At 36.5% G+C, this 72,089-nt stretch overlaps 3 protein-coding genes across 3 annotated transcripts in view; all 3 read right to left on the bottom strand.

Annotated features, from left to right (window-relative positions):
* LOC140162075 (aqualysin-1-like) overlaps positions 1-7,985 on the bottom strand; it is a 20,483-nt gene extending 12,498 nt beyond the window's left edge. The window contains exons 1-5 of the mRNA XM_072185365.1: positions 7,949-7,985; positions 5,100-5,218; positions 4,541-4,666; positions 2,034-2,163; positions 568-671 (exon numbers count right to left, since the gene is read on the bottom strand). Of these exons, the coding sequence (XP_072041466.1) occupies positions 568-671; positions 2,034-2,163; positions 4,541-4,666; positions 5,100-5,218; positions 7,949-7,985 (516 nt within the window). The remainder of the gene's footprint in view (positions 1-567; positions 672-2,033; positions 2,164-4,540; positions 4,667-5,099; positions 5,219-7,948) is intronic.
* Positions 7,986-12,571: 4,586 nt separating this feature from the next.
* LOC140162074 (aqualysin-1-like) lies at positions 12,572-30,624 on the bottom strand. The gene is made up of 8 exons (XM_072185364.1): positions 30,481-30,624; positions 28,982-29,107; positions 25,371-25,500; positions 23,773-23,876; positions 20,488-20,635; positions 17,789-17,970; positions 13,647-13,818; positions 12,572-12,705 (listed from the first exon to the last, which is right to left on the bottom strand). The coding sequence occupies exons 1-8, from the start codon at positions 30,622-30,624 to the stop codon at positions 12,572-12,574; spliced, it is 1,140 nt and encodes a 379-aa protein (XP_072041465.1).
* Positions 30,625-60,974: 30,350 nt separating this feature from the next.
* On the bottom strand, positions 60,975-70,525 carry LOC140162378 (xylosyl- and glucuronyltransferase LARGE2s-like). The gene is made up of 8 exons (XM_072185582.1): positions 70,390-70,525; positions 68,664-68,745; positions 68,083-68,129; positions 66,711-66,861; positions 66,497-66,578; positions 65,223-65,340; positions 64,310-64,402; positions 60,975-62,879 (listed from the first exon to the last, which is right to left on the bottom strand). The coding sequence occupies exons 1-8, from the start codon at positions 70,458-70,460 to the stop codon at positions 62,702-62,704; spliced, it is 822 nt and encodes a 273-aa protein (XP_072041683.1). The 5' UTR covers positions 70,461-70,525; the 3' UTR covers positions 60,975-62,701.
* Positions 70,526-72,089: the final 1,564 nt, after the last annotated feature.

Genomic DNA, 72,089 nt, shown 5'->3' with positions numbered 1-72,089 from the left:
ACTTTAAAAGTCTGGATTTCCATCAGTCACGACTGGCCAAAAAGTCCGGATATCCGAACTCCTCTATAGGGGGTGTGCATCTATTTTCTGGAATAGCCCATTTCACCTTGAGCATATGTATTGTCTTCTAGTGCCTGGTTTTCCCCCAGGTCACTCAATACGCGCTATGTAGCTGCTTGTTTTTAAACACCAATAATGTGTGATTTCCTTGCATTGACGCCCTCATTCTTTTCAAATTTCTACTTTTTGCATGATTGGTATGCCTAATTGTGTACATAAAAATACCCTGTGAATACTAAGCCTGAAGTCCTTTAATTATAGTAAAATTTAAGAGTTTTAAATCCGAGGACCCCCCCGGCTTTATTCGCCAATTCCCCCATAGAGCTTCACATTTAAGCGGTAACTGATTTTCTTGCAATTTACCTCATTATTGCTGCTTAAAATGATCAGAAAACCTCCTTGACAGTTGTTACTAATATTACGTAATATTTTTGGCAAAGAATAACACGGCTTTAATCACAAAACCCACGCGGGATTTTTGCTCGCTGTTTTACTCTCAATACTTACACCTGATTGATAATCCCAGTGGTAAGATGCACGACCGCCAAAGTCCTGATGGGAATGACGAAGACCAGTATCAATGATGTATACAGTTGTTCCGGAGCCGCTACCTATATGGTATGAAAGAAATATAGCTTGAGAATTTACGATTTGAACAGCAACGGTATTGCACACTTGTCAAAACTCAAGATTTCGTCAAAAAGTAACGCGGCCGTTACATATACGCCTATAGCTATGATAGCTTCTGAACTATTAATCGTATTCACAATATTTTAACATAATTATAGAAGTGGTTTATGTATGCATATTTTGATACCCCGGTCGCACAACTTAGGTCAATATTAACAACACAGCATTATTTTTAAAGCAAAAAACAGCAGAATTTATAAGTTGTACTTTAAACGATCAATGGATATAAAACTCAAGCATTGTGCACTATTAGAAAAAAACGTTTTTAAGTAGGACCTAACATGGTTCTTGACTTGTCATGTATGTGGAACCTTACATGGTTCTACAAAAAACAGAAATGGGTTCTGAAAAGGTTAGAAAGAACCATTTTAGACCTGAAAAGGATTCTTGAAAGGGCAGAAAGAACCATTTAGGGGTTCTTTAAATTTTCAAGAACCATTTCTCTTGAGGGTTCTACATACAGGACAGCCAAGAACCCCTTTTTCTAAGAAAAAAACCGCTATTACTGCTTTGTTGTTAATATTGTACAAAAATGGGCGTCATGGGTATCAAAATGTGTTAACATATTGTGAATCCTAGTGTATATTTCCAATGCTACATTACTTTGTTAAAGTAAGTGTGCCTTAAACATGTTGTAGATGGTCAGTGAAATCTATTCTAAATCGGTCGATCCTTTGGAAGCGCTGACGTTCCAAAAAGACATAGGAAGCATTAGAAATGGTATCCAAATCTCAAGTCTATGCATATGGTCATACTAAATAGAAGCCAAGCCACACATGTTATAAAATCCCTTTGCTTTAGTCAAAATGTAAAATGCGGTGAATAGATTGCCAATTTTCAAGAGGTGTTAGGGAAAACGATATCACTGTCATGACATGTTTGATACTTGTAAGAGCTCTCGGCGACGATATTAAGTTGTCGAGACAATCACGAGTTTGTACCCCCCCCCCCTTCGAAAACCTGGCTATGCCACTGCCTTAAATATTATTGACCTGATCCCGGATGAAGAGACACATCATACATTTTAGAGTTTTGAAGTGATAGGTCTTTGGAAATTGACAGCATACCGGTTAAAGTGGGGCCTTCCGGAGCTGCGAAATAAGTGCCCCCATACACACCCTCACCCACCCACACCCTGGGGACTTGATGTGGTAGGTTATGAGTAATATTACTATTGAGGAAACCAATAGTGTTGAATGGGAAATGGAAACTTTGCACACTGGCAATGAGTTTGTTTAAATTAAGGGGTTTTTTTGTCTCTTCGACTTTGTTTTCTTACTTACGTGGTGGATTGTAGGTGTTATCAAGAGGGAGGTTGCGCTGATCAGAACGGTCAAGACCCCATGAGGCGACTGCCTGGGTGTAGGCAATACCATCTTCTTCAACATAGGCGACACCATCAAGGGCAAGCAGCTATAGAGTCAAATTAAAAGACAAATGTCAATGTTAATGAGCAGTGAGGTAGCTTAAGTATATTAATGACTTTGTACAAACTTGAAGTATATACCGCCTACGGGGATGTCTGGGACGAAAATATGGCAGCTTACTGTTACATCGTCGATAACAGATCCCGCAAACACAAAACATTTTACAGAAAAAGTACCCTATTCTATTATTACCCCCTATCAATTTCGTGCCATATGGCACGAAATGGCTTAATATGCATGTAAAAAATTATTTACACAAATAAAGTCTTATCTTTGGAACAGTTTTGATAATTTATCAATTCTCTATCCACAAAACACCTTTTTTCCTAATATAACTACCATTAGCACATCATAAAGTGGTTTAAAATGTTGGAAACCTGCATATTTTAACCATTTTTAGGCCAAATTTTGCCCTAAAATTAGCCCAAAAATGTCCATAAACTTTTAAATATAGTCCAAAGTAACTCGGATTTCTTTTTATTATATGTAGAAATACGGAAGTGTATTTAAAACTGCATAAAAATGCCACATTGATGTACTCATACACTTCAAAAATGTAAATCAAAATATTTTTTTCATTATATTTGGCTATGAACTTATTAATTATTCATGAGCTAATTTGCATAAAATTTACATAATTAAATATTAATCATGTTTTTCTTAAAGCTTAAAGTCCAAGCTTGTCAATGGTATGCCAGTTATTGGTTTTTACCCAACCAATAACACTGCAACACAGTAGTTAATATGATACCTCCACACCACTCAAATATACCACTTTTGTGTGGGTAATAGAATACATTTTCATAGCATTTAGAAAATATTTTTGAAAAATTGATATTACACATTTTAGCACAATGTAATTCAGTTTTGACAAAGTGTTTTGCAAAAACGTTTGCCAAACATTTTGACACTATTTTTTAAATATTGATGTAGTTTTGGGTATTCGGCACTCTGCCGTGTTCATAATGATATAATCCGACATCTAAATGTTAGAGAGAGAAAGCGTTTTGTTCAAAACCAAAACGCACGTGCATAAAGTTTCAAAAACATTTTGGTGTTTGCTGGTATAACGCCGTCTTAAAGTAAAAAAGACTATAGGCTTATCTGTTTTACAATAACCAATTTCCCTTCCTAGTCCCCTACATATTTGCGATTTATTCCGTACATACTGCAGTTACTGTCCGTTTTCCTATACACAATACACAGTGCTCTTTCCCATTGACGCGTGACCTCTACAAATAGCCCTACGTTAAAAGTATGGGGATAAGACTAGTTAACGTCGCTGTGTGAACAATAACCGGCCAATATTAAAAGTACTCTTCTAAAGTTCTAGAAAATATAGTTTTTAACATGTCCTAAATTTTTAGCTAATTTAGATGTTTGGAAATAATTATTCGTACTTTGGTGTTTTAGTTAATGTTATAGGTAATAGTACATTGCCTAGTTAACGTCGCTGTGTGAAAAATAACCGGCCAATATTAAAAGTACTCTTCTAAAATTCTAGACAATATAGTTTTGTAACATGTCCTAAATTTTTAGCTAATTTAGGTGTTTGGAGAGGGTCGCACTTTTGTGTTTTAGGAAGGATATGTAAACGACAGATAACACCAAAAATATGAAGAAATTATTTCCAAACCGTGTTAAGTCAACAATCATTATGTTGCTCATTTTCAAGAATGCTGGTTTACAAAAAGCAGACCATTGTCTCATTTCGTGAACAAAGGTACACATACCATTGTTTCCTTTCGTTTCCTTTATAATCGGTTACCCAACTGAAGCTATAATACCAGCTTTATTGAGATATCGCACATGAAAACAGACACTTGTGCACAACCAGAGAAGATCCGATTTAATCAGTTGAGCTGTTTCAATGAGTGTTATCTTGGTTTAATAGCTTTTAATGGGGTTAAGTCCTGCAAAGGTCGAGATGAATTCTACTGTAGACATGACTGCATCATGATTCATTACATGATGAAGATTTAATAGGGGAGAAGATCGAGATTCAGGTTTCTGCGCACGCACTGCAGTAACCAATTTCCCGATCTAGTGCAACACATATTTGCGATTTATTCCGTATTCATTACTTGATAAAGATATAAGGGAGTGGATCGAGATTCAGGTTCCTGCGCACAAACTGCAATAACCAATTTCCCGATCTAGTACCCTACATATTTGCGATTTACTCCGTATTCATTACTTGATAAAGATATAGGGGAGTGGATCGAGATTCAGGTTCCTGCGCACGCACTGCAATAACCAATTTCTTGATCTAGTGCAACACATATTTGCGATTACTCCGTATTTATTACATGATAAAGATTTAGGAGGGTAGATCGAGATTCAGGTTCCTGCATCTGACTTACCTTCTCAACAAGGAAGTCAGGGATATTCACGGCTAGGCCATTGATGGAACTGTATTTGTATTTTACGACTGCATTCAGCTTAGAGAATCCCGCAGAAGAAACAAACTTGTCTTGATTCACACCTTCCTGCATGGGAGATAAAAAAAAAATCAATTTCTTTTATACATGTATAATTGAATATACGTAGTGGTATATTACTAAATTAGAAGAATTTTTAACTTTACCAATACTGAATGATCGCTTACCGGGTACAGTTAGTACTGTGAAAGCGCTTCCGGTAAACAATTAAATTTAAGTAGTGTTCAAGTTAAATAATTATTCTAATTCAATTTATTCAATTTTTATTTCAATCTTATTAAACTGGGGCTACGCTACTGAACATATAAAATACTTGGACCCCAAAGGATTCTTACAAAGACAACACTGTCAAATCGTGTTTGTACTTTTGTTGGCCTTAATAACGTAATCACTAAGACGATTCTGTTTTCCTCTGTTTTTTTTAAATTAAAATTTGTCATCATCACATACCAATATCATAACTCTATGCACCCTATTTTACCTGAAGACGGATGATGTAGGATCCTGGAACCCTCTCCGCTGCTTTCTGGAACCTGGCTCCCATGGCTACAGCCACTACGGCGAGAAGAATAAGTACTCTCATGATTGGTCCTGTTTGTTCTGTACGCAATAAAAGAGATGACATGATTGGCTATAAGAAGGCTACATACATGTATGATATATTGAGCCAATCAGCAACGTGGTACGAAGCAAATGTGCAGCTGAGGATTTAGTTTCAATATTTAGAAGCTGTATTTTGATTGGTCACTCTGATTAATATATTGCATAATTCACCAATCAGGTACCCTGTATGTAAGGTAGTAGTTTTCAGATGAATGTTTGTTTGTTTGTTTGTTTTATTTCTTCTTTAGCCTGGGTTACTCATTCAGTGGATGTTTTAAGGTATCCTCTGTTCTTCTAGGCCCACGTAATGTATCACGTAATTGTTCAATCAGAAACATGTAAGAAAGTTCCGTCTCGGATGTTTAAGTAATAAGTGATATAGTTATTAGGCTTAGGCTTCAACATATAAAATTTTCAGATATTATATATCTAAAAATATCAAGAGCTATCTTAAGATTCACTGAACCAATAGGCCTACTATGCTTGTTTGCACTTATTTTAATATTTTAATAAACTTTTCATACTGATTCTAAATATGGCCATAAAAATTTACAATTATGAATTTTTTTAATTAAAACATTTTTTAAACTTATCGTCTCGGCACGGACGTAGAGAGATATAAGTTTAAATATTAATGTTTAATTACACTTCCTATTACTCATCTATTGTCTTTAGTATTATAGCAATATTGTTACTCACACGCTGTATATCTTTTTGATGAGTATTAATCAAGCCCATAAGCGTCTATATTGGTATTATTTATCACATTTTACACAAAATGTAGGTCTGAATGACACGCTAGTACGCATAAAAATGATACATTGATCATATCATTATCTATCATTTAAAAAATGCTGAGCCAACCTCGCACAATTTCTGTAAATCTATGAAATTCAAGTTTAACAATAATATCATAATATATAGGCTACTCGGAAAACTCGGAACATGACCAAATTTAACTTATCATATTTTACACCACACATAGACAGACTAGTACGCATAAAAATGATACATTGATAATATCATTATCTATCATTTAAAAGGGCATTTCGTGATCCACAGCATCATTCCCCCACTTTTCTCAAAAAAAGTTGAGATTTTTATATCACTGGAAACCTCTGGTTACATAATGTTTATGTACAAAAAATATCTTGCAGATTAATTCGTTTAGCAAAGATATCGTGACATTTGAAGTTCGTTCTGGTGCACCAAAACACAATTACCACACATTGTCTATGGAGCAGTGTAATGCACATAATCATGCGTAACTCGCAAACGCAAAATCGGAATTAACTGAAATTTTGGGAATAAGCCTTTTTCGTGGATATCTACTGAAAAATGTCATAAAAAGAGGATGCTAGGATCACGAAATACTCCTTTAATATAACAATTTTAACAATAATATCATGATCTACAATATCAAAGGCTTTCGATAAGTCTTTCGACTCTGCAGCTAAACCAGCTCTCTTGAGTTAGCTGTTACATCCTGGATGGACATAGTCATGATAGTTTACAATTCTGAAAATGTTTAATTTCAACAAAAATTGACACTTGTTGTCTGCATTCGACACCCGCGTGGAGAGAATTAGTCAACGTGAGTTAACACCTGCACCTCATCAAGATTAAACCACCAGTGATTGGTAGCTACATAGCTAAATACATAACAATAAAGTAATGAAGTTCTACACAAAGCTTGCAGAAAACGAATCAGTTAATGTCAAAAGTTTTATCAGGGCTCAAAAAAAGGCTTCAACATCAGAAATTCTTAAATCGGACATCGCAGAGCATGTAGCAGTGCAATAATACGTAATTAGATTACCATGATCACGAAGCAGACAAAACAACTTGCTGGCTGAAAGAAGTAATTTGGAATAGAATGTTTGCATGAACAAAGACGAGGGGACTTACAAACTAGACAAAACCTACGATCAACTCATCATTAAACGGCAACAAGGAAGTTTTTGGAATCAGCATCAAGACTAAACATCTAGAAACACCACAACAGAGTGAGTGATCAAGGAATTCAAGTATTACTTGGATCTGAAAAAGAACCTTTCTTACTTTAACTCTCTCCACGCGGGTGTCCACTGCAGACGACAAGTTTCAAATGTTTTTCAAAAATTCAAAAATCTCTGAACTGTACATTTTCATGACCATATTTGGAATCAGCATGGAAATGAATTACAATGAGTACAAACAAGCTTAGTATTGGCTCAGAGGCTCTTGAGGTAGCTCGTGATATTAAAAAAAAAATATCTCAAAACTTTCTATGTTGGAGCATATAGCTAGCACGCAGAGCATCAAAGTAATGAAGTAATAAAGTAAAGATATACAAGAAGTATTGCATTGCCTTACCGTTTCGGGCTTGTCCACTGAATTCGTTCCAGGCAGAAAGTGACTAGAAGATGAGCTGCAGGGTGTTTTATACGTTTTGACAACAAATGAAAGTGCTGACATCTAATAAACATGATAAGGTAATCAGCGATTGTTGACTTGAACTTCAACTTGACCATCTGCATCCAATCCCACGCGATGGTCAAACCATTTCTGACCCATTTCGATAAAACGTGGAAATTGTCAAACTTTTACTTTCTAATATTTTTCTGTAGCCTGATTCTGTAACATTTCATTTTCTGAGTTTTTGATGTAGCTAGTTGCAAAACCTGAAATGTGTAAACATTTTACTTTTTGATGCAGTTGCAAAACCCAAAAAATGTCAAAACTTACTTTCTAAGATTTTGATGTAGCCTCCAAACCCTGACATTTCAAAGTTTTACTTTATGAGATTTTGATATACCTGCAAAACCTTGAACATGTCAAAATTTTACTTTTTGATATTTAAATGTAGCTGAAAACTCAGTCGAAACATGTCAAAATTTTACTTTTTAATTTACTTTGCAACGATCCATGCATCAATACCATTGCTGTGTAATTTGTGGCAGAAATCATTTTAAAGCTTATTTGGCCCTATATTGGAAATGCCCTTTTGACCTTTGACCCCAATTATTTATACACCCTATATGCACTACCTATAACGAATGTGTTAGTAATAACATTGTTGCCTTGTTACCTGTATGGGAGGAGGAAACCAGGACTGCCGCGCACACTGTACTTGTGGTATGTCCAGCACCTCCTGGGAGATACTGAAGGGACGCTGCAGCCAAATAAAATTGTTTCGCTAGCCCAATATCGCAAATGTTGGAGAAAGTCTGCTCCGCAGCCGACTGATGATGATGATACGTGTGTAACAAAATAGATGGACTCTGGCAACTATTCTTTGTTTAAATATTTCTTGCAAGGGGAACATTTTGAGACAATTTTTATCAAAAACGTTTTGGCCTATATGAAGCCCAAAATGTGACATTTGCCATTGTATATATGTAAATGAGAATTCTACTTTTTCTGAATCCTTATGATGAAAGGAATACACTGGTAACAAGATTGGGAGGGACAACTTTGACCTTCGACTCACTGTATAATCAGCCCTGTACACCTCATGGTGTACATTGTGGTAAAATAAATTATATATTGCAATTAGTCCCAATTGATTTGCTTTAACTTTTTAGAAAAGTGACATAAGTTGAGAATCGTAATTAAAAACAGACGACAGGTTTCAAATATTTTTTAGAAATTCAAAAATTTCAGAATTGTACATTTTCATGACCATATTTGGAAAAAGTATGAAAAAGGCATTTAGATGAGTACAAACAAACTTAGTATTGGTTCAGTGGTTCTTAAGATAGCTCTTGATATTTTGAGAAAATAGTTCAAAACTTAAAGACCATTACCTCCCAAGTAGGTCTTCAGTTGTGTCCCTGTTTTGTGGTAACGGGCCTGATTTTATCATTAATTATGAGTCGTCAATAATTTGGCTCTTCCGTTTAAAATACACGTTCCCCCCTGTGCATTTCACTGCCGTCTTAATGCTCTGTGTGCTAGCCATAGACTTCAACATTAGAAGTCCAGGTTTTGGGATATTTTCTCAAAATATCAAGAACTATCTCATGAACCACTGAACCAATACTAGGCTTGTTTGTACTCATTTTAATGTATTTTTCCTACGATTGCGTGCTTGTTCGATATTTACCAGAGGACACTCCCTTATATTGGTACGCGTCGTCAACCCCATTTGGAAGCAAACTCTATACCCAATAACCCCCTTTTTATTAGTAATTGGTAAATAAAGTACCAAATCAATATGTAAATATTTATGAACTTTGCGCGCATTTTAAATAAATTGAACATTTTTGGATTCATTATAGCTTCAAAATTGCAACTTTTCAAGGTCAATGACACCCAATTTGTAGTGTTTTCACACTGAATGACCCCATGACCCCCATTTTCTTGAAAAAATTTTTCGACAAATAACCTACACCGCCGATTGACTCATTTGAAAATTTTGACCTTTCGTATACATATTTTTCTCCACAAAAAGACCTTAAGTCTTTTTAGGAAAAAATGTATTTCTTTATATAAAAGGTCAAAATTTTCAAATGATCGTCGCCTTTTCTTCCCAGCTACATACACTTTAAGTAAATATTATAAATTTTACTTCGAGTACTGTTAAATTTAAATTTAAATTTTTAATATATTTTTAACTTATTTGTGATGCGATCAAGCAAAATCAGTCGGAACTCGGAAATATTGCTTTTGAGATATAGCCACACAAAGGAAATATTATTTCCTTTTGTTTCCTGTTGTTTTAATTGCTCATATCTATGGAACTGGTTGTTCAATTTCAAATGGGTTTTCTGCAAAATGCAGCTTTGTAAATGCTTTTTACTATATCCCATAAGAAACTGAAAATTTAATATTTCCGAGTTCCGACTGATTTTGCTTGATCGCATCACATTTGATATCAGAAGGACATTATTCGTAGTCAGAATGCAATTCGATATGTCTGATGCGCTCTCATCTCCCACAAAAAATACTGTTTGCGAGGGCAGGGTACCGATGCTTTGGCCGTGATGTTTGGGATTGTAAATGACAGGAGGTGCCGTTTGTTTGGAGGGTGATTGCTTTTTGCCCATGGCGGCTTGGCTGACAGCCGCGGCACGCCGGTGCAGATGTTTGGGCGATGGTTGCTGGGCCATAGGTCTTCAGCCATGCTGTGTTTGAGGCTGTGGTTTCTGGTCTGGTTTCGGTGTTTCCGACAAATGGATGACTTTTTGTTCGATGGAGTAGCTATGGTAAATGAATAGTCAAGGAATGGCCAAAACCTTCAATTTCATTAACAAAAACAAAACCACAAAAAAGAAATTTAGCTGTAATTTGGGGTATTGAGGTCATGATTTCTGCCCAATTTATATATAATTATATCTTTTTTTTTTTGGAACCCCCGGGCAAATATCCCATGCAGCAGATGTCAATAAACGCGTCTTTCTTGACTTCTTCCCCTAAACAAGACGTCAAGAATTGGTAGTAAGAATTAGTAAGGGTGAATATATTAGTCAGGGTGAATAGTCAGGTGAATATATTAGTCAGGGTGAATATATTAGTCAGGGTGAATATATACACAAATTTCGCAATTTGTCATCTGCAATTGAAGACCTGAGCGCAAGAAGATCGTAAGTCCACTTGGCCCGTCAACATGTATACACTAAAGTTGTGTATAGTTTCGTATAGTTTGGTAATGTTTTATACATGTTCAGGGGCCAAAAAAAGTCTTTCACAACCTTTCATGATGTTTTCACCCTGGAACATGTATTAAACATTATAAAACCCCTGAGAAACTATACGTAACTTACATGTATACATGTTGAGGGGCCAAGTGGACTTACGGTCTTCTTGTGCTCATGTCTTCAATTGACATCCGCATGGAGAGAGTTAAAAAAAACTTTGAAACTTGAAATAAATCGATGGAAGAAGACTATTTAGATTTCAACGTGTTTTAATTTATTTCGATCATAATATCTGATTGACGGTCTTCCTAACTCGCTGGAAAATGGTTATAGTAAACATGGTAAAACATATTGATCTTTAAACGATATTACGTAAATATTTTCAGCTTATAGGAATAACAATAAAATTGATAGGATGTAACAGGTGAATTTCGGGATATTACGGTAAACACAAAGCGTTATTGTAAGATAATTCCGGTCTTAATTCATTTACAATTCGAAACGATTTTAGTTCTTTTTAGCTTCTTGCAATATTGTATCGTTGTCTGGCTTTCATACGCAAATCTGAAAATAAATGAGAATAAGCAAAGGGTATTAGTAGTAGCGGTGGTGATGGACCTGCGTGGTGCTGCTGAGTGTTAAATAAAATAAATACTACATTTATGGATTTATATAGCGCATTTTACAATTAATTCAAAGCGCTGTAATTTTGCTGCCACTAGTGAATCATCACAGTCAGGTCCCATCCACTAGGCCGGTTGCAGCCCTAGGTTGCAGCCGAACCAGGCGCAAACCTATCCGTACTCAGATTGAGTCCACCAATTATCTGTGCAGCTCCTCAAATTTCATTTGGTGAAGGAAGGTTTTTATAACCAAACAACTAATCACCTATTTTGAAAGTAGGAGGAAACCGCCAGCAAACACTCAACGTTTTACAGAAAAGGATTAAAATGTCGGGTTATAATTTATAAAGGGTATACAAACCATTAAACCTTTTTGAAAACGTGATGCAAAATATTCTGAAAGAATGTAACTAATTGACAAAATATTTTGCAAAAATGTTTGCCCAAAATATTTAGCAATGACTTTGAAAAAACATATTATATAATCCGACATATGAATGTTATTGAACCTTTGATTAACTTTTTAAGAACATTTTTGTGTTTGCTGGTGGGATCCAGGAGAAAACATGCGAGAGCGAACATGGATGGAGCACGGCCAGGGTTTGAACCCGGGAATCAGTGGTGCAAAGCGACGGAACAACCGCTGCGCCAACTCACTCATACTGGTGGCGGTGCTGATGGACCTGGGTGGTGGTGTGTGGGAGTGTTACTGATGGCGGTGGTGAGTATTAATGGTAGTGGTGGTGAGTGTTAACGGAGGTGGTGGTGGGTGTTAACGGTGGTAATGTGTGTTAACGGTGGTGGTGGTGATTGTTAACGGTGATGGTGATGCGTGTTAACGGTAGTGGTGATTAGTGTTAACGGTGGTGGTGGTGAGTGTTAACGGTGGTGGTGAGTGTTAACGGTGGTGGTGGTGAGTGTTAACGGTGGTGGTGAGTGTTATCGGTGGTGGTGGTGAGTGTTAACAGTGGTGGTGGACCTGGTGATGGTGGTGGTGGTGTGATGTTGAAAAGCTTTTATCGTCACATGAAAGTAAAATTTTTGCTGTACGGTGCCTAATATAGAGTACAGGTAAATATACACATGTCTACTTACTATTTGTTTTTTTATTGGACGTAGAGCAAGAGATTTGGACTGTTTCTTCCTGGGTTACCAACTACGCCAGAAGTTGCCTCACTAACCATGGTAGCAGGAACACTACCGGCTGCTACACCTCTGGCAAGGAGTAGGGCGGCTCCTCCTGTGATTATTGGAATGTTTGAAATTATCATTATTATAATTACTTATTACACTGTCAGGATATTATAGAATGGCACTATGCAAATTTACGAGTTTTTGCAAAGTATGTGGTTTTGCATATTATGATGGTAAGGTGCCGGGTAAAAGTGTATCAAACTAAAATTAACCCACAAATGAAAAACCAATTGAAGCCATTCGTTGACCATTTCCCATTATTGTTTGTGTATGGGTGTCCAAAACGTAAGCTAAAACAATGATTTGTTTGTCCATACGTATGAGGTGTTTGCCTCAAGTGGCGTAAATTTTGAGGTCTAGTGAATCCAGCCTCTTTTGACGATAAAATAAGTTTATGGTACAAATCAGTGGCGTACCGTGGCCGCTCCTACCCCCGGGGGGGGGGGGGGCTGAATGAAATTACATTTTGCCGCCCTTCCTCAACAGCCCGAAAAGGTTGACGCAATTTTTTTTCCGGTGGTTTGAAAAAGTGAAGCGCAAAAAAAAAAGGGAAAAAAAGAAGAAGGATTTAAGGCGCTAGCGCCCTAAAAGCAATGTATACTAACATTTTTCACACTTTATTGTACTTTTTCAAATTTTATTATTCTTTACTAATTCTTTTAGCCGCCCTTCTTCTTCTGCCGCCCCTTCGTTTTGGCCGCCCCCTACTTTTGACCCCGGGGGCTGGCTTCCCCCCCCCCCAAAAAAAAATACGCGCATGCAAATGCACGTGAAGCCAGAGAAAAAATTTGACCATATTGAAGCTAAACTGGTGAAATATGGCACAAAAGTGGAATAAATTTACGACATATTTTGGTCTGCCCACTCACCCTCCCCCTACTTTATGCACACAAAATACCCAACCATAAAAACAAACAAAAATTGATAATTACATTAGTAATAAAGTATGAACGAAATGAATGAATGAAATAAATAAAGTTATTTTACCTGAGACGTGTGGGCAAGCCATCGAAGTTCCGCTGATCGTATTGCTGGCCGTGTCACTAGTATGCCATGCACTGGTGATGCTGACTCCAGGGGCGAAGAGATCGAGGCAAGATCCGTAGCTTGAGAATGATGCTCGTTGATCAGAACTATCAGTTGCTCCTACAGTAATAGCCTGAATAATTTCAAAAGGACGATTTAGAGTAGGCCTACTAATAGGATGTTTTATACCGCATGTTTAAACTGCCATGCACGTGGCAAGAGAACAGTAACGTAGCCAGCGGGGTGTGGGGTGGCAGGGGGAGGAGTGACCCCCTCCTCCTGACAAAAAAAATGAAAGAGAAAAGTGCCCCCATGACAAAAATGAAAGACAAAATCGGGAAGGCAAAGGAAAAGAAAAGGAACCCGTTTCCCACCAAAATGTACCCCGATCATGGGCCAAATAGCGTAAAAAACTGCATTCTCCCAATAAAGTCCTTCTGTGGAAGCTCGAAGACTTTATTTGTAGGCCTACAGTCTCTCTAAAAAAAGGTATATGTATGTATTATATCCCACTGATAACACCATTTGAAAAGGTTTGACTGCAAAAACCATCCTCTTATAAATGCATCTACGCACAGTTTCCACCTTGATACACCCGAGCACACACATATTTCCAAGCACGCGAGTCTTGTCTTTACGTAGTCTGTGTTTATACTACACGGTTGAGTGCATAGCATCATAAGAGCTGTGTGAGTTCTAGTGGAAAATAGGCTTCTGTGATTGCTTTTTGTCAAAACCTCAAGTGTTCCCTTCATCCAATCAGATTTTTTATATCGAACAAAAGCAAGGCGAATGTGGTATGACTTTGCTAAAGAGCGCTTACAAATTGATATGCCGGGCAAAATGATGCAACCGGGGATTTTTTTCGTCTTTGCCACCCCCCCCCCCCTCAATTCAAGCAATCAAACAAACATGTATTATATTTTGAGAAGTCCTATAGAGGTTGCGCATATGACGTATCATATCATACCGAAAATATGGCGGAGTACTCAAATGCATTCAACAAAAGCATGCTTGCAATCTACCGCGACAGTTCGTCTCACACACATAACAAATGCACTACGATCAAATAGGTTGACGACAATGTTTGATTGAATGCACTGCACTGCGCCATGATTACGGTGAAGGACACCGGTTCAAATCCTTTGTTTGGAGCCAATCAATAATTCACGCATAACCTCTATGGATAGAAGTCCCTAATATTCAAATGAGGTTATCCTTGAGCAGGCATCCTTGAGAGTCTATTCATATGGTTTCTTTTATTAAACCTCATTTAAATACTTGGGACTTCTATATGATACATCTACCCTATGTGTTCAGTGTTCAGTGTAAGGGATTGAATGACCAATCAGAATGAAATAGCAATCAAATTGCAGTGACCATTTCTTTTGAAACCACATGCCAATCATCTCGATATACTGCAAGCCCTATGATGCTGACTACGCTTATTTTTAATGTCATTTTAACCCTAACACGCCCAGGTACTACAAAATACTACTTGATATATGGTCAATTCCAGCGAAAGCGGGACAAAATTCTCTCTATGTTAATTTTCCACTTTAAAATGTCATTAATAAAGGAAATCACGTTATTGATGGAGCATATCATGTCACGTCCAATGTGCTCTCTTTGTGCATATAGGCCTTTACTAGCAAGTCATACCAGGGGACAAGTTATGATAGCTTAAATGAATTGGCGTTACCCACGAATTCAAAGATAAAGCACCATATATGTCATTGAATGTCCTTCAATAAAAATGAAATTATTACCGTTAGAAAGACGTTTGCATGATCTCTCATCATATGTAAAACGATTGAATTCCACCAAAGTTTTTGGACTCTAGAGGCCATTAAGTCAATTTGGCTAATAATTTTGTTACCCGCGTATCAAAAATAAAATGATCGTTCTGAAAAATGTTAAGTGAATATGCCATAAATGACTATATCATGAAACGAAGTTTCGTTCTATAATTCTGAGGTCCAAGTGATTATTTTATGCAAATACGTTTTACCCATAAAATTCCATAAAATCAAATTTGACGTTACCCACGTATCAACTGTTACCCACGAGTCCAGCAAATATAATTGCCATAACTTAAATTAACATTTAATGACTTTGGACACTGAATTTAGTTTGACAAGCGCTTGAAATTGTAAATCGTAAAAATACGTTCACCGCTTTAAAAAGAATCTACGACGGTTTAAACTTTTGTTACCCACGAATCCCGAATAGATGCTAACCTTGAAAAATAAGGAGATTGTTTATTTTAAGTTTAAATCAGCACATATTCAAGCCATGGGTATGCTATAATTTTGACAGTACTTACAGTTTATACACCTAAGAAACGCAAACCCCAAACGGTACTATAGTACTTATAGCTTTACCCACGAATTCGGCGTTACCCACGAATCCAAGGATTTACTCGTAAATTATATGTTTCTTATGCATCTTAACATTTTGAAAACATGCGAAATAGGTTCCAAAACAGTCCTGTTTAATAGCGTCCTCTTGAAGGTGTACTGAAGCTGCATCATGAAGTTTTGATTGATTATCCTAAATTACCATTTTTTGGGTAAATGCAATTGGTTAGAGAAACGGGAATCATTGAAACACAATGGAGGAATAACCGCATGGTGGTTTCCAACCTTCTGTAATATTTTCTATTTTGCCGCTTACCAATACATACCTTCAAATATGTGTTACCCACGAACATTTTGGTTACCCACGAATCCCTACTTAAATTATAGTTAACAATGTATTGATAGTGTTTTAGTTCGTAGGAACTGTCAAACACGAGTTAATAGAATATTGCTGCATGAAAATATGGAATGATTTTACTAAAATAATAATATAAAACTGTTTGCTCTGTCTATTTGAATTTGGCAACTTCATTATTCTCAAAATTTTTATACCCAAAATGCCATAATGATCCATTCTAAATATTCCATGTAGTCTGTATTTTGATTAAAATTCATTTTAGTGCCATTGCAGCCTGAATTATTGACATACGGAAAAGTATTTTTTATTTTTATTTAAAAAAATTAATAGGAATTGCTATTTTCCAGACGCTGTTACCCACGAATCCATCCGAGATCTTCATCCTGCGACGAGATACAAAATCTAACTATATATTTATATGAAGCATTTATTCTAATCTTTCGAAATAATGCAGTAATGTTAAATGACAGCCACTTTGGAAAGAGTTCGAAGAATTGACACAATCTTAACTGTACACCTGGTTCTTTCTTAAAATTTGTAATAACCAAAATATTTCTGTATAGATATATGTAATAAAATTCTATTTTACGTTCAAAGTCTTCACCGATTTCTAGTGTATATGAGTCACACATAAAATATTGAAAGATATTAAAGAAAGTGAAATTTTATGGCGTACAACAGGTGAAAAATGCTTGAATTCGTGGGTAACATGCATATGCGCATTTAACACTTTATTTGGTCTAGCAAGAAAAGTTATTTTTCAATCCGATGGCACTTCCACCTGATGATTCACTAGACATGATCGTCTCATTTGATAAGTCTTGAATTGAAAAGGAAAACATTTTCAAAATGGCCCCCAGAGAGAATTTTGGCCCGCTTTGGCTGGAATTGACCATATACGCTGTTCGTGCGTGCATCCCACGTGGTGTGATGACGCAATCGTCCTAAGTGATATATAGGCACGGTTTTGCTGGCCAGCGAAGACCCGTGGCAAAGTGTCGCCGACCTTGTGCTTGGCATGCGAGGGGTCTCGGGTTCGAATCCCACCCAGAGCAAACAACTTCTTTCTTTGTTTTCTCTCTTTATTTCTTCCTTCTTTCCCTTCCCGTCGCCAAAAAGCCCCTGGGGCGTTAGGGATATAATAAATACATACAATTCAAGCACTCTTATTGCATTACTTTATCGCACTTTGTCTTAAGATTAAATAATTATGCTATACGCATGCACAGACTGAGAAAATGATTTCTAGAAGTATTATTTTACGGGATGTGCCTTGAGGGTGCGGCTCGAGGAATTTACCACCTATATTTACATTCAGCATTCAGTTTTTACGATGTTTCGATTTTTAAAAAAATTAAAAAGCCCGAAGAAAGGCGACCACTCACCGTTGGTTCACGTGCTGGTGAGTAGTTGCAAGCATTGTCATTGGAGTTCCCTGCGGCTACGGACATAACAGCTCCTGCACCAACAGCGGCCGAAACGGCATCATCAACAGACTGTGAGGCACCTCCACCGAGAGACATGGATCCAACTCTCAATCCACTAGCACTGCCGACGGATTCAATTCCTATAATGTTGGAGTTAATAGAAACATAGGCTTAGGAACCGGGGGCTCAGCCCCCTCAATAATTTTGGTGCGGGGGGCTAGAATACCTTTCAGCCCCTCCCCCACCCCTCCATTAATCCTAGGTGAAGTTACGGAAAATGGGTGCTAGTGACCTTTATTTTGCAAAATCATCTGAATCCGGGGCGGAAACCCCCTCGGAGTATATATTTGTCAAGTTTCAGAACCCCCCCCCCCCCATGTTGAAATTCTTCCTAAGCCAATGAGAAATATACGATGATGACAACATGTGAATGTTAATATCGAATAGGCCACATGTTCCGAATTCGGGAATGCGCAATTGGGCTATTTGACCTACATTTGTTACATGACCTTAATCTCCCACACAGGGGGATGAAGATTTCAAATGGAGCCACCCATTTAACCGAATTTTAAATTTATACTCCCTGTGTGGAAGATTAAGGTCATGTTTTCCATAGAGGTGTATGGAATTCAAATGGAATAACCTGATAATGAGCTCTGGGGAAAGAGGGCAAGCAATTTTGACACTCCATTTGGAAATTTACCCCCCGAAGATTGGCGGCATTTCACCGCCACTGGTGATGAATCTTAAGTAACACATAAGTGGACAGCGATTCCATCTTAGGCAGGCCTAGTACAGATCATGGTTGCTGGTGCAATGATTTCTGATCAAGCACTTAATGCATTCTTGTTGATTTAGTTATAAAATTATATCATGTATATAGAAACCTATATGAATATTCATTCTATTTTTTGTCATATGGATATAAGGCAAGTGTGTCTATACGAAGAAAAAACGGGTTTCCAGAGAAGTTCATTGAATTATGGGAGCACGGTGGCCGAGCGGAACTCGCTACGACTCATAAGAGCCTAGTTTGCAGCATGGCTGTCTTAATATTTACTGGGTGAAGGACGGGGATGCACAAGAATTGTTGGCATTAATTTCATATTAGGTAAGCCTACACGTAGTACAAATTATGGGAAGGGGAGTTTAGGAGTTACATTACGTCTCGATTCCATAATATGTATCCCAGTCTACTCCCTATTCCATAAAAATACGGGACAATCATAGGCGTTATATTGTAGGAGGGTGAGAGTTCATCGGGAAAATGTTAAAGGTTTAGAATGGTTAGGTCATATTGGCACTTCACGTGTTGCTATACCAGAAGGTAAAAAACTTTAATTTGTTTAAGGGATCCAAAATGAGCGTTTATTGCGTTTCGACAGTATTTTTTATGGGACATGAGAGCACCTCAGACCTATCGAATTGCATTCTGAATACGAAGCATGTCTTTCCGATATCAAATAATTTTCATTTTTTTTAAATCACAATATAATACAAATTTTATGACAAATTATAAAAATTTGATATTTTTCAAATTTTTGATATATAACTGTCCTCGAAGTAAATTATATAAATCTAATGATATATTCTTAAAGTGTATGTAGCAGGGGAAAAGCCGACGGTCAATTGAAAATTTTGACCTTTCATATTGAAGATATGGATTTTTTCCCAAAAAGACCTAATTTTTTTGGTGTTTTGGGGAAAAATCCATATCTTCGATACGAAAGGTCAAAATTGTCAATTGATCGTCGGGTTTTCATCCCACCTACATACACTTTAAGTATAAATCATCAGATTTATAAAGTTTACTTCAAGTACAGTAACTGTTAAATATCAAAAATATCAATTTTTAATGATTTGCCATAAAATGTGTATCAAATTGCAAATTTCAAAAAATCAAAATTATTTGATATCAGAATGACATTCTTAGTATTCAGAATGCAATTCGATATGTCTGATGTGCTCTAATGTCCCAAAATAAATACTGTCCAAACGTTCATACCCCAGCCCTTAAGTTTTCCGCAATTCCCGATTTCTAAATATAACTATAGGTTATAAAAGATTCTATATTTAATCTAGATCATATGACGTGATGACGGTGACTTTGATATATCTGCGCACCATTAATGTAAAACACATTCCTGATTTAGCTAGGGTGGGGTTTACACTGAGCGCATGGCCAATGGTGGTCTTAGATTAGCCACAGGCTATCCGGTGGAAACGTTAACAAACAAGGACCAGGCGTTATAATTTTTAAATTTCTGAACCGGTTGAAATTATTCGGAGGCAAAAACGTGTCTGTACTTTAAGTCTGTCATACTGTCGGTACATTTTGTTGTTGTTTTGGATTTTTGTTTTTTTTTACCGTGTAAAAGTCTACCAACCCTAATTTTGGAAATTTCAGAAAGATTTTTTTCCCCAAATTTTTTGACATACTAAGCAGTTTTTAAAACAGTTTCTTCACACATCTAAACTAAAAATTGACACCTATTTGGGCTATTTTGTTAAGCTAATTAGGCAAACATGTTTTGGCTATGACCTTTAAAAAATAATTTTAAAAAATCCGATCGACCGACCCTACCCCTTGGAAGGGAATTATGGACAATCAACGAATTTTTCTGGCCTAAGCCGTGTATAGGGATGAGAGTACATACCAGCAATAACATTAGCCCAGGAACCAGATCCAAAACAGCTGAGCACACGAACACTAAACACCATAGAACTTTGTGCAATACCATAGGTATATCCACTAGTAGTACCACCGCAGTGTGTTCCGTGCCCGTTGCAATCTTCACCTCCGTTCTGTAGTAAATATGAAAGTACAAATGATTGTCAATTATTTCTGATTAGGGAGTGTTCATAAATACTTTGGTGAGGAGGGGACTGGGCACTGGACATTTTCGGAGTCGAAACTTTTTTGACCACCCCTCGAGAAAACCTGAAACTTTTTGACCCCCCTTCATAGACATGCAAAAAAATTGACCCCCCCTAACGCTCATGGTTTAAAAAGTCATGAACTGGCCGAGATACAACGTAATCTACGGCCGTCGTAATGACGTTAATTTGTGAACTCGTATTCATGTTGTGACAACGTTATTTTCGGACGTTGATATAACGTCATAGTGACGTTATTTCGACGTTCACAACTTGACGTCGAAACATAACGTTCGGGAATAACGTTGTCACAACACGAATACGAGTTCACAGATTTACGGACTTACAACGTCCATATATTACGTGTATACGACTTTATATAACTTTTATGCTACCAATTTGGTTAAAATCAAAGGTCGATTTTGGTATTAAAACAGAATTTCATAATTCTCAAATATGGTTAAATGCGCGAGAAGTGCGCAAATTTTTTTTATCAATATTGGTTAAAACTTTTTTGACCCTCCCTTCTGTAAGGAGTCAAATCTTTATGGTCTCCCCCCTTTTGAAGACCTAAAACTTTTGCCCCCCCCCCCCATTTTGCACAGCCACCCCCCCCCCCAAGTATTTATGAACACTCCCTTTATTAATTGACTGACTGATTAGTCTTGTTTGTAGACTAGAGTAGACCACATGCTTCTTAACCCCGTCCCCTCGAGCCTGAGCTTTACTAGGGCCAGGGGATAGTGCAGACCGTCATAGCCTGATTACCACAGGGCCGTGTGGGCATGTGCCCAAACGGGGGGGCACGGTCGGGGGTGGCTAAAATTTAAGAGGAAAAAAAGATAATACTAGACATGTACATAACTGTGGTATAAGACCACGAACATAGCCGTGGTGTGACCCTTAATGACCTTTGACCCCAAAATCTTTGAACACCCCATAGACATTGGCTAATGTCAATGCATGTGTGCACGTGGCATCAATCTACTAATTGTGATGTGTGCCAGAAGAGGCATTTTGCAGGAATTTCGTTTTAGACCGGAAGTGACCCCTTAAGGTTACACTAAGAAACATTTTCGAGAATCTTGATTGAGAAAAAACTGTTTTGTTAATACATTATCGATATCTTGATTGTGGAACGTTAATTTTGACATCTAACTACCAACATTATTTCTCCGTAGCTCAATCGGTTACTGCGCTTGCGTTATGCTCTTCTCGACTATGTAATAGTTTTGAGCTGGTCAACTAGTACGGGTTCGAGTCCCTGTGTGGTCCAATTCTATTATTTTCTATTTTTTCTTACTTTTTCTCTTTTTCTGTCTTCTTTCTTGTTCGTTTCTTTCTGACTGCAGTGATTGATTGTTTTTGCCGTTTGTTTTTTATTATTATTGTATAATTCAGGAATAGGCCTACTAATCTAAATAGGCGCGGCCTATATAAGCCTATGAATATTTTTTTACAAATTAGATATTGGTTGTTGGTTTTGTTATTGTTGTTGTAGTTATTGTTGTATATATTGCATAATCAGGGTAGGCCTATTAGGCCTATTATAGCCTATAGCGGCATTGATTTATTTCACGACAGATATCATCTAAGGATAATATTTAAAAAATTGAGAATTTATAAAATACCATAGGAAAATTGCAGAAAACCGGCTTCCCCCACCCCGGCAGCCCATATCATGGTTCCCCCCTCCCTATCCCTACAACATATGATGACTCACGTGCCACGGTTTCATAGGTTCGTGGTCATGTGCATGCAGATTGATACACAAAGTACGCTTTAGAGTTCATTTTATGACTGTTTCTATTATTAACTTACGCCCCTCTGGAATCAAGCCTTGAAAAGTCCATTATATAACCTTAATGACCTTTAAACCCACATAACAATACCATATATACATTGGGTAAACACAATTCATTGATGAAGATACCGTTACTGTCCTATGCTTTTCTTTGCAAATAAAATATTTGAAGGTTTTCATTTTATATCGGAAGTGACATCTTAATGACCTTTGACCCAAAATCTGTGAGGACCCCATAGACACTGGGTAATACAATGCATGTGTGCAAGTGACGTCACTGTCCTACGTAATTTTTGGGAGAAGAAGCATTTTAAAGATATTTCGTTTTATACCGGAAGCGACCCCTTAATGACCTTTGATCCAAAATAAAAAATACCACATCACAATTTATGATTGAACATACCGTTACTGTCCTATGTTTTTCTTAGCAAATAAAACAATTTTAAGATTTTTTGACCCCTGTGACCCCTGCGTGACTTTTGACCCCACGAGTTTCATGTGACATGTAGGGGCACGGTCAATGATTGTTGTGACAAGATTAACAAGATTATTTTTGAATTTGACCCCTGTATGACCTTTAACTCATCTGAGAAGGGTGCATTTTTGCCACCGAAGTTTTTTCTATTTTTGGAGGTTAGTTTATGATATTGAAACTGATTTTGAACCTTAAAGCCACACACTCCAAGTTTTCAACATTTCCCATGAAAATGGTCAGACAGTAGAATGAATAGGCGTTAATTTCACCTTCAGTATAATTATGTCTGGTTTTCTCCTTGGCCACCCGATACACCCTATACGTAGGACAACTGGTCATTTAGACTCTAACTTCCATATGTTCTTGTTTTTCAAGTGATACCTTTAAAGCAAAAATGTGTAGTTGACTCATATAGGGACGCCCTCATTTTATTTAAAATTTAAATTTTCTGTAACGATTAATACCCAATGGCGCAGTTAAATACCCTGTGAAATACTAAGCCTGAAGTGCTTGAATCACAGTCAAAGTTAAGAGTTTTAAAACCGTGGATCCCCGTGTTATTCGCCAATTCCCACATAACGCTTCACAGTTAAGTGGATTTCTTTTAATTAACCTCATTATTTCTGCTTAAACTGATCAGAAACCCTTCTTCACAGTTGTAACTTCTATTACATTATATTTTTGGCAAAGAATAACAGAATTAAAATTTGATCGAAATCATAAATTATGGCTTTAATCACAAAACTCGCAGGGGATTTTTGCTCCTGTTTTACTGTCAATACTTACACTTGGTTGATAGTCATAATGGTAAGCTGCACGACCCTCGAAGTCTTGATGGGAATGACGGAGACCAGTATCAATGATGTATACATTTACTCCGGCGCCGCTACCTATATGGAAACAATGCACGTTGAAATAAGTATAATCATAGTTGCTAGTCTGCGATTTGAACAGTATTCCGGCATTGTACTTCACAAAAAGTAACGACGCCTATAGCCATGAAAGCTTCAGAACTATTACTCGTATTCACAACATATGGAAAGGTTTCTATACAAAAACGAATCTATTATAAACCATCTATGCACATTTTCCACCTCGATACACCTGAACACACATTTTCGTCCAAGAGCTTCCAAGTAAGCAGTGAATTGTCTATACACAGTCTTTGATTACACTACACGGTTGAGTGCATAGCATCATAAGAGCTGTGGAGCTTCTAGCTGGAAAATGGGCCTCTGTGATTGGTTTTTGTCAAAACCTCAAGTGTTCCCCTCATCCAATCAGAATTTTTTTATATCGAACGAAAGCTAACACTTCACCCTAAAAACATGTTCTCTCATTAGGTCAACAGATAACGCAATTCAATGTTTATAGCAAGGCGACTGTGGTAAATCTGTTGAAAATCTGTTGAAAACTACCTATCCTGTCACAGTTTTGACCAAAAGTCTTTATTAAAGTTAGTATTCCTTATTATAAAGTTAGTATGCTTTATTATAAGGTGTACATGTTGTAGATGGTGAAATCTGTTCTGAATCGACCAATCGTGGAATTTTCTTACGGTGATTCCTTTGCGGTTGGAAGGACTGACGTTGCAAAATGACAAAGGAAGCATTAGAAATGCATAAAATCTCAAGTTAATGGTCATGTTAAGAAGCGATTCAAGGTCACTAAATAGAAGCACATGTCATAAAAACCCATTACTTGGTTTACAATATGATATAGAATAGATAAGATAACTTTGGTCAGGCTATTTTTAACCCCTAGAGCACCCTTAAATTTTTGTAGGGGTGTAGAGGGGAACCCTAATGTCCTAAATAACAATTAATTAGAAATATAATTGGTTTTGTTGGGAAGCAGTGGTTTGAAAACTCTGAAAATTGGCCGAAGTTACTCCATTTTACAGTACCAATACGATAGTTGAAAATTATTTTTGAATGTGTTGCCCAGCACTAGACGTACGCTCTAACTCTGCATCGCACCACGGATTATCAAAGAATAGGCACAAAGACCTGGACCGTAATAATATGGAAATTTCACATACAGAGTCCATGTACGTGTCACTCCCATATATGTACGATTAGGGTCTTCGAAAAGAGCGGTATTGTATTCTATCTATGCTTGCACACATACATAGACATGACACGTGATGAGTGCAGCCACAATATAGTGTAGGGCAATACATTCAAAAATTGTTTTCAGCTATCGCTATGGTAATTAGTAATTACTCATGTTACATCACTGCTTCGGGGGAACCAGCAGAGTGTGTATTGAGGGAAATAGAAACTTTGGCAATGAGTTTGTTTATTAAGTTTTCTCTCACGTCTCTTTGCTATTTTATTAGTTTTTCTTACTTTGTTATTATGTTAATAGTTTTTGTTACTTACGTGGTGGATTGTAGGTGTTATCAAGAGGCAGGCCTCGTTGATCAACACGGTCTAGACCCCAAGAGGCGACTGCCTGGGTGTAGGCAATACCATTTTCTTCCACATACTCGACACCATCAAGGGCAAGCAGCTGTAGAATCAGAGTAAAAGACGAATGTCCTTTTTAATGAGGTAGCTTATGCCGATATTAAGGATACGATACACGATTTACCGACAAGTTACTCATTTCGGAATGCGATCATGAATTTTGAAGAAAAAACAGATTCCACAGGCTTCGATTGGACTCGAACCAACGATTCAACCCGTCATTGATTATCAGTCCCGCTCTTTACCGCTCGACCACGGAGGCAGATGAACAAAAGAGTGTAATAATAAAAGATAAATCTCATAATGCTATCTTTAACCTTTTGTTTACATAAAAATTATGCATTTTGTAAAGATAGATTGGCCGTTTTATGCATAAATAGCACGAACGTTTGGAAAAGGCCTAAAACAAATAATAAAGACACTGATATATACGATGATGACATTGCATAAGTTGGGGAATATCTGCGTCGCAATGTTTTGTTTTGATTTTAGGAATTTGACCTTAAAATTTAAGACGTTAAGACATTATCATTCGAAATCAACAAAAGATATTTCAGCAGTATCTATGGCCACATTCTTTTATCTAGAGTGTTTTGAACATGTATGTGAAATAGCTTCAGCAATGGTTCGCTGCATAATGGTCAAAACAGCCTTGACCTAAAAAAAGGTGAGAGGTGCCATATTTACGGATTCAAGCTAAATTAAAAATTGGTATAAAACGTTTGGTTTTTGATCGATTACAAAAATACCTTTTTGTCATTAAAAATATTGTGTCTGGCGTGAATTACACTACAATTTGTATTCCTGGGGCTCTTTGATTTCTTCCAATTCTTTTATAATGATAGAGTGAATCCCCTTGTCCTTATAATTGCGCACAAAAGATCGCCTCCCCTTAATGCGTTTCTTGTAAACATGAAATATATAACGCCCACAGGAATTTAATTTATGGGACAAAAATATCGAGGATAACACATGATGAATTATGTTGTTATAAACATTTATTATATCGGTATCATGACACTCTTTTCTCTTATCATTGGGGACTAAGGCACCTTAATTAACAGTCCTCAGCTATCGAAGTTCATCAATGCATGGATCCTTTTAAAGTTTTTGTGGGAGATTTGTAGTCTGAAGTTTGTACTCTCTGTGCAGACTGCAGTCTGCCAACAGAGTCCAGGAGCCTATGACGTTTATTTGGAAAAGTCAATGTTGTGTGACTTCAGAACTACGCACTGATTACCAATTAATATTAGACGTACGCGCGCCAGCTTACAGGGCTACTTATCGAATCACTAAAGATTTACATTGCTTTAAATATTTTTATAAGCTGTACCAACCAACATACATATACTGTTTAAGAAAGAGTTCATAAACCCTTTGAAGTTTAAAACTAACTGGCCCAAGTTCTTTGGTTTTGTGTGTTTCGAAATCACCGGCAAAAGAATGAGTTTTTCGATTAAAACGCACAGCCTCGTTACCTTAATTAGTATAGGTAGGGCTACAAACATTGCTAAGCTAGTATTATTATGTACTTCTCTCCAAAGTTTAAATCAAGCGGAAAGTCAGAATATTAACTGATTTGGAAAGTTTGGAGCATTAATCAGTATACAGCCTGTCTCCCAAAAAAAATGTGCAAGTGAAAAGCGCCCTCTTTGTCAATTAGAAAATAATGTTGTGACATGATACTTACATCAATGTCAATGGATTAGTCCTAGCTTTTCAATACTGTTTGTTTCATTCATTTTGGTTTTGGTAATCCAGAGATCTACTTCACTAAACACAAATGTATGAAACCCTTTTGTGCCACTTTTTCGAAAATTGAATAGAATGTTATATCCAAAATTAATAGTTAATAAAAGAGCGCAATTTACGTTGACATGATTTTAGTTTTACAACAGAGTGTGCAATATTTATTTGTCTTTTAACATGTTTTGAGTGGCAAAGAGAGCAGTGTTTACCATGTTAAAAGTCATATATATTGCTCGGACAACATCATATCATTGGCAAGCTAATATCATGAAATGACAATGAAAATGACTCCTTTTTTGAGAAAATAAGACGTTTAAAATTGATATTCCGTAAAAACCAACTTAAGCGATGAGTTCCTTCGAACGAGACAGATTTGACCTAGAAAAATTTGATGTCATGAAATGAGATGCCTGCTTAGAGAGAAGGGACTGTAAACGCTCTCAATGCAAAGAACGTATTATACTGTTGTTGTCCACAGAAAAAGAGTCTAATCAAGTGTTACAAATTGTATGGTTTTTAAACATATGGATAAAATCAGCCGCTTCTTTTTTATATATTAGTAAATTGTGAAATTAAGTTTTTGAGAAATATCTGGACTAAACAATAATCATTTATCAAAACAATCTTCATTTACTGTGACGTCACCAGTCTCCTGCCATGGAAATAAATTTTGCTTCGAACGGGGGAGGACCGTAAATTGGTGAACGAGGCAGAATTTACAAACACAATTTCTCTTTTTTCAGGAGAAATACGATTAAAACAATTGCAACGAGTGTCAACTTGTAATGTAATAATTATTCTTTTCGAATGGAGTTAAACTTGTTTTTTCAATAGATATGCCCTTTAAAATCATTGACATGTACATGCATTAAATTTTACAGCAGAATGTGAAATATTTATCTTTTAATCTGTTGCAAGTGGAAAAAGAAAATAATTATATATACCTGTATCACGATAAAACAGTAAAAACTGTAAAATTATTTTGTATTGTTGTGTAATCGATGCATTCTTTTGATATCATGAAGGAACTCTTGATAAACTGTCATTCATTGATTTACATGTATAGCCCTCTTCCCTAGTAAAAGTGGAACAATTGTGATTTTACCCTTTCGTTGTTAACTAAACATATCTCGAGATTAACACAAGCAACAAGCAAATTGAACAGAGCAAACGGCATTTGAAAGCTAAAGACTGTACCCTTGACGTTTATGTTTATATTATCATCATGTCACAACTTCATTTTCAGGGCGCTATTCACTTGGACATTTTTTTTTGAGACAGGCTGTATCTTGTGTGTAATGTCATGTTGTTAATCACGAATTAATAATTATTTTTTTTAATCTGCAATATTTGGCCATCATAATGTAAAACTCACCATATAAACCTGTGATCACTTTATCCATTTAATGCCGTGCTGAGCTGGATTTATACTCCGTCGCTGAGTGACAAGCGATTGGTACTTGGCCAATGAGGTAGCGCGTTTTTCCCTTCGTATATATAAGCAATCTTCTTCATTGGCTATAAACCAATCGTTTGTCGCTCAGCAATGAAGTATAAATTGAGTTTGACAATATGCTCATCTATTTTGCAATAACCTCGAACCCGATCTAGTCCCCTACATATTTGTGATTTATAGACCGAGATTCAGGTTCCTGCGCACGCGCTGCAATAACCAATTTCCTGATCTTGTGCACTACACATTTGCGGTTTATTCTGTATACATTACATGATAAAGATTTAGGGGACCAAGATTCAGGTTCCTGCATCTGACTTACCTTCTCAGCGAGAAAGTCGGGGATATTCACGGCTAGGCCATTGATGGAACTGTATTTGTATTTTACGACTGCATTCAGCTTAGAGAATCCCGCAGAAGAAATAAACTTGTCTTGATTGACACCTTCCTGCGTGGGAGATAAAAAGAGCAAATCATATAAAGCATTAAGAAGGTTAGGCTATTCCAGTTGAAATCCATATACACACCATGGAAGAAAGAGATCTTTCTTCCATGTACACACTAAGACATGACATTATTCTCCCACACTATGGTATAAGTTCAAACACCCATTCAGTTAACTCTATTTGAATTTCCACACCCCTGTGTGGGCGATTGAACTCTCATTTTAAGGATTGCCAGAGGGTGTCACTCCCCCATACTGCCAATGGTGTACGGCCCTGGCAGTGGCTGATCACCTCGGGTGTCAGTCCCCATACCGCCATTGCACAGCGTCATCATCCCAATATCTTCGTGTCAGAAATTGCCATGATAGTAGTGCGAATCCACTGAGTTCTTCAGCGGCCACGCATGGGGAGTCCGAATTTGTTCGAGATAGGCCGATCGACTCAATTTGGGTGATCACCTGGGTGATATAAGATACCACATCGTTTCCATTCATTAGCTGAAATGCCACGTTTTAACAATCTGCGCATGCTTATTTATTGTCTTTGACGTTTCTAACCCGAGAAAATTCGATTTTTCACCAGTTTTTGTTCTCAAGACGCAGAGCGCAAATTCAATTCGCACAGTAACGCTTATCACATTGTTTCAACACATATATTCAACTGCAAGTCTTGCAAATTTTTGGTTCCAAAATAAAACAATGGTATATATTACAGGGTTTGAAAATACAATCACATCAAAAGAATGTAGTCTATTTTCATTATAGGAATAACATCAATTCATCTAATAATATGCAACGAAGGAGCCTGATCTCTACTCGATACAGTCCATTGAAAGACTCGACCTTCAACAATACATATGAATAGATTTATGTTGTTTATTTAGAAAGACAACTCATAGCTGAATCGCTGAGTTATTAGCGATTCAGATGATTGGTTCAGCCAATGATTAGTTTTGAACCAATCGCTCACCAAGCGTAGAGTGCAAGTATAAGCTAACTTTGTAATAGAGGTTACTCTCGGCAGCCGGCGGGGAGTTTATAAAGACACGTGCTTTGATGACTGTAGAAAATAATTCTTTCCCTGGCGTGGATGATGTGCAATGGTAACTGCTCGGAAGTGGCGAAGCTGGAATTTTTTGTCACGTGGCAAACCTGTGTAGTACGGATCAAAAGCAACTGGCAGTTCCGTATCCGGGTGGGGGGTGTCTCACCCCCTCCATGCATAAGGATCCCCTGACGTATTGTGATCACATGCATTCATATATGGTTTCCACAATACCAACAAACCACCGAACACGCAAGAAATAGATTTGTATTTTTCCACAAAATTTTACAAATATCCCCTTTAGATCCTAACAAATGAGGTCATACTGTACCTGAAGACGGATGATGTAGGATCCTGGAACCCTCTCCGCTGCTTTCTGGAGCCTGGCTCCCATGGCTACAGCCACTACGGTGAGAAGAATAAGTACTCTCATGATTGGTCCTGTTTGTTCTGTACACAATAAAAGAGATGACATGATTGGCTACAAGAAGGTTACATATCATATATTCAGCCAATCAGCAACGTGGTATGAATCAGATGTACTGCTGAGGATTGAGTTTCAATATTTAGAAGTTGCATTTTGATTGGATACTCAGATTAATATCATCATAATTCACCCATCAGAAATGCTGTATAAAGGTAGTAGTTCTCATGGGTTAACATTTTGTATTGTATCGTAACCGGATAGCGATTGGCTACTCAGATGAACATATCTCATAATTCACCAATCAGAGACGCTGTATGAGAGGTAGTAGTTCTCAGTGGATGTATTAGGAGATTACTTAACATTACTTTGTTACCATGATATCGAGTCAAAAAGAAGAGTATTTGACATAAATAAAATTATGAATAAATATTTCTTATCATTTCAGGAAACAGTAAAAGGTTAAGAAAAACTTTTTATCATCATATACAGAACAATAAATGGCATAATCTCGCACAATTTCTGTGAATCTATAAAATTCAAGTTTAACAATGATATCATGATCTGTAGTATCAAAGGCTTTCGATAAGCCTTTCGACTCTGCAGCTAAACCAGCCCTCTAGTGCCACATATAATAGGCCTACTTCCTTGATGGCGTTGAGCACTGGAGAAGCACAACGTCCCTTGAATGTCATAATCACATGGGTGTCGACTGCAGACGACAGATTCAAATTTTTTTTTTAAATTAAAAAATTCAAGAATATTGTACATTTTCCTGACCATATTTGGAATCAGCATGAAAAATGCATTAAAATGAGTACAAGCACGCCCAGTATTGGTTAAGTGGTTCTTGAGATCGTTCTTGATATTTTGAAAAACTGTCTCGAAACTTCAGAATTTTTATGCTAAAACCCTCTGCCCATCGCCAACATGCAACGTGTCTACCTAAGTGCATGTATTACATATAAACTGCTCAAATAAAGAAAGTCCGCAGTCATGTAACCTGTCCTACACCAAAACCTGATCTTGTTATGACAATTTGATTGATACGGTCGTGTGCAGAATCTTGTTAGCTCAAATTTGATACCAAATTTGCTACCAAAAACTCAAAGGTGACAAAAATTGATACCAGTTTATGACATTTGGTGCATTTTCAAAAGTTGCAAATCAAAACTATGCACGCGGTTGAAATTGCTAAGCGTGGCAATGTGGTCAAGCTTGCTTGCCCATGATGGGCCCCTGTCGACTATCCCAAGTGCGCGCTTTATTCAATTGCTAATTTAAAATGCATGGATTGCTACAGTGCTTTACTGATGAAGTACTGATGAATACTAGGGCACGATGCGATCGATATGACCAAGCGGTTATTTCGGGCTATGTCAATGGTCGCGTTCTGCTATCCAGCTCTACAGGTCCGCGTATAGTCCGTTTTAATTTGCAACTTTTGAAAATGCACAAAATTTCATATACTGGTATCAATCTCTCTGAATTTAGAGTGTTTGGTAGCAAATTCAGTATCAAATCGGAGCTAACAAGATTCTGCACACGACCGTATCAATCAAATTGTCATAACAAGATCAGGTTTTGGTGTTGGACAGGTTACATGACTGCGGACTTTCTTTATTTGAGCAGTTTACTATACACGTTCGTCCGACGTTCGTACGGTGCCGTTACACCAAATGCTGTTTATACGTACGGATGCGAGACGCAGGGCACTTCCTCAAGGACGACAGCCTTACAGTGCACAACTGTACTACACATCAAGTTAACAGAACATCTAAACAGCACCGGGTGGATTGAGAAAGTTAGTATTAAGCCCTACTCTTTTCGACACTGACTGCGAGCTGTATGTACTACAGATATGGCTCTTTATTTTACATGATTCATTTACCTTTTGAGATATTGTATCAATATATCGAGAACTCTCTTAAGAATCACTATGCCATTTTATGCATTTTTCATGCTGATTCTAAATATGGTCATGATAATTTACAATTCTGAAATTGTTTAATTTTAAAAAAAAAAATTGTCGTTTGCGTTCGACACCTGCGCGGAAAGTATCAAAGTTGGTTAACACCTGCACCTCATCCAGATTAAACGACAAGTGATTGGTAGCTATAGTAGATACATAACAATAAGGTAATGAAGTTCTGCACAAGGCTTGCAGAACACAAATCAGAAACTGAGAAAGTTTTTTCCAAAAGTTTTTGATCAGGGCTCGTACAAACCCTTCAACAACAGAAATTCACAAATCGGCCAGAGTATGTAGCAGTCTAAAATCACGTAATTGGGTGGGAGAAGCCTCAGATCAAAGACTACGAAGCAGAAAAAACAACTCGTTGGCTGAAAGAAGCAATCTGGATTAGAAGTAGTTTGCATGCACAAAGACGAGGGGACTTACAAGCTAGACAAAATCTACGATCAAGTCATCAATAAACGGCAACAAGGACGTTTTGGTTCAGCATCAAGACTAAGCATCAAGAAACGCCACAGCAGAGTGATCAAGAGTCCTGATAGGAATTGAAGTATTACCTGGATCTGAAAAAGATCCTTTTTAATGTAACTTTCTCCGCGCGGGTGTTCACTGCAGACAACAAGTTTCAATTTGTTTTTTCAATTTAAAAATGTCTTGACCATTTTTGGAATCAGCATGACAAATGCATTACAATGAGTACAAACAAGCTTAGTATTCACTCAGAGGCTCTTGACTGAGGTAGCCCTTGATATATTGTGTTGAAGCCTATAGCACATAAATCATTAAAGTAACAGAGCATAAATAAAGTAACGAAGTAATGAAGTAATGAAGTAAAGCAGTGATGAAGTAATGAAGTAATAGAGTAAAAAATACAAGAAGTATTGTCTTGGCTTACCGTTTCGGGCTTGTCACTGAATTCAATTCGTTCCAGGCAGAAAGTGACTAGAAGCTGAGCTGCAGGATGTTTTATACTTTTTGACGACAATTGAAAAGTAATGACATCTAAAAAAAATATCGTTATCAGCGATTGTTGACTTAAAATGAACATGAACATGACTTGCACTTGAACATCTGTATCCGATCCCACACGATATGCAAATCATTTCTGACCCATTCCGACACAACATGGAAGATGTCAACATTTTACTTTCTAAGATTTTGATGTAGCTACAATCATACAGATTATTAAAATCAATGAATTAATCAATTAAAGATTGACCGAAAGACAACATTTTTAAATAAATAAATAAATACATAGCTGGTAATCCAAATAATTGTTCACTTTCTGATAAAAACATCATAACTTGCACACATGCAGTGTATGGTCCAAAGTTCATTTTAAGATGTGGAGGCATTTTGTATTTGACCCCTATTGACCGCCAGAGGTCACGAAATGTCATACAGGGGTAAAAAATCTTGTTGAATGATATATCGTCTGATCATTATTTCCGACTCATTATACAAAAAGCACATTTTTAGTCAAAATTACAACAACAACAACAACAACAATAATAATAATAATAATAATAATAATAATAATAATAATAATAATAATAATAATAATAATAATAATAATATAATAATAGTAGTAGTAGTAGTAGTAATAGTAGTAGGAGTAGTAGTAGTGGTAATAGTAGTAGTAGTAGTAGTAGTAGTAGTAGTAGTAGTAGTAGTAGTAGTAGTAGTAGTAGTAATAATAATAATAATAATAATAATAATAATAATAATAATAATAATAATAATAATAATAATAATAAAATTATTTATTATTCGCATAACGAATAAAAATCGCTCAATGCGCTTTAACAACAATCAGAATTATACATATCACAGCAAAAATATTTGATTACACAATTTAAGAATGGTTTAAAAATTTAAATTAACAGGTTTAAAATCAGCACATAAATATACAAAATCATGCTTAAAGAGGGTTCTACATTGTATAAACAGACCAGCTGCTAAAATGCACATTAATTTTAACACAACCGTTAAAAATTCAATTGAATGTAATTGGCCATTTCGACATACAAATAAGGTATCTTCACCGTTTTCATACCTTTTGGATTCCATACCTCATATTATGCAATATGCATTGTGGTAAAATAAATTCGCTGTACATGTAGTGATGTAACAGGATTAATTACCATAGCAATGGGTTTACACTACTTTTGAATGTATTGCTCTGCACTAGACGACGCCGTCCAATGATAAAAACCTAGATCATAATTCTATAGAATTTTCACATCATGCTGATCACCCGCACTTGTAAGATTAGTATCTTTTAAAAGAGCGGTATCATAGTCATTCTATCATTGCACGCATAGGCCTACACAAGTGAATAGTGTATCCTGCGTATAGTGCAGGGCGATACATTGAAAGATATCATACTGATCACCCGCACTTGTAAGATTAGTATCTTTGAAAAGAGCGGTATCATAGTCATTCTATCATTGCACGCATACACAAGTGAATAGTGTATCCTGCCTATAGTGCAGGGCGATACATTGAAATATTGTAAACCCATTGCTATGGTAATTAATCCTGTTACGTAACTACTTCTTCGGCAAATTAGTTCTAAGGGAAATATTGCTTTGCTTCAACTATTTGAAAAGTGATATGAGTTGAGAATATCACAGTTAAAAACATTAAAAACTCAATTAAAAATTTGCTAAAATGTTTTGATAGTTTAAAGACCATTATCTCCCAAGTAGGTCTGCAGTTATGTTCAGCTTTTTGTAGAAACGGGCCTGATTTTATTATTAATTATGAGTCGTCAATAATTGTGCTATTCCATTTAAAATATACGTTCCCCTGTGGATTTCACTGCTGTCTTAATTAATGCTCTGTGGCATACTTCGACATAAAATTTGTTTTGATATTTTCTCAAAATATCAAGAGCTATCTCATGAACCACTGAATTGGTATTGGACCAGACTTGTTTGTACTCATTTTAATGTATTTTTCATGCTGATTCCAAATATTCTAAAAATTATGTTTAGAACCAAAAAGGGTTAACACCCCTTTTCATTTTCTCAACTTTGCACCTTATTTTCTAGGTGATTTTAATTGTGATTTTACCACTAATGTTCATTCTAAAGAAGCTGAAAATTTGCAACAGTTGATTGATTTAACAACAGGTTGATATTGGGCGCCATTTTGAAAATACACTGTCTCTTAATTGGGACTTTTTTCTTCTTTATATCAACCTTAGTTTATGCCAATTAAGCTAAAAAAAGTTAGTTTGGTTCAGAAAAAGTAGTCATATGTGGTCATTTATAGTGATTAACTGAATTTGGAGGCCATTTTGGACGCCATCTTGGGAAAAACCCTCGGGTCCGTTCATATTTTTGGGGACATCCTGTTTATGTTTTGGTGTCATCTCAGGAACCTAAAAAGTTGGTTTGATTTAGTGCAAAGGCGGTGCTTCTAGCTCCCCCAGTTAGAGTTACCGACCACACTTCAACAATAATTAATCTGCTTTTCACTTCTAAACCTGATTTGTTCGTGAACTGTGGAGTTATTCAAACATCTACCACTGCCCATTTTATGATTTATGCAGTAAGAATGGAGTAAACCGATCTTATTACAAGACTGCCCTATCCCAATCCTAAACCCTAACCCTAAACTCAAGTCTTGCCAGTTGCACCCTATTCGACAATATTATTGTCTTTTAAATGTTCCGTGGAATTATATTTTAAAAAATGTGATAATGTTAATGATGCATTGTATATGTGGCAGAAATGTTTAATTATGTAAAATAAGCGTATTCCTAAGAAATGCAAGAGTATTGAAGCTTCCCCTCCCCATGCAGGGCCTGATTTACCTTTTGGGGGCCCTGGGCCAGGCCAAAATTTGGAGGCCCCAAACGCACCGTGCGGAAGGCATGTGCACTCAACTGGGCAAGTTTTTAGATTTTTGTAGGACATTTGCGCGCGTAGCGCGCGAAAATTTTCAATTTTAGACCATTTTAGCCCAAATTGAAGCTGAATTTAGCTATATAACAGACCAGACCAATTTGCAATTTTTGTAGGTTATTTTGGCTCAAAACATGGTGTTTTTCGGCTAAAATGGAAGATGCCCACTGCACAGGGCAATTTTGGGGGCCCTGGGCCCGGGCCCATCTGGCCCTATGGTAAATCCGGCCCTGTCCCCATGGCTTAAAACTAATATCGCTTAACACCTGTCAAAGCGTGATTATTTACATCTATTCGATCTAAAGCAATTTCTGACCGTGAAGCGTGTAAGTGTTATTGTAATAGGGTGCAGACGACGGTGGACGATTTTATTCAATGTGGCAACAGCCAAAAGCGTAAACAAAACAGACAATATGACGGCAACACTGCCTGCACGTTGGACGCAATTATTTTTTCCCGAGCAGCTCCGAGCCAAGATGCGTTTTTAGCCCCATTACAGAAAAAAAATGCACAAAATATATTATAGATATCATGCATACACTTTTGTATTTTGAGTATTTTGCTAATGTTGCATACAAACTGTTGTGTGTTGATGAAAGTAACGACTTGAGTCCTAATGTTATCACCAATAATATATCGATGTGAATTAGCCACAATTGAGTTTACCTTCGTATTTCCCATGATTTGATAAATTAAATTCTTATTATGAGTCCAGCGAAAGCCACTTTACACCTTTGTTTCCAATGGACATTTTATTGTGAAATTTAATTGTACAAGGAATACATTTAAAAAAATTCCACATAACCCCCGCATGAAAAGTATTTAATTATCTCAAATTTTTAATCACTCAAAAAGCATTTTGTGTGAATTTAACATCCGAACTAGGTGCTATTATATTTTCATGAGCCTTTTTATTTTACATGTAAAGTCTATGGGGGTGACGATTAGAAATGGACGACAATATTGAAAAACTCTCATTTGGGGCCATTTTAGACACTAAAATGCCCATAAAAAAGAATAGCACTTAGTTCGGATGTAAAATTCACACACAATGCTACCTAAGTGAGTACAAACATAATTAAATACATTTCATTCGGGGGCTATAGCAAAAACAAAAAATGTCCTATACCTTAATGGTTATGGAACAAAGGTGAATTGAATTGATGATATAATTTGCAAGATCCTCAAAATTGAAAGATCTGTCATTGTTGATAGTTTAACAAACATTTTCCGTACGTACGGAAAGTAGCTAGTGTTGTTCCTCTTCACAAAGGTGGTTATTGTAAAATTGTGTTAACTTTGTACATTGCAAGGTACAGGTTACATGTAGAACCTTAAAGCTGATTCGGGCATATCCTGGGTAAAGATAATAATACATTTTAAACCAAATTTAAAAAATTCTCATAAGAGTGTATAGGGCCATTCATACGCATTTGGTTTCTGCCTGGTCCCATTAGGACCCTAGCGTGTCTTCGCAGGAGAGCGACCGTTTAAATAAACAAACAAACAAACAAACAAATTTGTAGAGAGGCCACATCTGTCTATCTGCTCTGGTTAAGAATTGTGTGCAACATTTTTGGACAAAGGTGTCAGCCGGGTTAGTAATAACCATTAAAGTATCATCTTGCTGTTTAACCCCGCTAGCATTTCTGAAATATGACGTGAGCTGAGCTATTTGGGTTGAAAAATGCAATTTTGTGATTTTTTATATTTGTACCTTTTTTTTTACCAACAATGTCAATATCAAAACAGCTATAGCTTTGAAAGTAAATAAAGTAGGAACTTCATATCGAGAGCTTAGAGTCAGAACCACCTATGTCCATTTGTGTTCTCAATTACATGTTACTTATTTCGGTAACAAATGGACGATTAGTTATGCCCTCCATAATAAATGCAAGTGACTTTGGCACATTCCCTTACACAAGCATTTTGTGTGAATTTAACATCCGAACTAGGTGCTATTATATTTTCATGAGCCTTTTTATTTTACATGTAAAGTCTATGGGGGTGACGATTAGAAATGGACGACAATATTGAAAAACTCTCATTTGGGGCCATTTTAGACACTAAAATGCCCATAAAAAGAATAGCACTTAGTTCGGATGTAAAATTCACACACAATGCTACCTAAGTGAGTACAAACATAATTAAATACATTTCATTCGGGGGCTAAAAAAAAAAAAAAAAATGTCCTATACCTTAATGGTTATGGAACAAAGGTGAATTGAATTGATGATATAATTTGCAAGATCCTCAAAATTGAAAGATCTGTCATTGTTGATAGTTTAACAAACATTTTCCGTACGTACGGAAAGTAGCTAGTGTTGTTCCTCTTCACAAAGGTGGTTATTGTAAAATTGTGTTAACTTTGTACATTGCAAGGTACAGGTTACATGTAGAACCTTAAAGCTGATTCGGGCATATCCTGGGTAAAGATAATAATACATTTTAAACCAAATTTAAAAAATTCTCATAAGAGTGTATAGGGCCATTCATACGCATTTGGTTTCTGCCTGGTCCCATTAGGACCCTAGCGTGTCTTCGCAGGAGAGCGACCGTTTAAATAAACAAACAAACAAACAAACAAATTTGTAGAGAGGCCACATCTGTCTATCTGCTCTGGTTAAGAATTGTGTGCAACATTTTTGGACAAAGGTGTCAGCCGGGTTAGTAATAACCATTAAAGTATCATCTTGCTGTTTAACCCCGCTAGCATTTCTGAAATATGACGTGAGCTGAGCTATTTGGGTTGAAAAATGCAATTTTTGTGATTTTTTATATTTTGTACCTTTTTTTTACCAACAATGTCAATATCAAAACAGCTATAGCTTTGAAAGTAAATAAAGTAGGAACTTCATATCGAGAGCTTAGAGTCAGAACCACCTATGTCCATTTGTGTTCTCAATTACATGTTACTTATTTCGGTAACAAATGGACGATTAGTTATGCCCTCCATAATAAATCCAAGTGACTTTGGCACATTCCCTTACTTTTTTTCAAGTTGGGTTGTGTGCTGGTCGGGATTTGTGTTTATTTGTTGTCTTGTTTAATTGAATCACTTTGGGTCGGTAGACTGCTCTTTTTTTCTTTTCAAAATGTCTCAGTCCACGTCACTTTTCAGTAATGCCAACCGGGTTAAACAGATAGAGGAGACTCTAACCATTAAAAGGCCCATGTGATTTGCTCATCCGGAGGATAGTAAATATCATCAAAATTCAGATTTTGGCACCTATGTTCAGTGGCGGATCTAGAGCAGTTTGGGTGGTGGCAATTGGAGAAAAAATAATGAATTTTTAAGGGAAATGCCGCGAAGCAAAGTGGCAATCGCGTGGCGCCTGCGGGACGCAGGGGGTGTCGAGAAGTGAGAACCTTTTGCAAAATGAAGACCTTATTGAAGCCATCTGGTGGAGTATTTTGACACTATTCATACTGCAGTTACTGTCCGTTTTCCTATACACAATACACAGTGCTCTCACCATTGACGCGTGACCTCTACAAATAGTGTATGTTAGAAGTATAGACAATTGCCTAGTTAACGTCACTGTGTGAAAAATAACCGGCCAATATTTTAAGTACTCTTCTGAAATTCTAGTAAATATAGTTTTGTAACATGTCCTAAATTTTTAGCTAATTTAGATGTTTGGAAATATTCGCACTTTGGAGTTTTAGTGTTATAGGTAATAGGGCATTGCTATAATTAACGTCACTGTGTGAAAAATAACCGGCCAATATTTAAAGTACTCTTCTGAAATTCTAGAAAATATAGTTTTGTAACATGTCCTAAATTTTTAGCTAATTTAGGTGTTTGTAAATATTTGCACTTTGGTGTTTTAGGAAGGATATATATGTAAACGACAGATAACACCAAAAAATATGAAGAAATTATTTCCAAACCGTGTTATGGTCCACAACCATTATGTTTCTCATTTTCAAGAATGCTGGTTAACAATATGCACACTATTGTCTCATTTCGTGAACAAAGGCCCACCCAGTATTGTTACCTTGCGTTTGCTTTATAATCGTCCACCCAACTGAAACTATAATACCAGGTCATTGCTCATTGCACAGGTAAAACAGAAACATGTGTAGTGTGGATTTAACCAGAGAAAATCTGATGTAACATAGTTGAGCTGTTTTCAATGAGGTTTATCTTGGTTTAATAGCTTTTAATGGGGTTTAAATCCTGCAAAGGTCGTGGTGAATTCTACTGTAGACATGACTGCATCATGTTTAGTTTGAAAAAGTCGACAATTTGTGAAATGACGGCCCAAATGAAGTCATTTATTGATCAGTTTTACCTATTTTTGTAGATGTTGGAAAATTTTGCAAAATGAAGGTCCAATTGAAGCCATTTGCTGCATAATTTTACCCTATTTACACTGAAACTGACACTTTATGACTTCAGACTCGCAATTACTAAAGCATGTATGGATTGATGTTGAAGTCAGCATTGAGTCCGTCTTTAATACTGACTTTGGTGACAAAATGTGGCGGGCCCTGCATATCGCAGTCCCCGCAGTAACTTTCAAAGGCTTGGGGGCGAGAACCCGCCTTAAAGCAATGCCTAAAATAATCACAGTCCTATCCCAGCAAACACAAAACGTTTTCGACATCATTCGCAAAAGGTTATAAAAATGTTTTACAGAAAACGTTTAAATGTCGGGTTATATAAAGGATATAAAAACGTTTTAATAACATTCCAAAAACATTCTTGAAAACTTGATACAAAACATTCTAAACAAAATGTTATTTTGGGGTTGAAAAAATATTTTGCGAAAAATGTTTGCCCAAAATATTTTCAATAACGTTTTAAAAACGTTTTCATGACCTTTATATAAACCGACATTTAAATGTTATTAAAAGGTTTTGAAAAAACATTTTAAGAACATTTCTGTGTTTGCTGGGTTCAAATATTTTAACATAATGTTATTTAAGTATTGACACAATATTTGGCAAAAATGTTTGCCAAAATAGTTTACAATAACATTTTTTGAAAACATTTAAAAATATTGTTGTAGTGTGTTTTCATACAAAACGTTTTAAAACGTTATCATGACCTTTATATAACCCGACATTTAAATGTTATTAAAACGTTTTAAAAAAAACCAAAAGCCAAAATATAACTCATTTAAAACGTTTTTAAAACGTTTTTGTGTTTGCTGGGATGTTATCTTGCGATCGCCCGAACGTGCGTTTTTAGGCATGAGCCTACTCAATTACCATGATCACGTGCAATTATTTAACTTTTCTCCCTTTTCTCTACTCTTTTTATCCCTTTCTCTTATATTTTTCTCCTTTTCCCCCTTTCTCTTCTCTCCCCTCCTCTCATTTTTATTTGGGAGGAGGGGGCTGGCCCGCAAATCCCCCCTAATCCTCCCCTGCATATTGTTATGTGCGCCAATAAATTCCATAATATTTATTAAAAATTATGTATTTTGTCATCAGATATTAGTTTTCACTTATTTTGTTATTTCTCTATTGGTTTGTTCATGGAATATTCTGCAAACTCAATGGAAATTGCTAATGATAGTAATATACAATCCCGATACAATCATACATTTAATGGAAACTAAAGAATGATCATGATTGCCCCAGAAGTTTCTAGAACATGAAGTGGTGGCGCTATTACAGTAATCATGTACACAGGGGAATTATTCTGATTAGTTTGCGTTGAGGTAATGAGTTATATTTAGAAATGATGTATACAGATTAATGAGTCTGATTGGTTTGTAGCGATTTTATGTACTATTTTTAGAAATGTAACATAATAATAATAATAATAAGTGGAATTTATAAAAACGCGCCTTACATTGAAAACACAACCCCAAGGCGCTTACATATGAAAAAATAATAAACAGATTGAGAACATAGCTAAAATATTAAACTACATAAAAAGCATATAAGAACACACTCATAAATTACATATTAAAATCGTTACATGTTATAATACAGTATTAAGAAAATATATGATAACAACATCATGTCCAGCAAATATAACAACAAAAATTAATGACACTTCATAATAAAACATGTTTGAAATACACCATAATCTACAATAGTGTTCAGCAACAAAATTTAAAGAAAACAGTGAATGTACTCAAAGATTGAAAAGATATGTCTTCAGTGAGTTCTTGAAGCATTCCACAGATTTGGCATGTCTGACAGACTCAGGCAGACTGTTCCATTCATACGGCGCCGCGAAGGAAAAAGCTCTTTTTCCGTACCCAGATTTAGCGGATCGAGACGCGCGCGGGATCTGAAGAAGTCCCTTGGAGCTCGATCTTAAGGTTCGCGAGGGTACGTATGGAGTGAGGAGTTCACTTATGTAGAGAGGAGCCGTGTTTGAAAGGGATTTGTAAACTAACAAAAGCATCTTAAAAAGAATCCGCTTTCTGATTGGCAACCAATGCAAATCGTGAAGGATTGGTTGTATGTGGTCGCGTCTTCTAGCTCCAACAACCAGACGAGCTGCCGAGTTCTAGCGGTCGGATCAAACATGATATACACTTGTGTATCGTTAGCATACACCATTCCGCTAATTCCATGAGCATTCAGAATATCTTGGATTGGACCAGAGTACAAAATAAACTATATTGGACCGACCACAGATCCCTGCGGAACACCGTAGATTAAAGGATGATTCTCAGAAACAGTCTTGCCAATGACAACTGATTGGTCGCGTTCAGAAAGGTAAGATCTGAACCATTCAAGAGCAACTTCATTGACACCATACCTTTTCCTCAGCCGAGTTAGTAGCATGGTGTGATCTATGGTGTCGAACGCGGTGGATAAAGTCCAAGAGTATAAGAATACCCTCCTTGTTGTCATCCACCGCGCGTAGAAGATCGTTTTGTACACGTACCAGGGCCGTCTCTGTAGAATGATGTTGTCTGTATGCGGACTGAAGATTGTTGTGAAGATTGTTATTATCGAGATATTCCTGTAATTGGGCAGATACCACGCGCTCAAGAATCTTGGATATGAAAGACAAGTTTGAGACGGGCCTATAGTTCTTGAGGTCCTCAGGTTCGGCATTGTTTTTCTTGAGAATTGGACGTATCCTTGCTGATTTCAGTGCACGAGGTACAATGCCAGCAGAGAGGGAGCGGTTTATGGAGATGATTAAATGCTGTAATGTGTCATGAATAATTAAGATTATTCTAGCATGGTAAAAAATAGGTATAAAGCCTGGATAGGAAATGCATGATCTCGGCAGTAGTATGAAGCTCTAAGAGGGAACTCTGTGAAGTTTATGTTAGCCAGTAGTGGTTCAAAAGTTACCCTAATTGAAGTCTTCAAACTTGTTGGAGAGAATAAAATACGCCAATGGCGGAAGTAGAGCCAATAGTGTTCGATTGTTCTTTCAACTCAAAAATCGGCATACTGAAATGTTCCATCAACGAACTGTGGTATTTTGCTGGACTAACATAGTGTGTTATCTATTAAAATAGTCAAGTGGAGCAGAAAGCTTGCTCAAGAGATCTCCGAGAGAGGAGCTTATGGTCAACGTAAACGACTATTTGGAAAACACTGTGAAAACATAGTCTGCAGGACTTGGACTGATACTGTAGTATACCGGGGGTTTCACTTGAGTAGACAGGATATTGGACATTGTCGGATCTTGGATCAAGAATTCAGACCATCAAAGGATTCTCATCAGAAAGTCAGCTATTCAAGATCTCCAGGCTTAGGCTATAAGTAACCATAGAATAAAGAAATTTTTGTAGTAATTAAGTTTTACTCTTGTATCGTGATTCGATTGAAAGCCATACTGCACTAAGTAGTTCTATATAATAAACAGTGTGTTTGCGTTTTTGACGTTGAGTGAAGTCGGTAGCAGATGATTTTGGCTTGGGTCATTTTATTATGACCATATCACTATGTTATTGTCATAGATGTGTTAACATAGTCTGCTAGTGGTTAAAGATGAAGCCCCGCCAGAGCAGTTCTTCTGGGATGAGCTGAACCTGCCTGGTTATCAAATTAATCAGTCATAAGTAAATCACTTAATTTGACAGATGCCAATCGATGCAATGAATGACATTAAAACATAAATTAGCACCTGTCAAATTCAGGGGTAATCAGATGTCACTGATTAAGTTGATAATGTTACGAATCGTACTGGACTCAAGGCCAAAATCACCTTTTACCCGAACTCACACGAATGCACAACACAAATACACTGTTTGATTAAGCTAACAAAATCTAAGTCTTTAATTGAAAACAAACTGTGATTGGTACATATAACAACAATATTGCATATACAATAAAATCACACAATCAGTTTTATTCTATCAGTACTTAACCAGCGGTCTTCTTGTTGGTGATTCTAGAGTTCTTGCAATGTTCTGGACGACTGATGTAATATATCCTTATTCACTTGTCCTGCGAAAATCAGCGATGTCCATTGTACACTTGCGTTTATAAATATCCTTGCGTATGAAATCCGCATACGAAAATGATACTGCTTTCCCCAATCACTTATCTTCTTGCGCTGCTTTCTCCAAAAATTGTGTTTCTTTCACCAATCACTCTTTCTCCAGGGAACAGGCTTCTTTAACACAGGGCTGCAGCTCCGCTGTATTTGACAGATGTGTGGTTTTCATAAACCCAGCAAACTCCAGCAATTCGACAGAAGAACTTTAATCCTTTGATGAGGAAGAGCACATTCACGTACTCATAAATCTCCTTTGTTGCTGTATTAAAATAGCTCAATCATTGGCTATGTAAACTGGTTAAAATGTGCTTCTTTTTTGAAGCACGAAGACCATCACACACATGTGGAGTTTTGCAATCTCCCATGACATTCTGTAAAGTCCAAACTCAAGCCTCCAGCTTTTATACACCAGAAAACCCAAAATCTATTAATATACCATTCTGTTATATTACAGCACTTCCTGTGGGTGATTCCCAAATCTTATCCATTTCACAATCCAAGGGATTTTCCCAAGACTATTAATACACATTAATCTTTCACATTACATCACTTCCTGGGGTTTTTTCCTGATGGTGCAACACACTGAACTGGGGATTTCCAAGTTTCAAACATAGATCTGACTTTGTTTACAATATTTTAGGGGGAATTCCAAAATGACTTTCCACACCAATTCTTGCAAGTGCAAGGGGTTTCCCATCGCATGAAATCCTTTCAGCTTGTAAACAAAGTGAAATAATTAAATTAAATTACTCAGGGCACATCAAAATAACCAGGCAGGTTTGGTTCACCCCAGAAGAAATGCTATGACGGGGCTTCCTCTTTATGCCGAAATCCAAGTATTAGAAGACAAAACAAGACATTACATGAATCTGTAAATTCTATATTTAATTAACTACATGTATTTGAATGGGGCTTCAACTACGGGGTGGTCCAAAAAGAACTTTACTCAATTTGAAAGCTTAATTTCTCGGAGTTTAGAGCAGCTATTCCCAATAGTGTTATATATTTTTGATATGTATCTTTCTAAGAATATACGGTGAAAAAGCAGTCCGGTCCGACTGCCTTATCAGGAAATACTGCCGATTCAGACAGCATGTTGCCGAGTCAGGCAACACAGGCTTTGGTAACCCTTTCGAATTTGACAGACTAATGACTAAATTGTTCATGGTGATTTTATAAAAGATCGATGGAAATTTTATTTTGACACACATGAGCTACATGTAAGTTGACAATTTTTCACCGGGCGGAAAAAAAATCCAACCGGGATGAAAATAATTTAAATAACTAAACTAAAAAACAAATGGCAGTAGCAGTATGGATACTGATATAGACTCTGTCATTCTTGACATTTGCTTTAAAAGTTACCTTTGAGATTCTTGGTTAGCAGCGACGTAGCTTACGACACCATTACGGCGTCTTCATTTCGCGTAGTAGTTTTACGTCAGAGGGTCGAAAAACACTTTGTCTACACGTAATTCAATGGGATGTATCCGAATACCATCAGCATTGCGTTATACATAATTCGTTATGAATTCGGCAGAGTGACGAATCGAGAATTTTGAGCAAATTGAGTTTTTGTATGCTTATGATTATATTTCAGGTGATCTTTTATTTCCACCAAAAATTAATCGTAAATTTTACTTCCCGACGTAGATATTGAACTTTTGATTTAGACGAATCGCGCCTAAGTGCGATAAATGAATTCGGCAGAGAGACGAATCGTATACTTAGCTGTACAAATCATGTTGATCTATAGTATTGTATAGCGGCAAACCCTGAATTCTATATTACATGTCCTGTACTGATATATTTGATACCAACGTATAGCTGTAGGTATCTTCTATCCAGTGATACCAAATTAAGTACAAACATTCCCCCACATGATATCGCTATGGCTTTATATTGTGAGTGCGCCCCCGAGAAATTGGAAAATCCCAGAAAATCATACGCAAAATATAGGCCAATGTTGTTATTTCTGCATTAAAATCCTTGAGGTTTTGCTAAATATTACAGGGATGACTATTAAGTCTACATAGTCTTAGGACAACCAGTTATTTCTACACAAAAGCCCTATCTCAAGTATGAGTGCTATGGTTTACCCGTATTTGAATGCGTATTCGACCCCGAATTCGCAATGGAAGAGACAAGTTGGATACAGCATAAAGCCGAATAGCTGTTAAAACGCGTTTTGAGGGATATATCGAGTGTTTCAGAACATGCAAGTATTGCAAATAATTCGTGTACACTCACTTCTATAATATACATTTCAAATGAGTGCTCAAGAATGTTGTAATCACAATTTATTTTTGAATAAATTTTTCTTCGAACACTCTTTAAAAGATATTCTTCAAAAATATGCAGCAACAATTCAAAATGCAATTCGTGGTATGTGAGGCACAATGTTGCATCTACTATTTTACCAGTTCTATGACGTCCACTCCGTCCTTTAAATATATTCAACATATGCCTATTACTTCTACTGTAGACTTATGGTACGTTTGGGCATGGTTGGGATTCTCACATTCTGGAAACGAATTCGAAATCACGCAGCACGTCCAACAATCTCCCTGTTCTTAAGTATACTTCTGCCAAAAAGTCATCTCTTTTGTTGTAAATTGTGTTGTGTTGTAAAATTTTAACATTTTGAACATTGAAACCTGTCTACAAATTCACGCAGTCACAAAATTCAAAATTGCATTAGGTGAAACCAATGACATTGTGTAAATTATTGTAATATTAATTTAATAATGTTCATTTTTATTTCAGGTAAATTGTTTCATCTGGCATGACTAGTCTACAGCCTGTCTCAAAAAAAATTGTGCAAGTAAAAAGCGCCCTCTTTGGCAATTAGAAAATACTTTTGTGGCATGATGCTTACATCAACGTCAAGGGCGTAGTCTTAGCTCTCGAATGCCGTTTGCTCTGTTCAATTTGCTTGTTTTAATCTCGAGATATGTTTTGTTAACAATGAAAGGCTAAAGTCACAATTGTGTCACATTTACTAGGGAAGAGGATCTGTACATGTAAATCAATGATAGCATAAAGTTTATTAGGAGTTCCTTCGTGAAATCAAAAGAATGCATCGATTACACAACAATACAAAATTAAACTGTTTTTACTGTTTTATCATACAGGTACATGTATAATGATTCTCTTTTTCCACTTAAAACAGATTAGAAGATATTTCACATTCTGCTGTAAAATTAAATACATGTCAATGATTTTATCGTGGTAAGTACTGTTCTCTTTGTCACTCAAGGCACGATAAAAGACAAACAAATATTGCACACTCTGTTGTAAAATTAAAATCATGTCAAAGAAATATTGCACATCATAATTATAGGCTTGCAATTTTACACTAAAGATTTAAAATTCATTGATAATTTTCATCAAATAGTCATAAGCACATTTCCAAGTGTGCAGCAGCTGAATCCATCTGAGCTGAATCCGACATTGGTTGAAATCAACAGTTTAGTCCATTTTACAGTTTGGTCTTTAACATTATTGTTCGTTTACATGGGTCACTCAAAGCTAGGACTGTTCCCTTGACGTTGATGTAAGCATCATGTCACAACAGTATTTTCTAATTACCAAAGATGGCGCTTTCCACTTGCACAATTTTTTTGAGACAGGCTGTAGTGAGGATTAAGATCTTAGATTGTAATCAGTAAGGGGTACTACACCAATTGCATTTTTTTTCTTCAAAAATGGGAGTGGTATGCAAAATGAAGGGGCAAATCTACTCGTTCTATTGTATATTGGTGGCATCGGTATCAATGTAGCTTACATGCCTTTAAAGGTAGAAGCCAAAAAGTGTTACATCACTAATGTTTTGAATTCACTTTAGTTTGGAAAGCTTACTATCAACGTATTTCGTTAAAATTTTGGATACGTGTTGCTAACGCATTAGAAAAATAATGTTGATATGTAAAATGGGAATAGGTGGTTCCTGATTTCCTTTATGACTTCATGAACTTGGTGATTATCAGTGCTCCACACCTATCAAAAAACGAAATGGTTAAAATGCCTCTATTTTCAATGTTGAGCTATATTTTGTATTTTTAACTGGCGACATTATTTCACTGAAACTTAATTAAGCCATAGGTAACATGTTACCACAACCACACTACAGCAATGTTGAAAAAAAAATGCATTTCTCGTCACCTACACCACCATATTAGGTAGTTTCTCGTAATCTTCAATTTTGTGATTTTGGTAACAATTTTACCTTTGTTTTTCCAATCCATTTCAACTGGGCAATCTAAATTGTACTCACCATTTACATCCCAAGGTATCTTATAAAATCCACTACATGCCTTTTCAATATATATCCAGTAAAAGACAAACAGTACAAAATATCAAACTTGATGCCTCATTATGATATCACATGTATTTCAAAATGGATGCCTAAATTTGACCTGAACCAAGTGACCTATAATCTGACCTATGATGACCTATGGCATTTGAAATATGAAACACATGACAGAACCTACATAGTATTAAATTGGATAGAATCCACTGTGGAAGAGCTTATTCTATTTATTTTCGCGACTGAGCACAATTTCTATAGATAGGATAACAAAAGATTTAATGTATCTATTCATAGTATTGAAGTACTCTACTTGAATAGAATAAATTGTGTTTTGTTATGAAACACACATCTGAGTTATAGGATACAGTAAACAAAAAATATATAGGGCCAAAATGATATACTAAAATGGTTTAAAAGCACTTTGTATGTAGAGATATTTTATAAGGTCAGGACATGAGGTGATGAACATATTTATGTACTTCATAAATTTGCAAGAAAATAAAGAAGAGGGGTACTGATGAAAATCAGGATATTACATAGCCTGAATCATGTAAAATTGCGAATGACTAGCCGAGTGATTACCAATTATGCATGCTTAACAGCTCCTAACGCAATACTCTTGGTAATCGGATACATTCCATTGAATTACGTATGGACAAAGTGATTGTGGACCTTCTGACGTAAACCTGCTGTCATTTTGTTACTTTGGCTTCTTTTCTCTAATGTTTTCACCACATATTTTAAGAAAGACATAGCCTATTTAGAATATGTAACACATTTGAGAATAGCTTCTCTAAAAACTCCGAGTTTCTCTAAACTCCGAGAAATTAACCTTTCAAAGTTCTTTTTTGACCACACTGCACTCAGCACCTTTGTTTCATAACCATGAAGGTATAGGACATTTTTTGTTTTTGCTATAGCCCCCGAATGAAATGTATTTAATTATGTTTGTACTCACTCAAGTAGCATTGTGTGTGAATTTTAATATTCAGTTTCATAGCTGGTGTCTTTATCGTGCATTGTGTGCTCTCATTCAAAATACATCCTCGTGGACAAATAATGAAATTGGGTATCGTAGCAAAAGGACTCATAAAAATCAAACGGTAGATGTGATTGACTGGTGTTTTGGTGAAAAATCCATTCCTTGTATTCAGAATGCAATTCGATATGTCTGATGTGCTCTCATGTCCCACACAAATTACTTTGCATACATCCTTACCCCAGCCCTTAAGTGAATTTATTATCTCTTTGAAAAGGGACATTTATTTTTCCGAGGATTTGTTTTTTTAATTCCATTCATAGCGGATAATGCTACATAAAACTTGCATGTTCACGGATCATTTATTTATTCATTTATTTTATTTTTATTTCATACATATTTAAAGAGGGCAGCCAAGATCAGTGGTCCAGCACTGCTTTACACAAGGGCCCTCCAAAGCTAAGGCGCATAATAAAACTATGTTGCTAACGGATCATTTGAACTGCCCTTATTGTTTTGGGATCCAAATTTTTGTGAGGAAATTTGCTTTTGGTATCTTGCTTGAAAAGCTAGTGCTAAAAATGGATTATATGGCACATCATGTACTAGCCACTGCGATAGTTATCATTCATTATGAAAAATAGGCGTCAGATAGGGGACATGTCCCCCTAAATATTCGCAAGGTGGATGTTCCGCCTAAACATCTAAATAGAATAAAAATCAAGAAGGATTTGCATTGTGTATCTTCCTTTTTAGCACGAAAAACAGTGTTTTGGACCCAAATAGGGTACAATTGCAACATTTTGCGCAGCGCACGTAATGACTTATCAAATCATGAGCAAAACACATTTGTGGCTAAAATAGTCTGATATTGAATTTGCACGTTTCGTGCGCACAAAAAAGTCTCAGTAAAACCGAACAAAATATGCTCGTTCCCTGACCCCCCCAAATTAATGCTTGCGGTACCACTGTTCCTTGATTATATTACTTTCAAGTTCGGTCTTGGTCTCGGTCTTGGTCTCGGACCTGTCGGTCTTGGTCTCGGTCTTGGTCTCGGACCTGTCGGTCTCGGTCTTGGTCTCGGTCTCGGACTAGCCGGTCTCGTTCTTGGTCTCGGTCTCGGACTGCCTGGTCTCGCTCTCGGTCTGGATCTCGGATCTATAGACCTGTCTCGACTACAACACGTTTTTTGCCAAATGTTTCATAGCAAAAATTCCTAATGACAATTTTAATGCTTTATCCGTCACTCTTAGGCAATTTATAAAAAAGAATTTCACACCTTCGCTGGGATCACTGAATGAATTGTTGTTGTTTTTAATTGGTCAAATCCAGTTGATTTTTAGTCCTACATAATTGGGAATAAAATTTGACTTATTCCACTTTTTACAGATTAAAGTATTTGGATCTGGAATAATTGAAACGGTTGAATTTGGTTGAAATTTGGTCGACAGTGGGAGTGTGTTTTTCAAAAGGAACAGCTTATTGGGAGTGGTCTAAGTTGAGTTCAACCTCCGGAGTTGAACATGTGCATCCTGTCTCATCGATTACTATGCAAATTCGTTATCAATATTTGCGTCAATTGGGTTGTTTTACAAACTTGTAATAACATGTAAACTAGATACGGGGCAAATAAAGATTAGATTATAATAATGACAATTTGCTGTTTTTGCTACGATCGCGTGCTTGCTCGATTTTTACGGGGTACTCCCTTATATTGCTTCGCATCATGTGATTGTTAATAGATCCTCTTTTGAGGCAAACTCTACACCCACTGAACCCCTTTTTGCATCAACTTACACCCAATGACCCGCTTTTTATTAGAAATTTACACTAAATAAAATCAATATGCAAAGTTTTGTGCATTTCGCGCGCATTTTGAATGAATTTAACATTTTTGTATTAATTTGTCAAACTAATTGCAACTTTTCGCAAAATGTTGCACCTATTTGGGTTACCCCTTCATGTAATTTGACACGAAATTATGGTTGGAGTTAAGGTTAGAATTAGGGTAAGTTTATGGTTAGGATTATGGTTAGGATTAGGGTTAGGATTAGGGTTAGGAATAGGATTAGGGTTTGGGTTAGGGTTAGGATTTGGGTTATGACTAGTTTATACGAAATAATTACATGAAGGATCGACCCATATTTGGCAAAAAAATTATTTTTCACGGTCAATGACCCCCATTTTTAGTGGTCCCACATTGAATGACCCCCATTTTTTTGGAACCCACAAATATTGACCCCCTTTTTTCGACAAAAATTCTACACCGCCGATTTACCCTATATACTCCGGCACCTGTAGTTTGCAGCAATATATGCAGCGATGTATAGGTACATCACTTTTCATAATGAGTGCCACCCCCTGGATTTTTTTGCCCAGAAGTCAAGCGTTAAAGCCACGTTGTACGATTTCCATCAAATTGAAATTTTGTTATGCATTACTCAAAATGTGCGCGATTTTGAATAATGGGTTGTAAGAGTAATAGAACCTTAATTAATGGGCTCTCACGTGATGCGTTTCAACAAATCACAGTGCACGATTTTGAATAATGGGTCGTGGAGGTAATAGAATACAACATTATGTGTCAAAGTTGCTTTATTGACCTGAAAAATACAAAAAATTTGGCTGAAATAAGATGCAATTTCATACTATAAGATCATATAGGCCTATATTATGGCTTTAACAGACACCGGGTATAATGGGTGGGAGTCGTTCGAAACTTTCTGCAACAACCTGTGCATATTGGGGTGGTGTTTTTGGTTTTGGTGTTTGGGGTTTTTTTTTGGTTTTTTTTCGTAAATTAAAAGCCCAGGAGGGGACACTTGAATTTCAAGTAAAAAGTACCCAAAGCAAGTATTTCACATTATAGTGCAAAGTGGACCAACAACAAGTACTAAACAGTTGTTTTTCTACTCTAAGCAAGAATTTTATTCGCCGGCGAAGTGACGTAATAATCGGACTAACTACCATAGCAATAGGTGAAAACAATTTTTGAATATATCGCGCTGCACTACAAGCAGGTTACACTCATCCCATGTGTATATTGTATTCAAACATAGATTGAATACAATATCACTCTTTTCAAAGATACTGATCTTACAGTTGCGAGTAATCAGCATGATATGGTCCAATGCAGAGAGGTACCGCGTGAACGTACTAGTGCAGCGCGATATAATCAGAAATGTTTTTCACCAATTACTATGGTAGTTAATACAGCACTATTTTTTGGAATTATAAACATATTATCCCATTTCTTTTTTTGCAAAATGAAATCTGGCTCAATTCTTATTTTTTTAAAAGGTAAAGGTAAAGGAGACGATCCTGTATAAACAGTGATCGGAGTGCCCATCTCTCTTTCATTGGCGATTGGGCCAGGCTCCTCCATGTAATGTTGCTATAGGTGGCTCGCTACACCTCCTCTACAGCAAGTCTGTTACCTTCCCAGCATTTAAGAATGCCGGTACCCATTTAAACACCTGGGTGGAGAGGATAAAGTGCCTTACGTGGGTGGAGAGGATAAAGTGCCTTACTTCCTTCCTTCCTTCCTTCCTTCCTTAAAAGTGCAAGCTCACATAAAGTGAGAATAGACGCACTACGTGGTGTGCATGAGCTGGAGCAACAGCATGAAAATGATGGCAAGTGCAAAATATATACAGTTGTGCGAGTAAAAATAGGCTGGTGATGAGACTACTTCAGTGGACAGTCCCTCAACATGGTCTTGAAGCTGTTGAGAGATTGGTACTCTGCTGGATCCACTGGAAGATTATTCCAGTCCCGGATGGTACGTGGGAAGTAGGAGTTTGCAAACACTGAAGAGTTGGTGTGAGGCTGCATGAATCTAGATGAATGGCCTCTGGTGGATGAAGAGTGAAGGGTGAGGTAGTGATTCCATGGGATGTCAACCAGGTCGAAGCGGATCTTGAACATCATGAGAAGGCGACTAACGAGGCGTCGATCCTGGAGAGAAGTCCAATTGAGATGACGGAGCATTGAGGTTACGCTGCTTGTTCTCTCGTAGTCTCCCATGACGAAGCGGGCAGAGTTTCGTTGCATCTGTTCAAGTTTCTTGTTGTTACGCTGTGTGTATGTGTATCCCACGCCGATGCTGCATACTCCACAGTTGGTCTTATGAAGGTAGTGTAGGCTGCTTCCTTGACTTTCTGGCTGCAGTGGCTGATATTACGAGACAGGAAGGCCTTGGTTGAGTTCGCCTTTTTGGTGATGGTGTCTATGTGAGTGTTGAAGCTCAGTTTGGAATCAAGATGGACGCCGAGATACTTAGCCGAGTTCACGATCTCCAGAGTGTGTGGCCATGGATGGAGTAGGATGCAAGAGTGGGCTTACGTTTGTTGGTCACACGTAGCACTTGGCACTTCGAGGCGTTGAAACTCATCAGCCAGTCAGATTCCCACTTCTGGAGAGCATCGAGGTCCCGTTGGAGAGCGACTGAGTCCTCTGGGGATGTGATGTTCCGGTAGATTAGGCTATCGTCAGCGAACAGTCTTGTTGTAGAGGCAGACACACAATCTGGAAGGTCGTTGATGTAAATGACGAAGAGTAGAGGGCCCAAAACACTTCCTTGTGGAACCCCGAATGTCACCTGCGCTTCAGAGCTCTTGTTACCATCAACAGCGACTACTTGGGATCGGTTGGTAAGAAAGTCCCTGATCCAGTTAAGGGTACTGCCATGGACTCCGTAGTGTTCGACTTTCTTCAAGAGGTGACGATGAGAGACCTTGTCAAACGCTTTCTCGTAATCAAGCAGAATCACATCAGTCTGGGATTTGGTGTCTAATCCTTTGGCCAGGTCATTCAATGTGATGATCAGTTGAGTCTCACAGGATCTACGCTGGCGAAATCCATGTTGTGCATCGGACAAGACTTCACAGGCACTGAGATGGCGAATTACAGCGCAGTGTATGATGTGTTCACAAAGCTTGCACAAGACTGATGTGAGGGAGATCGGCCTATAGTTGGCTGCATCGGAACGACTACCCTTCTTGAAGATTGGGACGATCTGAGCTTTCTTCCACTGGGATGGAACCTTGCCTTGATTGATGGATGCTCGAAAGAGAAGAGTGACAACGGGAGATAAAGTGCCTTATATCGAGATAAAGTGCCTTACTCAAGGGCACAACACGATGGCGTCACCGAGGCTTATTTTTTACTTAGTTCTAACTGGCAATAAAAGTCGAATTTTAATATTTTTGCAATTTGAGGGAAAATAGGCCCAAAGCATACAATTTTAAATATTTTCTTATAATTGTATTCACAGAATTCTAAGACTTGGCACAAGTCTAAGCTATCAAAATCTTTGAGTATCGGGTAAGAGTTAACCAATAATCTAAATATTTTATGTTAGTTTTGATTATTCGTTATGAAAAAGATTAGATAATATGTTTTCCAAAAATTAGATTGATAACCTAAAAATAATGATAATTAGTCTTAGTACTAGTTTTTGGGCTTGATTGTCTCAGCCATTATTTCCAAGCAATGGTCATGAATGTCTGTGACCAGAGTCAATTCTTCTGACCCCCCCCCGCCCCCTCATAACTATATCCCGATCAATTCAACTTAAAGCTAGCAAGTATTTTAAACTGTTGCGATTTGGTAGTTCGTAGCATCTTGCGAATGGTAGAGAGTTTTGGCAATGATCATAGCGAGTGTTAAGAAGAATTCAAATATCACAGATATACTTGTGTAAGTCCTGTAGTTTTTAAGTTATTTTGTAAAGAGGGCTGAAACAACAACACTTTTGTAAAACGTACATAACTCACTAACAACAATAAATTAAGTAAGTTTTCAAAGTATATAATTTGTAGATTTAACTTTTGCAAAACATCAAAGTGTTATTTTTCAATAATATATTGAATTAGATAATGAAAATCGATTTTTTTTTGGTCGCTTCGACCAGCAATAAATACCCTTAAAGACACATGAATATATCACTAAGATATTTGAAGTGTTTTTAAAGAACCATCAGGTTTAACAAATATGTCAAACTTAAATCGATATGAAGCAATTGACATTGTCCAATAGTTTATTTTTGCTCTTTTTATTCACTTCGACTGACGTTTGTTTACTTTTTCATCAGTTTAACTTTGTTATTTTGAAATTGAAAAAATTGTCCTGATTGTTTTACTTCGGTGTAACATAAGGGGCTATGATTTTCTTTATTTTACAAACATTGAATGATAATGTATATAATAGTAGTTTTCATATTTTTTTTTATTTATTTATTACATTTGGCAAAAAGCACAGGCAATACCCAATAGTGCTCAAAGAGCACTAAATTAAAGGGAAGCCCTACATACAAAGCGAACAAAAATAAACTGAAAAGCAAAAACAAGATAATAAAAGACTATTGCAGACAAACATTGTTTGCCTTGGGTGTAGATGTAAAACTGGCAAATTATTATCTTTGATAACCAAATGCTTATTTCTCATAAAGAAGTACCAAAGTTCGTGTATAAGACCAAAAAATTATCTATGCCCGCGTGTAACTGTCGTGTTCAGTCTTCTCCTTATCTATAGTATACAGACTGTAACAATAAAAATTATACAATTGTAATTTCCCTTTTCAGAAATGAATAAAAGATATCATGGCAACAATGTTATATGCAGTAGAATCAGTAACATCTTGACTAACAGAAAAACTTTCCTTGCTTTCTTTGCTAGTTCCGACTCAAACGCTATGCTAAATCGTCCTGAAAATGAGTTTGGCCACTTTTGACATTTTCGCGCATATCAAGATTGTGGAGTGTTATGTAATATGCAGTAGAATCAGTAATGTCTTGGCTAACAGAAACTTGGTGTCTTTCTTAGTTTAGGTTCAAAAGCTATGCCCGATTTTACTTAATCGCCCTAGTTGGGCTACTTTTTGCCAATTTCGCATAAAATGAACTCTCATGCTTATCGTCAGAACAAAAGCAAACGTTCTCTTGCTTTTCTTTCACTTAATTGACATTAGTAAATAAATAATATGATATTGATTTCAAAATCATCACCACATCCAATGCCCCATTGTTTAAAATTACCCATCTTTAGAGCACTGACCAGATGGTTCATGATTCAACTCAATTCAGTCACCTTTGCTACACAAAGACACGAAAGTGGCCCAAGCTGTTTTAGGACTACTTTAAACAATTTGCAATATCTTCTCTTATAGACCATCGATTTTATTGAAACAAAGCTTATGTAGTAGTTTAAGAAATTACCTTGACGACCAAGTAAAATTCAATACAATCAATAAGCGACATGCTTGCCTAATACTGTTTTCTAAATTGTATAAATATTTTTGTTACGGTCTGTATGTCCGTGTAACTGGGCATATAGATATTCTGCTTATAGCAGTGATGTGTCGTTCGAGTCCGGACTCGACTCAAGTCCGGACTCTAGTCCACTTTTTGTCGGACTCGGACTTGGCTCGGACTGGGACACAAAAGGTCTCGGAAATGATTACCTAAAAATGTCAAAATTGATCTTAAATTTGATTCAAAATTTGCTGACTTCACTTATTTGCCCATTTTCCTAATTGATTGGGGCTGTAAAGTCTGTGATCTGTCATATATATCCTATATGTCCACCAAATTATTTAGATTTATCTGAATAGCAGAATCATATTATTATTATTGTTATCTTTAATGAAATAATTGATAATTAATTATGCATAATATATTTAGACTATAATATCTAAAACATGCACACTGGACCATTGATACATCTCAGCTCATCCCACTCAGTGACTTGGTACTCCTCCATAGGGCTAGGGTGTCTGTAATTGTGTGTTCACTACTTGAAAGGGCGAATTTCTTTTTATTATTATTATTATTATTATTATTATTATTATTATTATTATTATTATTATTATTATTATTATTATTATTATTATTATTATTATTATTATTATTATTATTATTATTATTATTATTATTATTATTATTATTATTATTATTATTATTATTATTATTATTATTATTATTATTATCATTATTATTATTATGATGATGATGATGATTTAGGTATAGTGCCCCTTTAATTTTCCTATCCGAATCACGCAGAATCACTTTAATTTTCATTTCTGCTTTACGTCATGACAATAGGCTGTCCCGATTGGCCGCTTTTGCCCATGCGCGGTGACGAGTGCATCGTTTCCTTGCTGGCTGTGTTTTGTATTATTAAATACAGCAGTACTTAGCATGCTTAGCGAGAGTAGGATGCTAGAGTATATAGGGGTGTGACTAAATCTTATGTAAAGACTGCACAAAAAGTAACGCAGTTTTGAATATGAAAGTCACGTGGCATGTTTTAACACCAGTTCACGAAATAGGAACACGAAAGTTTTTAGGATAAGACATATGTAGTTGTGGAGACAGAACTCCACCTTTAGATTATATAGTACAAAATAATGTACATCGATTAAAACGGAGTATTTCAGTCCTTTCGACAAATTCGTTTATTTAGTACCAGACAGCCGCATAAAGTCTGCACAAAAAGTAACGCAGCTGAGCTGTTATAAATAATAATTGAACTAATAATTGTTTTCACAATATTGCAATATAGGAAGAAGGATGATTTATTTATGTGCATTTTGATACCCCATTCGTTCAATTTTGTTCAATATTAAAGAAAAAACTCGAATTTAAAAGTTGCAGCTATTTGTATTGATTTGAAGTCAGCGCGAAGATAATGGAGGGTTTTACAAGCGCCACAATGCTTGCATAATTAACCATTGATCGCTGTAAACTGCAACTTTTAAATTCTGGTATTTTTGTTTAAAAGCACTACTGTGTTGTTAATATTGAACGACATTTGACAAGTGGGGTATCAAAATGCGTGTAAATAACTCACCCTTCTTTCTGTGTTGAATTATTGTGAAAACGATTATTAGTTTAGAAGCTATAAGCGTATTTATAACAGCTCAGCTGCAGGGCCGGATTTACCTTTTTGGGGGCCCTGGGCCAGGCCAAAATTTGGAGGCCCCAAACACACTGTGAGGAAGGCATGTGCCAGTTTTTAGATTGTACTAGGACATTTGCGCGCGAAGCGCGGGAAAAAATTCAACCATAGGCTATTTTGGCCCAAATTTAAGCTGTATACAGGCCAAAGCGCGCAAAATTTTGCAATTTGTGTACCCTATTTTGACCCAAAAACATGGTGTTTTTCGGCTAAAATGGAAGATGCACACTGCACAGGGCAATTTTGGGGGCCCCCAAAATCTGGGGGCCCTGGGCCCGGGCCCATCTGGCCCTATGGTAAATCCGGCCCTGCTCAGCTGGGTAACTTTCTGTACATACTTTATGTGGTAGTCTGGAACTAAATAAACAAATTTGTCGAAAGAACTGAAGAGCTCCGTGAGTTTTAATCGATGTACATCTGTTTGTAAAGTATACTCTAAAGGTGGAGTTTTGTCTCCACATTTTACCTATGTCTCATCCCAAAAACTTTAGTGCTACTATTTCACATGTCATATTCAAAGCGGAATCAGGTTTTACATTTAAACACAATAGAGACTAAGATAAATAATCAGATTCGCGCACTACTCGACCGTCCTGCCACATTTTAAAATTTTATACCCAATTACCCGTTTTTCATTTTGTTATACCCAGTGACACCTTTTTAACCCACCTCCCCCTCCCAAGACTTTTGATCCGTCGTAGCGAAACGCACGCATTTACGCCCAAACGACTACCACATAAATTATTACAAATAGTCTAGTCTCATCTCTCATTCACAGCCAGCACACGCACACAGCAACACACAACACATGCACATAGAACTTTTTCATGTGGCTATATTATTATCGGTTTGCTAAATTAAATGATATCAGAACTAATATTGATTCAATGATATCTTCTCTCAAGTGGCTCAAACTAGATAGAATAATCATGATTACGTTATATAAATGCCTTACTGGAAGAGCTCCTGTTTATCATGACATAAGAGGTATACCTCCTCCAATTCACTTGTTGTTCCTCAATTAACAATAACCCTGGTAAGAGATTGTTTCAGGCGAGAGCAGCAAATCTGTGGAATAGTTCTATTGATGTTGACACCCGCACTAATTATATTTCCTTGAGCTTAAGTGAATTTAAATCAAGAGCTCTCAATAACCCCACTGTTCATTGATTTTCACTTTTATATAATTTTCATGATTCTTTTAATTTCTTTATAATGGTATTGTACATTTTCTTGTAATATTTTTTCTGATATTTGTGACTGTCCACCACAAACCTAAATGGTAGGTTGAATCCACAGCCACGCATGGCCATTTTGTTCCGACCTGTTTAATAGATTTGAGACGCATAATGGGCCAAGGGACATCCGACTAAGGCTATCGACAATAGCCTGGTGACTGACCTCTCTGTGTGTGAGTGAGCATGGTATACTCTGTAACGGTCGTGGATAGCACAAACTATGTACATTTTTGAAATCCTTGTGATCAGACCCCGGATCAGGCGAATCATTTGGTACATCTGTGGAGCATTTTCACACTCTTCACCCCTGTGTGACCTTTCGTGACCTATAGAGGTCACTATGACCTATAGAGGTCACTAGGGGTCAAATTTGAAATGCCTCCATATCTTAAAATAAACTTTGGACCATGCACTTCATATGTGAACACTCTCATGCTTTTATCACAACGCGCTCAATGATTCAGCTTAATTAGCGGCTGTACAAATCATTGTTTTGAAACAATCAAACAAGCATTGAAATTACTAATGAGTGGACAAATGACAAAAATAAAAACACTGTGATCAAGACAAAGTGTGACATAAAAATGAAAATAGAAGGCCAGCTTCCGTACTTTTATTACATCCGCGCGCGTGATCGGCACTATTGTGAACCGTCTGACGTCATGACAAAGGCGAGATGTAAAAAGGTATGGGTAGCCTTTTACACATGGACCAAACTCCCGGGGACCAAACTATAGCGTCACACGTCATTGTGTTCAGTCACAATGATTCATTACGTAAAACAGATTTTAACAAGTTTTAAACAGTGGTGAAAGTTGCATCTGAGTCCTTTATAGGAGTAGGCTCTCAAGCAGTAGGCCAGGTATATTCATGTGTTTGTTAAAGAAAACCTGACTGCAATATGGACTCAGGTGCAACTTTCAAAACGGCCTCTTTTTAACCATAGTGACTGAACGCAATGATATGTGACGCTATAAATTGGTCCACATGTGTAAAACAAATAGGGCTATGCATACCTTTTTACATTTTTACATTTCGTAAAATATTTTGACATATTTTAAAAAGTATTAAGGGGAACTTATATGTTGTGTGCCCTATTTATAACCACGAGGTGAAAGATGGCTCGAATGACAGAAAGCAGAATCTTGGACAACTATACAGTTACGATATAGAATTGCTTTATTCCGTGTGGTAGTGACTGGATAGTTGTCCAAGATTCTGCTCACAGCCGTGGAATAGCTACATCTTTCCCCGATTATATTTCGACCATTACATGAATTTAAAACAGTTAATATTTGTTTTATATCACTCATACATACATTGTATTACATTTAAATACTTTTAAATGTCGGGTTATATAAAGGTTCTATAAAGCGTGTTATTAAAATTATAAAACATTCTTGAAAACTTGTTCCGAAACATTCTAACATAATGTCATTTTAATAAGTATTGGCAAAATATTTTGCAAAAATACTTGCAAAATCATTTTTACAATATACATTTGGACAAAATTTTAAATTATTTTTGTAGTTTTTTCTGCAATAAAAAACGTTTTAAAAACGTGTTCATCGCCGTTATAAAACCCGACGTTTTGGCAAAAAGCAAAAAAAACACCTTTTTACAAACATTTTTGTGTTTCCTGTGTGTTTTGCCGTGACGAACACCACATTTTGCATTTTAGGGTCCACCCCAATAACTCAATCAGTGCGTCCACGAATCAGTGTACGGCTTGGCGCATGCGTATTACTGTGCAATACTGTAATTGTAATAAAACTCTCGCACAGAGAGGCAACTGGTAAAAATAATAAAAGGCAATCAACCAATGAACTCTGTAGAATTTATGTATGTGCTTAATATCAGTCGCTTTAAAGCCATAATTGGCATAAAGAATAGATTCCTATTTAAATGTTATAGTTTTCACTGATCACATTGTCCCCTTTTAATTTCGAGCCAAACAAATTAGGTAAAGCGAAGAAAAATGCCATTTCATTCCAGCGCTTACAATGCGTATATTACCTTTCCGATCGTATTATTATCATGGATATTGACATAGCTTCACACAGCTAGGACGAACAACCAAGACGTAAGACGAACAGCGATATGCACACAGCTTATACGTCAAGACGTAAGACGAATACACACAGTTTTTGTCACTGATTCAACGATTGAATAATACACATGTACGCAATGTGTTTTGCCACCACTCGATCGGCGAACTCTGAATAAAACCGGATATCTCCGTTTTTAATATAAAAACTTGAGGGCGTCGCTGTGGAGCAAATCACACATTATGGCTTTATATATTAAGTTTATAGTCACTCAGCAGCGCAAGGACCAATGTGATATTTTCTCATAATTTCCGCCACGTATTCATATCGTTTGATCCGGTTTTCTAGTCTTGTGATTGGTCCATTTAGGAATTTCTTTTTAAACGATGAGATTCGATGGTAAACGTGAGTTGCCCAGACATTAGGTAGGACTTGAAGTGAGTATCTGAAAAAAAAAATAGAAATACACAATGATAAAATGGATAATATAGAAACACTGAGATTCGATGATAAAAGTGATGTTGATGTTTAGGAATTTGATACGTAATGTATACAGAAATCGGTTAACATATCCGCACAACAACAAAAATAGGCACTTCACTAAATGGACTCACCGTTGACCCAATACGAACCAACTCAATATAGTCCGTATACCTTGCTCAAGTCATTAAAGTAAAATCAAATTTTGAGATTTTCTCAAAAGCTGTTAATTTTTGCAGGAATCTTGTCATATTATGCTAGTTGGATTTCTTGCATCATTTCCTTTCTGAAAATGTATACTTTTATAAATTATACTTCTCGTCATTACATTTAGAGATACAATAAAAAAACAATATTTAAATAACTGACTCGAGAAACCCGCCGAGCTAGGAAGGTATACAGACTATAGATGTTGAAAATATGATGAAATGACGCAGTGAGTCCATGTGTCGTTATGATCAAAATAAATGCTGAGGCTACAACAAAAGTGTACTTGAGTCCAAGATGGCGCCCAAATTCGCGAATGGATCATTCCATGCCAATTTAAAACAGAATGGGTGTACACCCGATCTCTTGGATACTGTTCTACCATTGGCCGTGGATACCATTTGTGGCCCCCTAGGCGAAGTCATAAGTAGAAGGTCTTAATTCCTTTTATTTTTTGCCGCAAAATTCGTGACGTTGAGCATGTTGACCTGAATTTGGTCAATAGCAAGCCACTTTCAAAAATCCCTTTCAAATAAAACTAATATATTTAATTAAACCTTTTTAGTTTTCTTCGTAACTTTTTTAAACCACGCTCAAAGATTACCAGAAAACGTTAATATCTGGACTCTAGTAAAGGTTATTAAACACTTTTAATAATGTTTCTCAAAACGTTTCAGAAAACGTTGTTCATAGCGTTATTTGGAAGTTGACAAAACAGATTCCTAGTGGGTTGAAGAACATTCGAAAAACATTGTTTTGACATTTTAAATGTTTTCTCAACTTTCCTGGAGGGAAAAATGCAATGTTTTTACAGATTTTGGTGATTTTTAGAGTCATTTGCTACTTGGCCAAAACCGCCGCCCGCCTGTAGCACGAGGTATACATCATACACCAAACGACCATGTTAGGGACTGGGTTAGGGTTATGGTTAGGGTTAGGGTTTAGGGTTAGGGCTAGCTAGAAATCTTCCGAGTGTAAAAGACTGATTTCAGTCTCTTTCATACTATAGCAATTGCTTCCTATAAGGAACAAATTTGGTGAGGGTAAAAAACTGATTTCGGTCTCTTTCACACTATAGCAAAATTGCTTCCTTTACTTGGTCGAAGAAACCAATTTAGTCCCACAATATAACTGGTAGAAGAGAGTTTCTTTCGTCGCCCTATAGTGCAACTATTCTGTGCTACGTACCCGCTATGCATCAATTCAATTGTGTGTTGAATCTTGTTAAATCCATAGCCAGAAAATCGTGTGTCAAATAAAGGCATATTCTTGTCTTTTGTGCTGAAATATAAACAAATAAATAATAATAATAATAATAATAATATTCTACTTATAATTGTGTTAACTTTGTGCGCGTGTTTTTCAATAAAATATCAATGTGGTTTTTCTTCTTTCTTTCTTTCTGTTTTCTTTTTATACTTTTTCTCGTCTTCCTTCTTTGTCATTGATCATCATAATTCTTATCCTTCCTCAAAGTCTAGATCATGACCATCTTTCGTTATATTTTGTATTTTGACGACGTTATAAATTCATAAATATTGCTATAGATAGGAGAAGATAGGAGAAAAAGCATAATCGGTGTATTGATTAAATTAAATTTATTGTGGCCCATCCCTAGTTCACTCCAAAAAGAATGGCAAATTACACAATATAGATTTCAAACAACTTATGTCAACTGGTATACTTATTTTGTATTCAAAAACAATAGTCACAACAATGCGCTCTGCTAAATGATACTAAATTATGTGTTTACCACGCGATGCACGGCTTGGAAACGATGTACCAGGTGTTGCCAACAGCGGGCGCTATTCAGTTGAAAATGACAAATCTTGTGTTAAAATATACATGCAATGAGTGATAACATACCAAAATTACAAACACATACTAAATGAGGATTTTGCTTGGATTTGATCCTAGCTTAATTTGTACTGGTATCAAAACGTATTGCAAGTTGCTGCGAAGTGAGGATACGTGTTCTCGATTTGTCATAATTTCTCACTTTGTTGGCCGATTTTTATCCATACTCCGATCATCGCTTTGTGTTATAAACAGGGACACACACACGCACCCCCACCCACCCACCATAAACAAACCAACTTACCTTAAAACAAAGTATGGTTCATACCCATCTTCATATTTCTTAATCTTATACGGTTTCCATGTTGTATACCATTTTGTATAATTAGTAAGATGATGAGATAAAGGAGAACTGTAATAGGCTGACGTTTATTGTCAAGAAAAAGGACATGAATGGTGTAATACTATCCAGCCCACACGCTCCCTCCATCCCATCCCAGCATCCTATACCCCCACACAATCCCTCATAAACGTGGTTTTGTTTATGTAATCGATTTGAAGACCTGAGCGCAAAAAGACCGTAAGTCCACTTGGCCCCTCAACATGTATACACTAAAGTTCCGTATAGTTTCTTAGGGTTTTATAATGTTTAATACATGTTCCAGGGTAGAAACATCATGAAAGGTTGTGAAAAAAATGGTTTTGGCCCCTGAACATGTATAAAACATTACCAAACTATACGCAACTGGAGTGTATACATGTTGAGGGGCCAAGTGGACTTACGGTCTTCTTGCGCTCAGGTCTTCATTTGTAAACAAGTTCAAGACCCAAACACCTGTGTGAAATTCCATTGTTCTAAGACATGTTTAATTCCAAGCAATCACAGTCCTTAACATGTTTAGCATTCAAACATATCTACAAATCAATTACAAAATAGTTTTTAGAAAATTGTTTAAAGACTTAGCACTGTTTTTGCAATGTACACACGACATACATATTTTTATATGGGGATTTATAGTGCATGACGCAACCCACTAATACACAGGCCTTTGCACACTTTACATTTTCGTTGACCACTGTGGACCGAGACACACCTTATAAACTATTCTTAAACACTTGAGAACATTCCTGCAACCTTATTGGTTCTTACCCGTGTGGTACGACACGATATCACACACTATAGCGCGTGCGTGTCGACGCGCTATTTGAACCAATCGGATGTGCATAGCAACAACAGGACTGATCGAATCTAAGCCCTGGGTAAATTCCTTGTAAAATGTAGGATATAATTTGATTAAAATTTGGTATTAGGATTAATATATTTATTTGAAAAAAATTGAAATCTTTAAGAATAAGAATAAAGGCATTGATCTTAGCCGCTGTCGTGCATCTATCGTCTCATATATATAACGCGCAACTTCATTATTTTTGGCGTAAAACACCTTTTATTTAAAGTAATGATGTCGCCCCGGATGTCGCCCGTGTGATATGAGAGGAGATGCACTCAACCTCTCACACTGAAACCTGATGCCCTATCAAATACACTAATTTCACTGGCATAAATAATGGCAAGGATACCAAATGGGTAGATAGCAGGGTTTTCATCACGCGCCATCTTCTTCAGCTCCAATTTAGTTTTTGGTAAATTTGATGCAGTGACCTGTTGAAATAGTTATAAGAAAATATTAAAATGTATTGTATGTCACTGGTATGTATGGTTTTTTCAAAACAATGTGTCCAATGATCTGAAACATAGGTGTGCTATTGCAGATCTCTCTCTATACATACGTACCTCTTTACTACCTTCGAATACCGGCACAACAAATGCTATTTTAGGATCTTTCCTCTTCACTTTTTTTATCGTCTGAAAAAATCTCTTTTCAAATTCAGGACATGGCACAAAATCTGCGTCCAATATGACCATGTAGTCTGTCTTCACTTCTCTGAAATGCATAATTAAGAAATAAAGGATAATGCATTGTCCGAGGCAGTAAAAACGTAAATAATGGGTGAGGCCCAGCCGAACCCATTATTTAAACGTTTTTACTGCCGAGTACACATTATTTGCGTGTAAAGGATAATGCTGCACCCTTTATTTATATTCTATTACCACAAAATAGTGCGATTTAAAGAGAAAATATCTCATTTTTGCCCAAATATTTCAAGTTGTTTACCTCAAGGTGGAGCGCCTACGCGTAGCCAAAGCATAAGTGATAGCGAGTATTGCAGAACGCGTAACCAAACGTAATGCTTTGCGTAGAATGCGTAACGGCGCTAATATACTGCATCGCGCTTTGCTGTGCGCTGTGATGCGAGAAGAACATAAAGTTCGTTGCCCTGGCCACTTTATTGCTAATTAATGGTCTTTCACGTGACGCGTTTCAACAAATCACAGTGCGCGATTTTGAATAATGGGTCGTGGGGGTAATAGAATATGTAGTAAGTGAAGTTAAGATGGTACTACACCGCTTGATAAATTTTGTGACTAATTTTGCATTATTCTAAAAAAAATAACTACACACAGGTAACAAAAGTAAATGTATATTATAGGGGCAAGGAATCCAATTACTTCACTGAAATTTCAGTGATTCAAGACAAGTGGTTCATTATATGTGTTAAGAAATGAGCTACATTCTAGCGGTACCTCTTTTCTTATCATAAATAACATACCGCTTGTCTTGAGTCACTGAAATTCCGGTGTAGTAACTGCATTTCTTGCCCTATAATATACATTTACTTTTGTTACCAGTGTGTTATTATTTTTTTGAGAAAAATGCAAAAATAATCAAACATTTATCAAGGGGTGTAGTACCACCTTAAGGGGGTACTACACCAATTGCATTTGTTTTTTGCGGGTTTTTTTTGACATTTTGTGAAGAAATGAGAAACAAAAGATAAAGTGGTATGCAAAATGAAGGGGCAAATCTTCTCGTTCCACCGATGTACCATTTTTTGGCTTCTACCTTTAAAAGCATGTAAGCTACATTGATACCGATGCCATCGACAGAACGAGAAGATTTGCCCCTTCATTTTGCATACCACTTTGTCCAATTTTCTTCACAAAATGCAAAAAAAAAGCAATGGGTGTTGTATCTCCTTAAAAATGATATTAATAATACGTTCGTAGTATAGTAAGAATGGACTGATATCAATTGTTTACTTACTTAATTCCAATGTTTCTCATATGATTTGTTGGATATTCATCAGTTTCCTGAAGAAAAAAAAGAATTAACAGAGGTATGGTAAATCGTGCTGGGTGTAATATTACAACATTTCGTCCTTTTCCGCACCTTCTTCTTCCTCGTCAACTTCTTTTTCTTCCTCCTCCTCCTCTTCTTCTTTTCCTCGTCTTCGTCTTCGTCTTACTCTTCTTACTAATAATCTTCTTCTATTGACTCTCCTTCTGAAGTTCTGACTCTTCTTCTATTTCCTCCTTCTGAATCTTCTGATTCTGATGATTATTAGCTCTTGATTGTAGCTGTATACCGTAAATATTCGTTAATAAGCATATGTGCCTAAACGATATTAACGAGTTGCTTGGACAAGAACGAATTTTTAGGGTAGGTTGTTCAACTTTTTCATTTTCTTCTTTTAATTTACAAATGCCCGTGTTACATATATCTGCGTACCAGATATTTGTAAATCAAAAGAAAAAAACCAGTTGAACAAACTACCCTAAAAATTAGTTAAGTAATAGGGCAACATATGCTTATTAACGAATTCTTTCGGTAGTTATATAACTTACATTTTTGGCATAAACTGCTATAACATCACATTGACATCTGAGATTGATCTTCTTTAAGGCCTCTTGCAGTTTTCGTCTAGAACTATATAAAAAAAAATAAAAGTAACATCATTAAAAGAACTTGAAAAGTTAAAAGGATTTGATTTGCTTTGATTTTATTCAGCATGTTAAAAAGGATACACATTACAAACATTATATTGCACTTACAGATAAAATACATATTATAAACATACAAATTATTTTACATACAGAATCCATAACACCATGCCAAGGATAACCCTTTAAGCTTAAAAACTTATTTCCAAAGGGGTCCTGATATTACAGAAAAAAAGATAATAAAAGTTAAGACTGGTAAAAAACACCAAAAATCAAAAAACAACAAACTAGACATTCATTTGATTTAAAAGGTGAGCTTTGACATCTTTTTTAAACTTGTATTTCAGTGAAACAGATTTAATATCTTCCGGCAAGCTATTTCAGTTTTTGATAGCATTAAAATAAAAAGAACCAGAACTAAAAGACTTGATCCGTGGAAACATATTATTGGAAGATTGTATCTCATCATGAGGAGGGACTGTTCGTAATGGGCAATTCCAGTTGAAATCTGTTCACCCCCTGTAGAAGACATAACCTTAATCTCCCACACATGGGGTGTAGATTTCAAATGGAGTCATACTATTATGTCTTAAATCTTTTAACTGCTTATTGTTTCAAAAACATGCCTGAAATCTTTTCTTTTGTTAAATTTTATATAATTTGTTAAAAGTGCTTTGTAGTCAAATTTGATGCGCTGTGTTGGTTATTTATTTTATAATTGTAAATATGGGTTTGTTTGCCAATTTTAAGTTCATGATTGTGCCTATAGATCCTATGTATTTAAATATTAAATAATGAAGAAGGAGGCGGCCTATATGCTTCACCCTAGCAGGGCGTAAGACAATGCGAAACACAAATTCATATATGCGAGGATCGGAAATAAACGATGCAAGCCCGAGAAATTATAATTTAAATGGCGTGATTGGGGATCGAGCAAACTGGCAAATGAAAATATTGAGAGAGAAAAAATCAGGACTCAGCGGGGATTGAACCCCGGTCGCTGGATTACCGGTCCAGAGCTTTATCACTGTACAACCTGAGTTCACAGTCGGTACTCGGGCAATCTCAACTTAAGTCCCCATGATAACTCTCTCATTGTGTGTCAGCGGCCAATTATATATTAAATAATGAAGAAGGCGGCGGCCTATATGCTTCACCCTAGCAGGGCGTAAGACAATGCGAAACACAAATTAATATATGCGAGGATCGGAAATAAACGATGCAAGCCCGAGAAATTATAATTTAAATGGCGTGATTGGTTAAATGGCGTGATGTTAAATTATTTTGATGTATTTTGATGTACATTTTTATTATGTGTATGTATATTTTAAATGTGATCCCTGTGCCTCATGGAAGAACAAATGATACCTTAAAACATCCACTGAATGAGTAACCCAGGCAAAAGAAGAAAAAACGAACAAACAAAACCATTCAAGTAACCCCATTTGAAATTCACACTCCCTGTGTGGAAGATTCAGGTCATGTCTTCCATAGGGGGTGTATGGATTTCAACTGGAATCTTGGACTGGTACATATATATTGACAGCCATAATACCAGACCATACATCAGCTATTGATTGTAATGCTTCAATGCGATCAATAGATAAATGGGTTACTAAAGTCAACTTACCTTTGTAAGACTGTCTGAGTGACATTTCTGTTCTTAGCATCTTGGACTGGTACATATATAGTGACAGCCATTATACCAGTCCATACGTCAGCTATCGCTTGTAATGCTTCAATGCGATCAATAGATAAATGGGTTACTAAAGTCAGCTCACCTTTGTAAGACTGTCTGAGTGACATTTCTGTTCTTAGCATCTTGGACTGGTACATATATAGTGACAGCCATAATACCAGTCCATACGTCAGCTATCGCTTGTAATGCTTCCATGCGATCAATAGATAAATGGGTTACTAAAGTCAGCTCACCTTTGTGAGACTGTCTGAGTGACATTTCTGTTCTTAGCATCTAGGACTGGTACATATATAGTGACAGCCATTATACCAGTCCATACATCAGCTATCGCTTGTAATGCTTCCATGCGATCAATGGATAAATGAGTTACTAAATTCAGCTTACCTTTGTAAGACTGTCTGAGTGACATTTCTGTTCTTAGCATCTTGGACTGGTACATATATAGTGACAGCCATTATACCAGTCCATACGTCAGCTATCGCTTGTAATGCTTCAATGCGATCAATAGATAAATGGGTTACTAAAGTCAGCTTACCTTTGTAAGACTGTCTGAGTGACATTTCTGTTCTTAGCATATTGGACTGGTACATATATAGTGACAGCCATTATACCATTCCATACGTCAGCTATCGCTTGTAATGCTTCAATGCGATCAATAGATAAATGGGTTACTAAAGTCAGCTTACCTTTGTAAGACTGTCTGAGTGACATTTCTGTTCTTAGCATCTTGGACTGGTACATATATAGTGACAGCCATTATACCAGTCCATACGTCAGCTATCGCTTGTAATGCTTCAATGCGATCAATAGATAAATGGGTTACTAAAGTCAGCTTACCTTTGTAAGACTGTCTGAGTGACATTTCTGTTCTTAGCATATTGGACTGGTACATATATAGTGACAGCCATTATACCATTCCATACATCAGCTATCGCTTGTAATGCTTCCATGCGATCAATGGATAAATGGGTTACTAAAGTCAGCTTACCTTTGTAAGACTGTCTGAGTGACATTTCTGTTCTTAGCATATTGGACTGGTACATATATAGTGACAGCCATTATACCATTCCATACATCAGCTATCGCTTGTAATGCTTCCATGCGATCAATGGATAAATGGGTTACTAAAGTCAGCTTACCTTTGTAAGACTGTCTGAGTGACATTTCTGTTCTTAGCATCTTGGACTGGTACATATATAGTGACAGCCATTATACCAGTCCATACATCAGCTGTCGCTTGTAATGCTTCCATGCGATCAATGGATAAATGGGTTACTAAAGTCAGCTTACCTTTATAAGACTGTCTGAGTGACATTTCTGTTCTTAGTATCTTGGACTGGTACATATCGTTATGAATTCGGCAGAGTGACGAATCGAGCATTTTGAGCAAAATGAGTTACTGTATGCTTGTGATTATGTATCAGGCGATCTTTCATTTCCACCAAAAATTAATGATAAATCTTACTTCCCGACGTAGATATTGAAATTGTGATTTGGACGAATCGCGCCTAAGTGCGATTAATAGATTTGACCAAAAGACGAATCGTATACTTAGCTGTACAAAACAGGTTGATAAATTGTATAGTATAGCTGGAAACTCAGATTTTTTTATATAACATGTCATATAATGT

Source organism: Amphiura filiformis, chromosome 10 (genome assembly GCF_039555335.1).
Source record: "Amphiura filiformis chromosome 10, Afil_fr2py, whole genome shotgun sequence".
Taxonomy (NCBI): Eukaryota; Metazoa; Echinodermata; class Ophiuroidea; order Amphilepidida; family Amphiuridae; genus Amphiura; species Amphiura filiformis.
The sequence above is the reverse complement of the archived record's forward strand: the minus strand, read 5'-3'. Positions and strand labels throughout refer to the sequence as shown.

Excerpts from the sequence above, each read along its gene's own strand:
- LOC140162074 (XM_072185364.1), bottom strand. The coding sequence starts at position 30,624 with ATGTCATCTCTTTTATTGTGTACAGAACAAACAGGACCAATCATGAGA. Across the intron at positions 29,108-30,480 it reads CCTACATCATCCGTCTTCAG|GAAGGTGTCAATCAAGACAA; the intron begins GTACAGTATGAC and ends TCTCCCACGCAG. Across the intron at positions 12,706-13,646 it reads GGCTTGCCCACACGTCTCAG|GAGGAGCCGCCCTACTCCTT; the intron begins GTAAAATAACTT and ends CAATAATCACAG.
- LOC140162378 (XM_072185582.1), bottom strand. The coding sequence starts at position 70,460 with ATGGCTGTCACTATATATGTACCAGTCCAAGATGCTAAGAACAGAAAT. Across the intron at positions 68,746-70,389 it reads ACTCAGACAGTCTTACAAAG|TTCTAGACGAAAACTGCAAG; the intron begins GTAAGTTGACTT and ends TTTTTTATATAG. Across the intron at positions 65,341-66,496 it reads CCCTGCTATCTACCCATTTG|CCTATTACAGTTCTCCTTTA; the intron begins GTATCCTTGCCA and ends AATAAACGTCAG.